This window comes from Castanea sativa, chromosome 4 (genome assembly GCF_040712315.1).
Source record: "Castanea sativa cultivar Marrone di Chiusa Pesio chromosome 4, ASM4071231v1".
Classification (NCBI taxonomy): Eukaryota; Viridiplantae; Streptophyta; class Magnoliopsida; order Fagales; family Fagaceae; genus Castanea; species Castanea sativa.
In genome coordinates this window covers 38266236-38338324 of record NC_134016.1, presented here as the reverse complement: position 1 = coordinate 38338324, position 72089 = coordinate 38266236, and the positions used below count along the sequence as shown (strand labels likewise).

General features: G+C 35.7%; 6 protein-coding genes across 6 annotated transcripts; 3 read left to right on the top strand and 3 right to left on the bottom strand.

Annotated features, from left to right (window-relative positions):
* Positions 1-21166: 21166 nt before the first annotated feature.
* Positions 21167-22133, bottom strand: LOC142632844 (uncharacterized). The gene is made up of 2 exons (XM_075807169.1): positions 22128-22133; positions 21167-21610 (listed from the first exon to the last, which is right to left on the bottom strand). Exons 1-2 carry the CDS (start codon positions 22131-22133, stop codon positions 21167-21169), a joined length of 450 nt encoding a protein of 149 aa, XP_075663284.1.
* A 14408-nt stretch (positions 22134-36541) lies between these two features.
* LOC142632843 (metalloendoproteinase 5-MMP-like) lies at positions 36542-37105 on the top strand. The gene has a single exon (XM_075807168.1). The coding sequence runs from the start codon at positions 36542-36544 to the stop codon at positions 37103-37105; it is 564 nt and encodes a 187-aa protein (XP_075663283.1).
* Positions 37106-46527: 9422 nt separating this feature from the next.
* On the top strand, positions 46528-47364 carry LOC142632842 (metalloendoproteinase 5-MMP-like). The gene has a single exon (XM_075807167.1). It carries the CDS (start codon positions 46528-46530, stop codon positions 47362-47364), a length of 837 nt encoding a protein of 278 aa, XP_075663282.1.
* A 7992-nt stretch (positions 47365-55356) lies between these two features.
* Positions 55357-56835, top strand: LOC142632841 (metalloendoproteinase 5-MMP-like). Its single transcript, XM_075807166.1, has 2 exons — positions 55357-55839; positions 56479-56835. The coding sequence occupies exons 1-2, from the start codon at positions 55357-55359 to the stop codon at positions 56833-56835; spliced, it is 840 nt and encodes a 279-aa protein (XP_075663281.1).
* Positions 56836-60576: 3741 nt separating this feature from the next.
* Positions 60577-64563, bottom strand: LOC142630797 (ABC transporter A family member 7-like). The gene is made up of 9 exons (XM_075804849.1): positions 64334-64563; positions 64141-64224; positions 63568-63890; positions 62797-62997; positions 62511-62611; positions 62335-62419; positions 61813-61941; positions 61392-61497; positions 60577-60814 (listed from the first exon to the last, which is right to left on the bottom strand). The coding sequence occupies exons 1-9, from the start codon at positions 64359-64361 to the stop codon at positions 60621-60623; spliced, it is 1251 nt and encodes a 416-aa protein (XP_075660964.1). The 5' UTR covers positions 64362-64563; the 3' UTR covers positions 60577-60620.
* LOC142632840 (ABC transporter A family member 7-like) lies at positions 64454-70149 on the bottom strand. Its single transcript, XM_075807165.1, has 5 exons — positions 69963-70149; positions 67558-67702; positions 65811-65932; positions 64558-64698; positions 64454-64459 (listed from the first exon to the last, which is right to left on the bottom strand). The coding sequence occupies exons 1-5, from the start codon at positions 69978-69980 to the stop codon at positions 64454-64456; spliced, it is 432 nt and encodes a 143-aa protein (XP_075663280.1). The 5' UTR covers positions 69981-70149.
* Positions 70150-72089: the final 1940 nt, after the last annotated feature.

Genomic DNA, 72089 nt, shown 5'->3' with positions numbered 1-72089 from the left:
CACAATAACAAGCCGAGGAGAGAGTACGTTGGGCAGTCCGGCTCGGCAGCACCTCAGGCCGTGAACACTGTGTTTCGAGAACCAGTGCATCAGTTGCTGGAGAAAGTTCGTAAGGAGCCCTTCTTCAGGTGGCCTAGCAAGATGGCAGGAGATCCCACAAAGAGGAATCAGAACCTCTTCTGCCAATACCATCAGGATGTGGGCCACACTACCGAGAATTTTCGGACCCTTTGGAACCACTTGGAGCAGCTTGTTAGTGAAGAAAAACTGAAGCAGCACTTGTGCCAACCTAGCAGGCAGGGCAGTCAATCTGGCTCAAACAATCAGAGGAATAATTTATCTCGGCCGGCGTTAGGAACAATTAATGTTATTTTTGCTGCACCTGGTAGGACCGGCTCGGGTCCTACCAGGGTGATGGCAGTTTCACATCCTCAGGCCGAGGAGTCGAGCTGCAAGCCGAAGAGGTTGAAGCTAAATTTACTCGTCTTGGGATTTTTCGAGGAGAATAAGGTAGGGACTATCCAACCCCATGACGATGCTCTTGTAGTTACGCTTAGGATAGGGAACTATGATGTGAGAAGGGTGATGATAGATCAGGGCAGCGGTGCAGATATCATGTACCTTGATCTATTTAAGGGGTTAAGATTGAAGCTGGAAGATCTTACTCCTTATGACTCGCCACTTATAAGCTTCGAAGGGAGGGCCGTTGTGCCGAAGGGACAGATCCGTTTGCCCGTTCAATCCGGCTAAAAAACGGTTGAGGTGGATTTCATTGTGGTTGACGCGTACTCTCCATATACAGCCATCCTCGCCAGGCCATGGCTACACGCTCTTGGAGCTGTCTCCTCTACCTTGCATGTTAAGGTTAAGTTCCCCTCGAGGGAATGTGTTGAAGAGGTCCTCGGCAGCCAATCGGTGGCCAGGCAATGCATATCGGCTGCAGTGCTGCACCAAATGGAAGCCGAGTCTTTGGCTCTGATCACCAAAGACTTATAGCAGTTAACAGCTCCTGATGCACCTGGAATGGTGACAGGAGAGGAGGCTCATTGTGAGGAGTTAGAGAAGTTTCTGATAGCCGATTATCCAAAGAGGTTCTTCCAAGTCGGCATACGTTTGCCACACCAGGAGAAGATGGAGTTGTTGGAATTTCTGAAGGACAATATTGATGTTTTTGCGTGGGACCCTTATGAGGCTCCAGGCGTAGATCCGAACTTCATTTGTCATTGTTTGAATGTCAACCCTGCCATTGTGCTGAGAAGGCAGCCACCTCGGCGTTCTTCCAAAGAGCATGCCGAGGCTGTAAAGGAAGAGGTGCTCAAACTCAAGAGGGCTGGGGCTATTAAAGAATTTTTCTACCCAGAATGGTTGGCGCATACGGTTGTGGTTAAAAAGAAGAATGGAACGTGGAGAGTATGTGTGGACTTCACATATTTGAACAAGGCCTACCCTAAGGATTCGTTCCCAATGCCGCGTATTGATCAACTGGTGGATGCCACTGTCGGACATCCTCGAATGAGTTTTTTGGACGCCTTCCAGGTTTACCATCAGATTCCACTAGCATTGGAGGATCAGGAGAAAACTGCTTTCATTACTCCAACAGGAAACTACAACTATAAGGTCATGCCATTCGGGTTGAAGAATGCTGGGGCTACCTACCAAAGAATGATGACTAGAATGTTTGAACAGCAACTAGGGAAGACCATTGAGGTGTATGTAGATGATATGGTGGTGAAGAACAAAACAATACCTTCACACGTCAAAGATCTAGCCGAAACCTTCCAGGTGCTAAGAAAGTACAAGCTGCGCCTTAACGCCTCAAAGTGCTCTTTTGGCGTGGGGTCCGGAAAGTTTTTGGGATACATGATTACTCACAAAGGCATAGAGGTGAACCCAGTGCAGGTCAAGGCTATTCAGGATTTGCAGCTGCCTCGGAACCCAAAAGAGATCCAGAAACTGACCGGAATGATTGCTGCATTGAATAGGTTTATCTCTCGGTCAGCTGACCGATGCCGTCCTTTCTTCCAATTGTTGAATAAATGGAAAGGGTTTCAATGGACCGAGGACTGCGTGTTAGCTTTCTAGCAGCTTAAGCAATATCTTTCTCGGCCACCCATCTTGTCTCGCCCCAAGGCGGACGAGGTCTTGTTTGCTTATCTGGCAGTGGCCGTTCACGCGGTCAACCTGGTCCTTATAAGGAATGAAAGCGGGGTGCAAAGACCGGTCTACTACGTTAGTAAGTCTTTGAATGAGGCCGAGGTGCTCTATCTGCTCTTGGAGAAAGCATTTCTGGCCATAGTTCACGCCACGCGCAAGCTTCCTCATTATTTCCAGCCTCACACTGTAGTGGTTCTGACCCAATTGCCTCTCAAGGCGGTGTTACGCAGCGCCGATTACTCTGGTAGGGTGGCAAAGTGGGGAACTATTTTAGGAGCTTTTGACGTTAAATACAAGCCTCGCACCTCGGTGAAGGGCCAGGTCCTCGCTGACTTGGTGGCAGAGTTTACTGAACCATTGCCAGAAGAAACTCTAAAAGAAGCACACATGGATGGAAAATCAGTTGGTGTGATCACAGCCGCAGTGCCTTCGACTTGGAAAATGTATGTGGATGGGGCAGCTAATCAGAGAGGGTCTGGTGTCGGACTTGTTCTGATATTGCCTGAGGGAATTATCTTCGAAAAATCTCTAAGGCTGTCATTCTCGGCTACTAATAATGAAGCCGAGTATGAAACAATCTTGGTGGGCATGAACATGTTACATAAGATGGGTGGAAAGGAAGTCCATGCGTTCTCGGACTCTCAGTTAGTGGTCGGCCAGGTCACGGGGACCATAGAGGCTAGGGACCCAAGAATGCAGGAATACTTGGCCCAGGTCAAGCGTCAGCAAGCAGAATTTGACTCCTTCGTCTTAGCTCACATCTCTAGAAGTGGAAACACCCATGCCGATTCTTTGGCTACGTTAGCAACGTCCTCGGCTCAGGGTTTGCCCAGGATTATCCTTGTGGAGGATTTGCTAAAGCCAACTCTTACCCCCGCCAAGGCGGCCCGCATCCATCTAATAAGGCCTGGACCTAGTTGGATTGACCCGGTCATATCTTTTCTTAGGAGTGATATCCTTCCTGAAGACAAGTCCGAAGCAGATAAGATACGTCGAAAGGCGCCACGTTTTTGGTTGTCCGAGGACCAGAAACTGTACAAACGATCCTTCTCAGGACCGTACTTGTTGTGTGTGCACCCTGAATCAACGGAAGCACTTCTGGAGGAATTGCATGAAGGGATTTGTGGAAGCCACACTGGGGGAAGGTCCTTAGCCCATAGGGCCCTGACTCAGGGTTATTGGTGGCCCAATATGCAGAGAGAGGCTCAGGACTATGCCAGAAAATGTGATCAATGCTAGAGGTTTGCCCCTAATATTCATCAACCTGGAGGGGTTCTCAACCCTCTCTCCAGTCCTTGGCCTTTTGCGCAGTGGGGATTGGACATAGTGGGGCCATTTTTGAGAGCTGCAGGAAACAAAAGATGGCTTCTCGTGGGGACAGACTATTTCACTAAATGGGTTGAGGCCGAACCCTTAGCAAATATCAGAGACGTTGACTCCAAGAAGTTTGTCTGGAAAAACATCGTCACTAGATTCGGTATACCACACACACTCGTCTCAGACAATGGCATTCAGTTCGACAGTAAGGCTTTTAGGAAGTATTGTGGTGATATGGGCATCATAAATAGATACTCCACCCCAGCTTATCCTCAGGGAAATGGGCAAGCCGAGGCCGTTAACAAGGTCATAGTCAGTGGGCTCAAGAAAAGGTTGGACGATGCGAAAGGCAGATGGGTAGAAGAGCTCCCACATGTTCTGTGGACGTATCGGACCACACCGCGTAGGTCCACGGGAGAAACGCCATTCTCTATGACTTATGGAGCCGAGGCAGTGATACCTCTAGAATCTGGTTTTCCCACTCTCAAGACGAGTTCTTTTAGCTCGAAGAATAACGATGGACTCCTGGAGAAAGGTCTTGATTTAATTGAGGAACGACGCGAGGCAGCTATGGTCCAAATGACTTATTACCAACAGAAGCTAAAACGGGAATATGATGCTCACGTGAAGCTAAGGCTGCTTGCGCCTGGTGATCTTGTACTAAGAAAAGTTGTGGGCACTTCTAAGAACCCAGCTTGGGGTAAGCTAGGACCAAACTGGGAAGGCCCTTATCGCATTGTTTCAGTAGCAGGCATAGGGTCGTATCGACTAGCAGACCTAGATGAAAGAATTGTACCACGCCCATGGAATGTAAATAACCTTAGAAGGTATTATTATTAATAAAACGTGCTTTTGTTGGTTAACATTTCAAAGTTATAAGTACCTTTGGCATTTGCAGTTATCATCCTTAAGAATCAAACAGAAGCTTGGTTAAGTGTAGTCCTCGGACCACAAACTTTGTGGAAATTGATATCTTATCATTTGTTAAACAGAACCTTAGTTATGCCGGGTCCTCAGACCTCCTACTTTGGGGAAATTAACATTTGAAGTTACTATTCTTAAGAATCAAACAGAAACTTGGTTAAGTGTAGTCCTCGGACCACAAACCTTGTGGAAATTGATATCTTATCATTTGTTAAACAGAACCTTAGTTATGCTGGGTCCTCGGACCTCCTACTTTGGGGAAATTAACATTTGAAGTTACTATTCTTAAGAATCAAACAGAAACTTGGTTAAGTGTAGTCCTCGGACCACAAACCTTGTGGAAATTGATATCTTATCATTCGTTAAACAGAACCTTAGTTATGCCGGGTCCTCGGACCTCCTACTTTGGGAAAATTAACATTTGAAGTTACTATTCTTAAGAATCAAACAGAAACTTGGTTAAGTATAGTCCTCGGACCACAAACCTTGTGGAAATTGATATCTTATCATTTGTTAAACAGAACCTTAGTTATGCCGGGTCCTCGGACCTCCTACTTTGGGGAAATTAACGTTTGAAGTTACTATTCTTAAGAATCAAACAGAAACTTGGTTAAGTGTAGTCCTCAGACCATAAACCTTGTGGAAATTGATATCTTATCATTTGTTAAACAGAACCTTAGTTATGCCGGGTCCTCAGACCTCCTACTTTGGGAAAATTAACATTTGAAGTTACTATTCTTAAGAATCAAATAGAAACTTGGTTAAGTGTAGTCCTCGGACCACAAACCTTGTGAAAATTGATATCTTATCATTTGTTAAACAGAACCTTAGTTATGCCAGGTCCTCGGACCTCCTACTTTGGAGAAATTAACGTTTGAAGTTACTATTCTTAAGAATCAAATAGAAACTTGGTTAAGTGTAGTCCTCGGACCACAAACCTTATGGAAATTGATATCTTATCATTTGTTAAACAGAACCTTAGTTATGCCGGGTCCTCGAACCTCCTACTTTGAGAAAATTAACATTTGAAGTGACTATTCTTAAGAATCAAACAGAAACTTGGTTAAGTGTAGTCCTCGGACCACAAACCTTGTGGAAATTGATATCTTATCATTTGTTAAACAGAACCTTAGTTATGTTGGGTCCTCGGACCTCCTACTTTGAGAAAATTAACATTTGAAGTTACTATTCTTAAGAATCAAACAGAAACTTGGTTAAGTGTAGTCCTCGGACCCCAAACCTTGTGAAAATTGATATCTTATCATTTTTTAAACAGAACCTTAGTTATGCTGGGTCCTCGAACCTCCTACTTTGGGAAAATTAACATTTGAAGTTACTATTCTTAAGAATCAAACAGAAACTTGGTTAAGTATAGTCCTCGGACCACAAACCTTGTCACTGTTCTTAATATCTTGTCACTGTTCTTATTCTTATCACACGTTTTATGGAAATCATTATCTCACCATTCATTAATTTGGACCTCAAGTTCCTCATTTTTAAGTGTTAAACAAATTTTTGTAAGGAATGGTCTTCGGACCTTACATCCTACTAAAAGCAATATGTCAGATTATAAAGGTTTAACCATCATGTGAGTTGTCTAATTGTGACATTATTTAATATCTAAATTAAGTTATGTGGCTGTTTTGAAGTCATAGTGGTTTGCATGGTGGAGTTATACTTATTTATTCTGTTTTCCCTTTAACTATTTGTTATAGAAAACTTTCATGGCAAGCACAAAAAGAATAAAGTAAAACAAAGACAACATGAACGAAAGTTGAATAAAAATTTTCTTCATTAATTATATACAAAAAAGGGGGAGGAGTACAAAATGTTCTATCCTAGGCCTTAAGCTTGTGCAGGGGGGTCTTGGAGGGAGCTGCTGCCAGCCTCAGTACTCTTCAACTCCAGTTCAAAGGTGGACAAAACTTGCTTCCCTTTGTCTGTTGAAGGAACGAGGGGCTCCATGTCTTGAACTTGCTCCTTCTCGGCGCCATCACACTTGTCCTTCTCTTTATTGGAACCTTCAGGTTCTGTAGGATCAGGTACAAGTTCTTGCACCACAGGAGGAAGGGCAGGAGAAGCAGTAACAAGAGGGTCTTCAATTTCCTGTATGTCTAGGGGAAGCCAAATGTTCTCGGGCTTCCTCAGCTCGGAAGCTTGAGGAACCCCAGCTGCATTTATGGCCTCTCCCCAGACCTGCTGACAGTACTCTCGGCACAAGGCCGCAAAAGCCTCTGTCACCTGTTCTTGCGTTCTGGTCACCCCCTCCTGATAGCTGGCCTTCTTCGCGGCCTCCAGTGCGTGCTTGTGGGCGCGAGCCTCCTCCTTTGCCCGCGTAAGCTCCTTTTCCAAGTCAGAGCGTGCCTGGTGGACTTGGGCGAGCTCGTCATCCTTTTGACGGAGAAGCTTACGCTGCCCCTCCACTTGGGTTTCCATCGTCTTCAAGCTGGCCTTGTCACCATCTCTTTCTCTTTTCAAGTCGGCCAGCTGTGACGTGATTTTCCCATTCTCTGTTAGGGCCTGGCTTAGAAACCTTTCTGCCTCTTGCGTTAGCTCTTGCTCCATCCCAGCGCGCTTCTGAGAATCATCCACAAACTTCTCGGCCGCGAAAACTTCTTGGATGGACTGTAAAAATGTTAGGAGGTTAAATACGGTAAAGTGTTTACAAATTAAATATAGAGTACAATTGCAAGGTGGAACTTACCAGAGCTAAACCCCTTTTTAATGAAAGGAATAGCTGCGGCTGACCCATTTTCTCCAAGGATTCCATATCCTTGGGCAGCAGAAAAGGATGCTCCAACACCTCGGCTAAATGGTGGGCGTGGCCTTGTTGGACTGCCCTGATGCTGGAGTGGTAGGGAATTGGTGCGCCGTCTAATCGCAAGTCAGGAGACCAGGTAGTTGGTGCTCGGCGCACCTCGGCGATGTCCCTGATCTCCCCGCTTTCAACTGAGCGGGTGCGCCGTTTACCCTTGTCCAGCTTCTGCTGCTGGGCTGGCGGTGGCTGCTGTTTCAGCTTCTTTGGCTTCTTGCCACCAGCCCCCTCGGCATCCACCTTTCTTTTCTTCTTAGAATCGTCTGTGGGAGGTTTGGGCTCGGCTGGAGGAGGGGGTGGTGGCAAGGCAGGAGGAACTTGGGACCCCCTCGTCCCCTTTTTCGCCACTCTTGCGCCTCTCGCTGTCATAAGGCCCTTCAGCTCGTCCATATCTTCTTCAGGGGAGCTGTCGTCTGGACGCGCTATCACAAGACCTTCAATCCTAGAGGCCTCAGCTACTTCTTCTTCCTCGTCGGAAAGGATAACAAACGGGTTTCCGCGAGGTCGAGGGGAGTCCTCGAGCCGAAACTGGTCTATCTCCTCGTCCAACGTGTTCGAAGAAGACACTCGCTCCTCTGGGACAGCAATTGCCTGAGAGTGCACGGCGAGTGGGATGGCCGTGATGGGCTGTGTGTACAATACGGTGTGAGGGGCGTCAGGGATGTCGTGATCGGCCAAAAAGTGAGGTTTGGCTACGTGGATTCTCCTACACCTTCGGTCACCCGCGATTATTGCATTCTTGATCTCCTGGAAGTCCGAGGAGACGAGATCGTACCCCAGAATCAAGTGGGCCGCCCTAAGTTGTAAGTCTCTGCTGACGAACACCTCGGAGCGTAGCACTTTATTCAAATCTGCAACGTTGCAGTGGCTCAAGCGTGGGTGTCCGTTTTGCTTATCTACAAAGAAAAACATCCAGATAAACAAACACGGTCAGATGCGTAGAACATATAATAAATTAAAGGTAAACACTCAATTAAATGCGAATGCACATTCCTAGATGATTTAGGGAGTTATGGGATGGGAAGTTAAATCCTAAAGGTGTCGCACCTGGATCTCCCCACTCAACTGGGCAGTGGGGGCCGTCGTGCTAGTTGCCAGAGACGATGAGGTAGTCATCCTTCATGCCTTTATTGGATTTGGGCAAACAAGAGATCAACCTAACTACGCTGGAGCGGGATTTGATGTAGTAACCTACTCCAGTGAGTTTGTGGCATTCGTACATAAAGACGACATCATGCCAGGTGAGGTTCAGACCCATTTGCTCGTTTAGAGCATCGACGCTACCCAAAACTCTAAAAACGATTGGGACACACTGATCGGGACACAACCGGTGGTTGCGGAGGTACTCCCTGGTTACAGGCTTCATTGGGAGGGTCATCCCACCTTCTACGAAGGCTACCATTGGGATGATAACCTCTCCAGCCTTCCTAGAACCGGCCACGGCTTCTGTCGGGCAGTATTCTAAACCTACGTCGCTGGGAATATGATACTTGGCTCTAAAGCCTTCCATCCCAGCGGCGGTATCAACTAGACATTTAAACTTTCCCATCAGAAAGGAACGAAAAACTAAGTTCTAAGAGGGAGAACTGTTATAAGGGGAGCCGAGGACAGGGTCCGAGGAGAAAGGGTTAAGAGAAAAGAAATGAGAACTTACAAATTTCAAGTTGTGCAAATTTCCACGGATTTCTGCAGACAAAAGGTGATTGCTGATGTTTTGATGAGATTAGCCTCTGGAGAAATAAATGAAGGCGCAGGTTCCCGAAGCGTCACGACGTGCGGGAAGCGGCCTCGAAATTGTATTTGTCCCGCCCAAATTTTCATGGAGTAACAAGGACCGTTGGATGCTCATCTCACCGTTGAACGTAAGGGACAAGGTATAACTTACGGTAATAAATGCGCGCGTTTTTGAAAATAAAACCGCCAAGTGGCATCCTCTGGAACGCGAAACAGTCTTCACACGTGTAGTTATTTACAGAACGTGTGGGGAAAGTTTTCGTGGGATCAAAACCCTATTTTTCTCCTCGGATGATGAAAAATAGAGTTTTGAGGGGCTATTGTGGGGAGTGAAAGGACCCAAATGGGCATATGGGCCTTTGGACTGTAGCATGGAGGGCCGACCTGCTCCAGAATTAAACTCTACAAATTAGCCCATACGCCGAGGATCCGAGGGTACAGCCGAGGGCGAGCTTCTCCTTGGACAGATCCAAGAGAACTCAAGACTTCATTATGAAGGTCAAGGCACAACTCTGGAAAGACTAATGGTTAAAGGGGGACACCCTGAACCTTCTAGATGCACCAGTGTTAAAGAAAATATCAAGGGCAAAGGCTGCCACCTTCGCATTAAAGGCTCTGCACCTACCTTCCTGGCCGCATTGATGGGGAAGTGACCCCCGAACAGTAGGGCTGAAACTTTTAGTCACTGTCCAAAAAGTATCAGGGAAGGAAGTATTTAAGGAGGGTGGAGGCCAGAGAGATGGGGGATCGGCAACAAAGAAAGAAACTAAGAATTGTAACTTTTAAGTAAGAAATAGAAATAATACAGAAGTAGTCCTCGGCTTACATCCGAGGAGGCCTATTTACAATTATCTTTTGTAATTTAAATGTGTTTGTAACTCTTAACCCGTTATCAAGTTCTCAGCACTTCTAATCTAGATTTCAAGGCCACGCTCTACAAATTTTATTGTCTAAGGCTCATTGGGCCTGAGCCCGTAGTTGTCTTTGGGTCCATGTGCAATTGTGCACTTACAAGACCCATGAAATAAGGTAAAAAATTACTCTTAAAGGGAATTGAAATACATACATTTATAAAAATGAAAGGTTTTTTTTAGATAGTTACAATATATTCAAACTTTTTCAGTCTTTTCCTTCTTGAACTCTCAAGTCTCAAGTATTTTTTGCATAGGAAGGTGCCAGTTGCCTAAATATTTCTACTCACTTGGCCTGAATAGAGGTCTTTAAAAGATGTTAAAAATCCCCGAATATGCCTTAAAGGATGTTTAAAATCCCCAAATCCTTTAGAGGACTTTACAGGATGCTTGAATAGAGGTCTTTTGGTAATTTTGAGCCATGGATTTCATAAGGGTTAGTGAAGCTGGTTTGGCTTGATGTTGATTTTTAATTTTAAGGATATTTTGCCTAATGATGTTGATTTTAGAAGATCATGCCAATAAGCAATATTTAATAATGGTGAATCTATCATTAAAGAATAACGTTAATATCATTCTCAAAAAAATAAAAAAAGAATAACGTTAATATGTTATGTTCACAAAAATTTCATAACAAATCTGATGTAGCAGACTATTATTGGTGAGTATAATAATGATATTAATAGTAGGTTAAGATTAAAACGAGTAACAATTTGCTATCTAAAATTTTCTATTAAGTGGGTTCCAGTTAACTTAACTGGTAAAGTTTCTGATGATTGTATAAGAGATCTGAGATTTAATCCCCGCCTACATAAAAAACTAATTAGTGTCTTAGTCTGATGATAAAAAACTATCATTAGGAGCATACGCCATAGGTTGAAACTTTCTCAAAAAAAAAAAATTGCTATTAAATTATTGTGAAAATATTGTTAATGTAGTATTTAGAGATGGCCAAAATTTGCTAGCAATGAGTACCCAACCCTACCCAACTCAATGGGTGTGGGTTTTACCCAACTAGCTAGATAAGGAAATTCAGGGTATTGGGCATTGAGAATTCAAGTACCCAAATTTGATGGATATGGTACGGTTACCCAACACAACCCAACCCGTATTATATATATAAATAACTGAAGTCTCTGAAACTCTCACAATTTTTCATGTCATCATTTTAATGTATAAAAAAATTTAATTTTTTAAACTAAATAGTAAATACTACATGAAACCTTTGACAAACCCAACTATAGCCTATAAGTTTTCTATCAAACATGAAAACAGATCTCTTCCGGAAAAATATTGAAAACCCCAAACTCCCTCCCCAATTTTCTTCTCTCTTTCCCATACATGACATAGCCACCGTTGTCCGTTGTCGTCACTGTTAGCCACCATAGCCATCAAGTTTGTATCTTTTCCACTCTCTCTGTTTTAATTCAACCCGATAGTTTTAGAAAAAACCCCAATATATTTGGTAAATCCTTCAATCCGTGGCCCTCTAAATACTAACACACAAAAAACCCTAGATAATACATTCTGAATCATTATTTAAAAAATAAAAAAACAAATAAACAAATTAAACTACACTATTATGTCTATGCTATGCACTTGCACTGCCAGTTGCTCACCGCATGTCTGTGGTTGTCCTCTCAACCCTAGCTCCAGTCCAAGCCAACACCATTGGCACATATGTCTCTCGCACTTTGTTTAGTTACTGTTAAGTGGTTTACTGCTTTTGTTGTCTTTCTTTTGACTTTTGAGAAACCGTGTGCTGTATAAACTTACTTAGTGACGGAACTAAGTTAGGGCTGAGGGGGGCCATGGCCCCCCCCCCCTCCCCCTATCCCAATTTTTTTTTAGTTTCTTAGTATATATATACATAGAAAATTGAAATTTTTCCCAAAATATATATTATTGGCCCCTGTCCTCTATCCAAATTTACAAATTGACCAACCCTTTTACTTGTTGTTCCAAGAATAACAAGAAAAACCTTTGGACCTAACCAAAAATACCCACAAAACATATCACATTTCCAATCTAAACAAACCCAATTGTCCCAAAAATAACAAGAATAACCTTTAAACAAACCAAAATTATCAACAAATTAAGCAACAATCCAATCTAAACAAAAAAGACACACAAAACAATCACAAATCTAAAATCACAAAACACAAATCGAGTTTTTCATTGAAACTCAATTTTCTAAAAATCGAGTTTCAAAATAGGGGCACATACCTAAATAATTTTAGAAAGGGGGCATTTTGCAGGAAGGGATAAAACCTCATTTTGGCCCTCTTTTGTTAATATTAAATATATGCTAGCTTAGATTTTCATGGGAAAAAAATTTTTATACCTTGGCCCCCCCAAAGTTTAAACCCTGGTTCCGTCCCTGAACTTACTGCTCTACTTCAACAATTTAAGTTCCTTGACTTCTAACCGTGGCTGTCTATTGATTTCATTTAAAAAAAAAAAAAAAAACTTGTGTCTGTCAAGTTTGAAGTTTTACCGTGTTGTTGAGAGAAAGAATGTTATATATAATCTAATATAGTATGTTATAGGCTATAATATATATGTATATAAAATAGTTAACGTAAAATATATTTCTACAAGGGTTAATGTATTTATACAAGGATTATCACAAAATATAAAATAGTTTTTGTATTTGTACAAGGGTATGACTTTTGAGATAAATACAAACAATTACTTTATAATAATTTGATTGTTCACACATTTTTTTTTCTTTTTTAAATTAGCTATATACATGAAAACCATTCACAATTTGTGCATATTCTTTATAAAAAAAATGTTCAAGTTTCAAAAGTTATTGCTCAATCATTTTTTCAAAATGCTAAAAATGTATTTGTTAAACCCCTAGAAAGCCTAATGTTTGGCTTTACATCAAGCTTTACATCAAGTTTGTTTCAATAAACAGCAGATTTAGCAATAGTGTTTATTGAAATTATTGATAGTGTATGATTTGCAAAATAATTTAGAGCAAAAAGTGGATTTGTGTAGTGAGGCTTTTTTTTTTTTTTTTGCAAAATTGAATTTGAATTTTGGCCTTGAGCCAAGTAAACATACAAAGGTTGTAATCCTCTTTGCAAATAGTTTCCCCATTTTTTTTAATGTTGCTTTAGTTTCTAAAATTATACTTTTAAAGTAACATTACACTTTCTTTTTCTTTCTCAATCTTTTTTTTCTTTTAAATTCTTGGTGGACAAATCAGTCTCTCACTAATTCTTTTAGCTTTCTTTTTAACGTGAGGTTCGTTAATTCTCCTTTTATTTATCTATCTTGTACATCGCATGGGTTAGCGACTAGTTATTATTATTTTTTGGGTTGCAATTCCTCTACAATTAAATTTAATTACTAGTATTCTTTTACTATTCCTTTACTGTTACCATAGAATTCTTTGCTAGTTGTCTAATAATTTGGTTTTGGAAGCTTGAAACCAGGTAACTTTTTAGTCTAACCTATTACTCCTTTCTTTTCTTTTTTTCCTCGTCTTAGTCGCTTGTTCAACTGTTAGTAAATCCACTATTGCTCAGGGAAAGAAACAAATTGTTAATGTGAACTTTGAGAAAAAGTTCAAATATCAATCTAATGTATTATTGAGTTTATGTTTATAAAAAAAAAAAAAAAACATTTTTGGGATTAATGCTCTCTCCGTCCCAATTTGTTTTTTCTATTTCAAAAACCCAACTTTTTATTTGTCATGTTTCAAAAATCCAATTTTTTAAGGGAACACCATTTATTGTCTTATTTGTTGTATAAAAAGGTATAAGTTTCCAAAATTACCCTCCTTAAAATTGTTTTTTTTAATTTTTTTTATAGAGAAATACCCTCATTAATTTAAACTATATGAAAAGAATGACATTGAATTTTTAAATAAAGCAAAGGGTAAGATATAAATTTTATTTATTAATTTTAGAAAGAGGCTTTATTTTAGAACATCCCAAAATGGAATAGAGGACTAACAATATGGGACAGAGAGAGTATAATTATTACTAAAAGTGATCTTACCTTTTTGGTAACAAATTCAGTTAGGGATTTTGTGTGTGTGTGTGTGTGTATATATATATATATATATTTTTTTTTTTTTGACAAACAAGGGTTTTTAGACATTTTTGCATGGTTTTAGACCTAGACCGTTTAAAGAACTATAGAGGATAGGGATGGCAATGGGGCAGGATGGGGCCGAAGGATGGGTGTAGACACTCGATTTTGCACCTATAATTTAGTTTTGGAAGATGACTAAAATGACCCTTTCAAATACCCAAAAATTATAGTTGCATTACATGCATTAAATCAGTCATTGCATATCATAAAAATGATCTTGAGATTCTAATGGTCACGATGGTATGCCCAATTCCCAAATTGGACCGTCGGATTGAAAGATATCACAAGATCAAGTTTTCACGGTCTGCATGCATTGTATTAAGGTGAAGCTGATCACGTGTGATTAATTGAAATTAATTTTGATTACTTAAACAATTAAAATTAATTAAATAATTTTGTGATTGGTTGTTAGTTTTTATCAGAAATAAGCTTGGTTGCATAGGAATAAAATGGATAATCAGATAACAAGGGAATTGTTGATAATCAAGTCTTTTTAGAATATTTATCTATCAAATAATTACTGTTTTAAGGACCTAATTATCAAAATAAAAGGGATTTATTTTGGAATATGAGTTAAAAATGTGTCCAGATGCAATTCCCGACTCAAAAAATCCCTGAAAAAGAATCCAAATCAAACCAAAGTTGGGAATTGGGCTCAGCACAACTTTGAGGCCCAGCCTGGAAATGTTCTAATCTAGCTAAAATACATCCATTTCGAATTTTTAGGTATAAGAATTTGACCTAATTGGTATCTAATCCAACCTAGCTTATTTTCTAAGCACCAAACCTCTAAAAATAGGGAATTAAAATTAGAAATCAAGACTCTTTTTCTGACCCCTCTCTCCTCTTACGTTATTGAAATAAAAAATCATGCAAGTAAATTTCTATATCTATTTTTTTCACAGGTTCATATAACTGATTCAATTCTTCATGCTCTTAACATGTCCTTCCTTTTGTTTGCCTTGATTCTCTTTTGGTTATGTGATGCATGTTTTTGCATATGTATTTATGTAATGATGTAATGCATACCATTAAATATTAGGTCTATTGCTTTATTTTAAAATCAAATCTGAAATATTTTTCCAAAATCTCTTTGTTTTCCTTAAACAAAAATCAAATCTGAAATATTTTTTCAAAACTCATTTTTTCTTTAAACAAAAATCAGATCTGAAATATTTTTCCAAAAACTCATTGTTTTCTTAAAAAAAAAAAAATCAGATCTGAAATATTTTTCCAAAAATTCATTGTTTTTTTTATACAAAAATCAGATCTGAAATGTTTTTTCAAAACTCATTGTTTTCAGATCTGAAATAGTTTTTCAAAACCTCTTTGGTTTCCTAAGACACAAAAGTCAAATCTGAATTTATGTTAAAGATTCATTCTCTACACTTTTAAAAAATCAGATCTGAAATTTCTTTTAAAACCCGTACGTTATGTTTCTTAATTAAACAATCAGATTTGGATTTTCCTTTTGGAGATCCATTCTGTTCTTTAATTAAGGAATCAGATTTGGGAACTTTTTAAAAAAAAAAAATCCATTCCTTGTTTAAAAAAATCAGATCCAAATTTTTTATCAAAAAATTCATTTGGCTTAATATGAACTTTTCTTAAAAATTCTTTTCCTACAAATAAAATTCAGATGTGATTTCTCCTTGCATAAATGTAACAAAACTAGGATTTTACACATTAACCAACTTTAGATCTAGGAATATTGATACAAAAATTTGCATGTAATGTTATATGGGTATTTAATGGTCATTTAAAGTTTAGAAGATCAAACTCTGTCTGAGCAGGGTGGGTGCCTAACACCTTCCCATCCTATAACCTAGCCCTCGAATCTCTGAATCCTAGGGGTTGGTAGATTTATTGTCTTATCTTATTTTGGGTAGAATGTAACTAGGAAACAAAGCCTTGTATTTTTGTTGCTAGATTGTAACCAATAAACAAAGCCATGTAAAGTTCTTTCTACTAAAATGTAATTATTTCCAATTAATTAGAAGATTATTATGCAAGGCATGTTGTAGCTTGTAAAGTTCTATTATTTTACTTATAAAATAAGTGGCGACTCCATAAAATCCTAAAAAGGGAAGGTGTCGATGCCTACACCCTTTTTTGAGAGCAACCAAATTCCCCGGTCTCTCACAATGGAGTCTTCACCTCCACCCCGCATTATTTTGTCTTGCCCCATCCTTACCCCTTGAGGCTTTGCGAAACCCTGCTCCACCTTGTATAACTTCACTTCTTGTTGATTTGCCCACAACTATTACAATTTTTTTAATAAAACATGTTTCATTAATATAAGTTTACTTGAAATTACAAATAAATTTATCCCATCAAATCAAACTAATTTTTAGTAAAAACTTAATAATATTATCCAAGTGTTTTAAAAGACAATATCACAATAAAACAAAAATCTCTTAGTACAAAATCAATGATTCAATAGTATATAAATTTGTTTCTAATGAAGACAAAAGAAAATGCTAACATTGGTACCTTATTTCCAACTTTGCTAGAGAGAAAAAAAAAAGGCAGAGAACCACGTTAGGTAGAATAAAATAAATTAATAATATGTTTGTTTAAATAGTAGGGTTCAGGGTGTGAAAAATTTATAATTTAACCCTTATCAATGCAGGGCGGGGCATGGATGGGGCGAGGCGGGGTGGGTCTAAAAAGTCTAAACCTATCCCCGTTCTGCCTCGCGGTGTAGGGCTAAAATCTCACCCCATCTCATTCCCGCCCCACCACCTTTGCGAGGCGAGGAAAACCCGCGCAGGCTGAAGCGGGGAGGGGCTGGTCAAGCAAGGCTAGGAAAAATTGCCATCTCTAATAAAAGGGAGAGGTTTAAGGTTTTAAAGATCGGACTGAGGTTCAACTGAGATCAAACTATGATGACGTCAAAATCAATTTAATATTTTTAAAATACAAATAAATTTATTAAATGTGCAAAAATATGGAAATTTGCCCTCAAAACAATATAGGCAAAAACACTATTTTGGTCATTATATTTTAGTATCACAGTCAATTTGGTCTTTGTTATTTTCAACTTGCAGTCAGTCAATCTGGTCACCGTTAACTCACTAAAAAAAAAAAAAATGCCTACGTGGCTAACACATTGCACAATTGGCACACTTGAGCTGATGTGGCTAATAAAAAAAATATTCAATTACTATTTTAACTCAGGTCAGCATTCGAATTAAAAATTTTAATTTCTCAATTTTAGAAGAAAAATAAAATGAATTAAAAAAACGGAACACTCTTTAATTGTGGAAGTTTGATCACTTTAGATCTACTTTAGAATTTGTATTTTGTTCCTTTAGATCTATTTATCTCTAGAACTATTTAGAGGTCGAGCTCAAGCACAACCGTTACAGCTCGGTCTAATCTGCATAAGCTTCACCTCAAGCACATCAAATTCACCACTACCATTAAAGAAATGACATCTTGGTCTTGGTTACTCATCATGTAGTTTGTGTTGTTCATTGGGTTGAATTAAGTTGTTGATAATGGTTTATATCCAGATTTGGTCCTTCGTCCTCTACCTTAAAGGTTCTTCTTGTGAACTTCTCTTTAATTTACCAGCAATACCATTCACTTAACTGTTTGGTTTCAGTTGGTGGTGCTAGATCGTTGGCGTAGGAAAAGAACAATGGTTTTAAATGTGTTTGGTAGCCAAGAAAACTGCAAGGAAAAAAAATTGCAAGTTGATTTTCTATTTTTCTTTAAAATTATAAATAAGATATATTTATTTTAAATGTCTGACGTGGATTTGTTATTAAACTGATGGGGCTTTTTTAAATAATAATTGAAAATTTTTATTATTATATTATTAGCCACATTAGTTTCAAGATTGCCAACTGTGTAATCCATTAGTCATGTAAGTATTTTCTGTCAATGAGTTAATGATAGAGACTAAATTAGAGAAATGATATGTCCACAACATTTTCACAACATTTTATAACAAATTCTAAGTGGCAGGTTGTTACTAATTGTTATTATTAGAGCAAAAAAGTAATTGAGAAATGATATATCCACAACATTTTCACAACATTTTTACAACAAATCTTAAGTGGCAGGATGTTACTGGTTGTTATTATTGGGACAAAAAAGTAATCTAAGTGTTAGATTCAAATTTGAACCAATAACAACTAACCACCTATGATTTGTTGTAAAAATGTTGTAAAAATGTTGTGGACGTAGCACCTCTCAAAGTAATTTTCGTGTTAATTTCAAATTTGAACCAATAGCAAAAAAGTAATCTACGTTCACAACATTTTTACAACAAATCACAGGTAGTTAATTGTTATTGGTTCAAATTTGAACCCAATACGAAGATTACTTTTTTACCCCAACAATAATAACTAGTAACAACCTGCCACTTAAAATTTGTTATAAAAATATTGTAGACATATCATTTCTCTTAGGCTGCGTTTGGTTTGACGGTAAACACTTTCAGGAAATTATTTTACGCGTTTGCGGGTGTTTGGCAACACCTGAAATTTTGGTCAAACGGAAAATCAGTATCATTGACCGTAAAATAATCCCTCCCCACCCGGAAAAAATTTTCTATTTCTATTTTACCTTCAAATAGAGTTTTCTGTTGGAAAACAGAGAAGGAGAGGGAGAGAGCAACAACCCACACCAGAAAAGAGAGAGAGAGAGAGAGAGAGCTAGAGGGAGATTGCCGGTGAAGCCAAATCATGTCGATGAAGCCAAGATCGTCGTCCTCAACCCAAAGGCCCGCCGTCGAGCTCGAGCCGGGCGAGATCGATGCGCGTGATCGCGTCGGCGAGATCGGTGACCCACCGATCTCTCTCTTCCTCCTCCCTGTCTCACCTCCCTCTCTCAGTTGGACCGAATGATTTGGCCATGGTGTTGTTTTGATTTTTTTTTGTTTAGAAATTGATGGATTGTAATTTTCTATTATAAAATTTGTTTGGAATGTGAGAAAATGGTTGAGAAGATGTAAGAAATCAGAAAAAAATTTGCATTTTTAGAATGTTACCAAACACTTAAAAATATTTTCCAAAGTATTTTTTAAAATGCCACCAAACACCTAAAAATATTTTCCTTTCTCGAAAATATTTTCACCTGAAATTATTTTACACTCGAAAAATATTTTACACCCAACCAAACGCAGCTTTAATATAATTATTACTAAAAGTGGTCTTACCCATTGGAGCCACTTCTTTCGGACCACCAAATAATAGCCTTACAATATCAAAGCCACCTTAATTGTAGGAGGCAAAGAGTCAACACAATTTCCATAAAATCCTATTTTTCTGGACTCAAAAGTGTATAAAAATCCTCTTTTTCGGCCCTCCAAACCAAATTTTCATAAAGTCCCCCAGAAATCTTTTCAAGTGGGCTTTGGCCACATGGGATGAGATAAAGTAGAAAGAAGTACAATGGTTAGGTCTTGCATGTTTTAGGCTATACTGTTGGCTGGCTTTCAAATGGACTTTTGCAAAAATTTGGTCCTCAACATAATCAAATTCCCTTTCATTGCCCATAACTTAAAACACAAAAACACAACCAATGGTTTTATTATTCATTGTCTAATACCTTATACCTTTTAAAGAAAACGGTATAAAATAAACTAACCAATGAGTAATAACTCAAGCAAAGCACGATATAATGTTAACAAAATATTCGTTTAATTATTTTAATATTGTAGAAATTTTTTGTAAATCCGTTATTTATTACAACTAATAACAAAAAAGAGTATAAACATTTAATTTTTGGATTAAAAAAAATGTAAAATTAAAAAAAAAACACCATCCACAAAGTTTTTTTTTTGTTTTTGTTTTTTTTTTTTTTAAGTCATAGAGTCAAAAACACCATCCACATCAATATAATTACAAACATTTAAGGGTGTATATTTTATAATTATATCGTCTCAAATATTTTAAAGTCAAATTATCAAAATGTGTATTTTAGAATAACAATTTCATCATTTCCTTATTTATATCCAACAATATTGATTAAAAAAAAAATACAAAATTAGTAATTGTCCAAAAGATGTATAGATTATAATAATAGAAATGGGATCAAGTTACACCTGGTGTAACTTCCAAAGAGTTATGCCTTTTTTGGACTATTGAATATCACTATTAGATTTAAGGGTAAAAAAACACTCATAGTAATGTCATTATTACTTCCTAGAAATTAGTGATTTAGGCATTAATTCTTCTTATTAAAGGGAAAAAAAAAACTACAGCATTAACTCCCTACTCTTCTCCACGTCATCATCTTTTTCCTCTCATCCTCTCTCACATCTTTCTTCTTGCACTAGGTACTTTTAGGCCATCACCATTGATTCTTAAAAGTATTTTGTCTTGAGGTACTGGAAAATTTTAGAAGTATATTGCCAAAGTCACAATTGTTTTAGAGAATGATTGTGACTTTGGCCATATACTGTGGTTAAGTAATGGCAAAACAATACTCCCTCCATAATAAATGAGTTCGCAAAATGGTAATCATGTTTATAAAAAAATAAATAAAGATAGCTTGTATTTACAATTTTATCTTGAGAATTTTATAAATGGTGGAGGCCTGAAAGTATAGTGCAAAAAGAAATACAACAGGAAGAAGATGATGATATGGACGAAAAAAAGAAAAAAGAAAAAGAGGTAATGCTGTGTTTTTTTTCCCCTTTAATAAGAAGAGTTAATTCCTAAATCACTAATTTATAGGGAGTAATAATGACACTACTATAAGTGTTTTTTAACTCTTAGATCTAATAGTAATCAATAGTTCACAAAATGTGTAACTCTTGTGAAATTATTTTAAAAAGATGGGTTCAAGTTACACTTCATGTAATTTGACAAGAGTTACACTATTTCTAGATCATAGATTTGTAATTGACCTAATGGTTAAAAAATAGCATTAAATGCTAATTGATTACACCTCATCACTCAATTAATAGTAATTTTGTTTCACTCACCTTAATTTTTTTTTTTTTTGAGAATCCAGATAAAACCTTATATTAAGACAGGCTAGGAAGGTTAGCCTGAAAAACCGGTACAAGATCTGGTGGCACCTTATCCATCCAAACGGACATATGAGAGACTTCTTTTGCCTTACGAGCTAGGGAATGGGCTAGCTTATTCCCATGTCTACGTACAAATGAGACACTGAACTTCGAAAAAAAGGAGCTGAGAAACAGAGTATCATTAACAATGTGACCATGTTGTGCCAGGTTTCAGTCTCCATTCTTCAAAGCTTTGAACAGAGACTCGTTGTCACCTTCAAGAATGATACTGTCGAGACCAATCTCTAGTGCAAGTTCCATCGCTCGTCTTGCTGCTAGCGCTTCTAGCTCGATCACAGTGGCTGATAATGGGATTTGTTGTGTTAGCGAAGCCAGGACGAGGCCGTTGCTGTTACGAATGACAACTCCCAGACCCGCCTTACTTTCTTCAACAAATGTAGCTGCATCATAGTTTGCTTTAAAGCCGTGGGCTTCTGGAGGAGACCAAATCTTCTGGTGCTGGTTCCGTTTAGGAATATGGAGCACTGGAGGGGCCAAAGCTTCAAGTCTTCTTTCTCTCGCATGCTCTGTTATTCGGTCAATGGGCAGAGCAACCTTGCCTAGCCGAAGGTTATTCCGGTGATTCCACAAATTCCAGATGACGATGGCACTCTCCTTAATTATTATTTAAAACATTTTATAGATGTTCCTTTTTTTGGCTGAATGACTTTACAAATATATTTGCAATACTCTTTTTTATTTTTGTTGTTGAGTTCGTACTACTCTTTTTTTTTTCTTCTGTTAAGCCGGTCATAGACTCTTATAGTCTTATCAATTTTGAATATATATATCCTGTCTCCTTAAAAAAAAAAAAAGGCTAAGTGTTGTTTAATGAGGTTTTAAATAATAAGTTTCTCAAAAAATAGATAACAAAGATACTTTTTTTTTTTTGTTGAATGACTTTACAATTATATTTGCAATTCTCTCCTTTTTTTTTGGTGGGGGGGGGGGGGGCGCTGTAATACTCATGTCATTTTCTTTTCTTCTTTAAGCCGGTAATACTCTCTATTAATTGTGAATATTTTATTTGCCTTCTTATAAAAAAAGAAAAAGAAAAAGGAATGACATGTTAAGAGCATGAAGAATTGAATCAGTTATATGAACATGTGAAAAAAGAGAGATAGAAACTTACCTGCATGATTTCTAATTTCTTTAATGTAAGAGGAGAGAGGGGTCAGAAAAAGGGTCTGGATTTTTTATTTTAATTCCCTATTTATAGAGGTTTGGTGCTTAGAAAGTAAGCTAGGTTGGATCAGATACGAATTAGGTCGAATTCTTATCCCTAAAAATTCAAAATGGATTTTTTTTAGCTTGATTAAAATGTTTCCGAGCCTGGCCTCAAAGCTCTGCCAATCGGTACACTCAAGTGCCGAGCAAAATTTTCAACTGTGGTTCGATCTGGACTCTTTTTTAGGGATTTTTTGAGTTGAGAATTGCATTTGAACGCATTTTTAACTCGTATTCCAAAATAAATCCCTTTTATTTTGATAATCAGGTCCTTAAAACAAGAATTATCTAATAGGTAGATATTCTAAAAAGACTTAATTATCAACAATTCCTTTGTTATCTGATTATCCATTTTATTCCTATGCAACCAAGCTTATTTTTGATAAAAACCAACAACCAATCACAAAATTATTTAATTAATTTTAATTGTTTAACCAATAAAAATTAATTCCAATTAATCACATGTGATTAGCTTCACCCTCATACAATGCATACAGACCGTGACAACTGTGATATCTTTCAATCCGAAGGTTCGATTTGGGAATCGGGCATATCATCGCGACCTTTAGAATTTCAAGATCATTTTTATGATATGCAATGTCTGATTTAGTGCATGTAATGCAACTATGATTTTTTGGGTATTTGAAATGGTCATTTTAGTCATCTTCCAAAACTAAATTATGGGTACAAAATCGAGTGTCTGCACCCATCCTTGGGCCCCGCCGCGACCTATTGCCATCCTTACCTTCTATGGTTCTTGAATGGTCTATGTCTAAAACCATGCAAAAAGGTCTAGAAACCCTTGTTTGTCTAAAAAAAAAAAGACAAAATCTCTAACTGAATTTGTTATTAAAAAGGTAAGATCACTTTTAGTAATAATTATACTCCCTCCGTCCCATATTGTTAGTCCTTTATTCCATTTTGGGATGTCCTAAAACAATGCCTCTTTCTAAAATTAATAAATAACATTTATATCTTACCCTTTGCTTTATTTAATAATTCAATGTCATTCTTTTCATATAGTTTAAATTAATGAGAGTATTTCTCTCCAAAAAAAAAAATTAAGGAGAGTAATTTTGGAAACTTATAGCTTTTTATACAGCAGATAAAACAATAAATGATGTTCCCTTAAAAAGTTGGATTTTTGAAACATGACAAATTTAAAGTTGGGTTTTTGAAATAGGACAAACAAATTGGGATATAGAGAGTATTAATCCCAACAATGTTTATATATATATATATATATATATATATATATATATATATATATATATATATAAACATTAACTCAATAATACATTAGATTGATATTAGAACTTTTTCTCAAAGTTCACATTAACAAGTTTGTTTGTTTCCCTGAGCAATAGTGGATATACTAACAGTTGAACAAGCGACTAAGACGAGAAAAAAAGAAAAAAGAAAAAAAGAAAAAAAAAGAGTAATAGGTTAGACTAAAAAGTTACCAAGTTTCAAGCTTCCAAAACCAAATTATTAGACAATTAACAAAGAATTCTATGGTAACTGTAAAGGAATAGCAAAAGAATACTAATAATTAAATTTAATTACAGAGGAATTGCAACCCAAAAAATAATAATAATAGTAACAACTAGTCGCTAACTCGTGCGATGCACAAGAAAGCTATTGAGTATGACTTATTATTTAATATGAATATTTAAAAAATATAACTTTTGTAACCCCTTAGATTACACATTTAAGATTCCAATTTTAAAAATTCGATATGAAACATTAAATAACTAACGTTCTTTTTCTTTTAGCATTAACGTTTTCTTGGAAAATATCAATCAAACAAAAAATTAAATAAAGATTAGTATTCACTAATCCAATAAATGTTGCAATGTTAAATAGTTGTCTAATTTCAACTATTGGCTCCAATGTAAAATAAAGAAAGTAATTAAACATTTCATATGAAAAATTGTCAAAAATTTACACATAAAATTGTTAAAAATGAGAGACATACAGATGCTCCATGGACCATAGTACATGCTTTGTAATTTCAGTCCATTGTTGATTTTTGGTCTCCACGCATTGCAGTGAAAATTTCTGCATCATTTGCTTTACTCAAGCATGAATTCGATTGCTCCCTTGAGAGATAAAAGAGTGAACCTCTCCTGAAGTGCAGCCCATAGTCTGAAGCTCTCCGAAATCTAACAGATTGTATAACATGCCGAAAAGATAACCAAGAATAGATTACTATAGAAACAACGTAAAGAATATGTGTATTAGTATAAAGAGAAAGCAACTATTCCATTGCAATTACCATCATTAACTTCTTCAACATATTTTTATACCTTTAAATTAAAAGCAACAAAATTAAATGAAACCTTGATTATATAAGGGAGTCAAGTCTATCATTAACACGTATTCGTCATGTGTAACATTGGAACTATCAGATGACATATTCATTTACTTTTCTTTGTGTGATGGCAGAGCATATTTTGATAGCTAATTAATAGCATAAAATTTGAGTGATGAGATCTAAGTTGAAGGTAAGGAAACATGTCTATGCAATAACAGGAAACATCTGAATTTAAATTAAACTATAATTATTACATGCGCAACTTGTCCAAGTAACAGACAAACAAATGTGCATTTAAGTGTAGACTTATAATTTCAAAAACTTTAACAACAAACCAAAAAAAAAAAGGCACGACAATGGGGTCTCGAATACAACCTCACTAAAAAAAACACCATCAAATCAACCACAAGAATAATATTTCTCCAATCCCATATATTATGATCGGAGCAGGAGGCTGGACTAATAGTGGGAGATAGTTTGACATGACTGTGGTCCTTGGATCTCTGTCTGCCATTGATAGAGAGCGCTCATGGGTTAGGGTTTTGGGGTTTTAAGAGTGGTTGAGAAAACGGCTTAGGCCATTGGGCTGCATCTAAACCCGTACGAAAAGAGAGATTCAATCTACCCTGAGAATAGGAGAGAAGAATAGCTTGCTTAGAGAAGAGGAACGTTTTATCTTTATTAGGTTTTAGAAAAGTTTAAATTGAGGAAGGAGTCCTAAAGGTGCTCATGTATTATCAGGTATAGTTAGAATTTAGGTTTTTGTATTATCGAGTTTTAGAAAAAAAAAATCAGAATTTTTTTAAAAATAATGCTAACGTGGAAAATTGTGAAAGCTTCAAAGGTTTCAGTTATATATATATATATATATATATATATATATATATAATAACACGGGTTGGATTGTGTTGGGTAACCGTGCCATATCCATCAAATTTGGGTACCTGAATTCTCAATGCCCAATACCCTGAATTTCCTTATCTAGCTAGTTGGGTAAAACCCACACCCATTGAGTAGGGTTGGATTGGGTACTCATTGCTAGCAAATTTTGGTCATCTCTAAATACTACATCAACAACATTTTCACAATAATTTAATAGCAAATTTTAGATAGCAAATTGTTACTGGTTTTAATCTTGACCTACTACTAATATCATTATTTTACTCACCAACAATAGCTTGCTACATCAGATTTGTTATGAAATCTTTGTGGACATAACATATTAACATTTTTGTTTTTGAGAATGATACTAACATTATTCTTTAATGATAGATTCACCATTATTCTTTAATTAAAAATCAACATTGAGCCAAACCAGCTTAACTACCCCACATGAAATCCATGGCTCAAAATTACCAAAAGACCTTTACTCGAGCATCCTATAAAGACCTCTAAAGGATTTGAGGATTTTAAACATCCTTTAAATCATATTTGAGGATTTTAAACATCCATTAAAGTAGGAATGACAACGGGTCGAGTTTGAGACGGGTTTTTTTATACCTGAACCCGACTTGCGGGCTTGCACTCATGATCCGAACCCGGCTCGTTTAATAAACGGGCTTTTTTTTTAAACCCCAAACCCATTGCTTTTTGGAATTGAGATGGGGCATTTTTGAGTCAACTTCTGGATCTCCTGCTTCATATCTTTCTTTAAGAAGTTGCTGGGAAGACTTTTTCTTTCATCTTTTCTACTTTTCTTCAACAAATTCTTCTTCTTGGCAATCTGTACAGTCACAAACATCCCACCATATATGGCCAGTGGATGATTTTCCTTCATAGCAAGTTTTTCCATCTTCTCGAAATGCTTTGATTTGAAGACCTTCAAGACCTTCATATGAGACTGGTTGGATCATAGCTGTAGGAAAGACTGTCACTTCTTCTTTTCCTGGTGTGGCTGCCATAAACCTAACTTCAACATCACCATTATGTGAGTAAAGGACGAAGACCAAACTAAAAGACGAAGAACAAACTAAAAGACTAAGAAGGAAGCTACGGGTAAAGATAAGAGAATAAGGACGAAGACACGCAAACTATAAGTAATAACTAAAAGACGAACAAACTGTCTGGACAATGAGAGTGTAAGAAGATCATGGAAGCTTATTAATGACATATATTACTAAAATACTATAGAAAATAACAGCAAAATATAGAATAGAACATAGAACAAGATACAACAAACTGAGGGATATTATTAGATTGAACAAGTTTTTTACAGGACTGGAAGACATAAACTGGGAAATATTACACAAGGTTTTCTAACTCTCTATTTCTCTCTAATTTTCTAACTCTGGAATTTTTTCAAGTTTGCTGAACTAAGGAAACAAGAGGCCTATTTATAGGCAATAATTTACAAAAAGACAAAAAATTTTACAGTCAGGAGATAAACTTGAAGATGTAAGTGCCAACTTGAGGGTGACAAAGACTATTCCCGCATTGAGGGTGGTTTGGACAGTTCCTATAACTGCATTATGGTATTCCAAAAATCTAGAATCAAGAAGAGAAATTCTAGAAGCTATAGGGAGTCCTTTTCTGCCATGAAAAGTGAGTGCGAGTCTTACTGCACCAAAATAGAGGTGAGTGTAACCTTGTTTTTGCCATGGAATTACAAACTCTCGGGGAAGAGCAAGGGTGATAAAATTTTCGTTTTCACTAGCTGGAATGTTGAACTGGTCAAACTTAGAAGCTTGGACATATTCTTTTACACTATGTCTGGGAAGATTCCCTCAAGCCCTACGGGCTCCACGGGCCCCATTGGGCCTTGGTACTTCAGGACCCATTCTGTGGCCCAATTAAAAAAAAAAAAGTTTGCCTGATACTGATTTTCTCAGCAACCAAACAGTAGGGGAAAAAGAACATAAGAAAATTAAGATCTTAACAGATCAGAAACCAACACAAACTATTATTTTCTCAGCAACCAACAGATCGGAACAAGAATTATGAAAATAGCACTTAAACTAGAAAATACAAATTTGATTCTTTGAACAAAAAGAACAATTTTCATTGCAAAGGCTTGAGTTCACAACGAGGTGAGGGAGATGAGAGAGTTGCGGCCTTGTGAGGTGGAGGAGGGCCTGGCGAGGTGAGGGAGGAGCAGTGGCGTCTATAGGCTGCGGCAAGGTGAGGGAGGCAAGGAGGAAAGACCGGCGAGGTGGAGAATGAAGCGGTGCCAGCAAGGTGAGGTATGCAAGGAGCAACAACGCCGGCGAAGGGAGCAACAATGGTCTTGTTCAAGTGAGAGTAAGGGTGAGGGTAAGGGGGAGAATGCGAGGCGGCTTGGCAAGACAAAGAGAGGGTGAGAGTGAATGGGTCTGAGGGATTTAGGGTTGGAAAGGGAATATTTATACTTAGGGTTTTTTTTAAATTTCTAATATTATATATACGGGTTGGGTTCGGGCCGGGTATGCCTAATACCCGAACCCGATTCGGGTTTTTTAATTAAAACCCAGACCCGACCCTAATGTTAAACGGGTTGGGTCGGGTCGGGCCAGGTACCTGCAAGTCGGGTACATTTTGCCATCCCTACATTAAAGGCCTCTATTCAAGCCAAGTGAGTAGAAATATTTAGGCAATTGGTACCTTCCCATGCAAAAAGTACTTGAGAGTCTAGAAAGAAAAAGACCAGAAGAGTTTAAATATGTTGTAACTATCAAACAAAAAAAAAAACCTTCATTTTTATAAATGTATGTATTTCAATTCCCTTTTAAGAGTAATTTTTTACCTTATTTGAAGGGCCTCACATTAAGCTCTAAATAATTATTAGGAGAAATTTAAGGATGCAATGAAAGCACCTTAATGCATAGAGTTTTCTCAACAAAAAAAAAGAAAAAGTAAAAGTAAAAAGAGGAGATAAATGTGATACATGCATGTCAAATTAGTACCTACCACCCATAGATGCAATGATTCCAAATGCACACAAATTGTGAGTTTCTACGTGGCATTAAAGTCCACATAGATATTTACGCATTAAAATCTCGAGTCCAAATATTATGTCTCACTCTTCTTGCTCCATCATATACTCCACAAATAAAAACATGCCACATGTCCATCTAATTTATTAAATGCTATATTTATGCCTTATATTATTTCAATTACCTAAATATGATGGGTCATTTATTTATTTATTTTAAGAAATTGAAATAATAGAAGGCATAAATTTAGTATTTAATAAATTAGATGGACATGTGGCATGTTTTTATTTGTGGAGTATATAGTGGAGCAAGAAGAGTGGGATAGAAGATTTGGACTCTTAAAATCTCCACACGTGTCTATTTTCAAGTTAGATTTGGGGATGGTAATGGGAGGAGATGGATTTGAAATACACGCGCATGCAAGGCGGGTCGGGTCAGAATACATGCCTACTATAAAAAACACGTGCTCTTGTTTCTTCATCAGACAAGGCCAATACTCAAAGATTCAAAAAAAAAACTTTATTTCCCAAAATAATTTTCAATTATTGCTATTTATTAAGTGTTTTTTAAAGTATAATTCAACAAATATGGAAGTAATAATTGCAGTCGTGTGATATGTAATTTCAGATTTGATCCTTTCCATTAATTCAAATTTTGAGCATGATGTGAATAAATATGCACATATATATGATACGTTCGTCTTAGCACTTTTTTGAAATGTACCATATAGATACGTACTTGCATTATTTTAGAATTTCCTATAAATGTTTTCAACATTAAGTACCATGGAACTAAGATTACAAGCATATAAGACCCTTCCCCTGGGAAAAAACTTAGGTGCTCCGGGAGCATTGCTTTCGGAGCATGTAAGAATTACCCCTTCCCCTAACCCCCTTAAAGTAGGCGAGAAAGTTAGGCGAGAAAGTGGAGCAGGCTGACCCGTGTACTCAACACAAAGAGCCAAGTAGCCCTTTTGCATATGGATTCGGACCACAGGCCTAGAATTGAATCAGATGATGAACAAGGTGGCAAGAGGCAGTGTATGGATATTTGTGAAGTTGAAGAGAAGGAAAATTTTTAAGTGGTGATTGGTCTCCAGCACCACCGACAGCAATGAGTTGCTTAAGTTGAAATTGTCGAGGGTTTGGGAACCCTCAGACATAAGATAAACTAATTGCTTTGGTTAGCAATAAAGATACCAAATTTTTTTTCTTAATGGAAACCAAAGTTGAGAAAACTTCGATGGAAAGAATAGGGTGTAGGATACGGATGACAATGGGACGGTGCTGGGCTGAAGGATGGGGTCTTCACCCCCACTCCTCTTGATTTTGTCTTGCCTCATTTGTGCCCCGCCTCGCATGATGAAATTTTTTTTCATACCCCATCTTTGCCCCCTGGGGCTCTGCAAAACCCCGCCCCACCCCGTGAAACTCTACTTGTTGTTGACTTGCCAACAACTATTACAATTTTTTTTTAATGAAACATGTTTCATTGATAAAAATATACTTGAGATTACAAATAAATTTATCCGATCAAATCAAACTAATTTTTAGCAAAAACTGAATAATATTATCCAAGTATTTTACAAGACAATATCACAATAAAAACAAAAATCTCTTAGTACAAAATCAATGATTCAATAGAATATAAATTTTTTTCTAATAAAGATGAAAGAAAATGTTAAAATTGGTATCTTATTTCCAACCTTGCTAGAGAGAAAAAAGAGGCAGAGAACCACGTTGGATAGAATAAAATAAATTGATAATATATTTTTTTAAATAGTAGGGTTTAAGGGTGTGAAAATTTTAAAATTTAACATTTATCAACGTAGGGCGTGGCAGGGATGGGGCGAGGTGGGTCTAAAAAGTCTATACCCATCCCTGCCCCGCCCAGTGATGTGAGGCTAAAATCTTGCCCCATCCCCACCCCACCACCTTTGTGAGGTGGGGAAAACCCGCATGGGGTGAAGTAGGGAGGGGCAAGTCAAGCGTGGCCAGGGCAAAATTGCCATCCCCAATGTAGGATGTAGTTTAATAATATTTTTGTGGTTCCACATGTTAACAGATGGGGAGGCCTAGCTTTGTTGTGGAGGGAGGAGATCAACTTGGATATTCAAACATATTCTAATAATCATTTTGACACATTTATAAACCATGGAATGAATGATGCCTAGCGGTTCATAGGTTTCTACAGAGATCTTGACACTGCTAGCTGGGAAAACTCTTGGTATTTGCTTAGAGCTTTTAGTCAACGAAGTAACTATCCATGGGTGGCCATGGGGGATTTCAATGAAATATTGTTGGCAGAGGAGAAACAAGGGGGTTTGGATCAGCCAGAACTTTAGATGCAAAGTTTCAAAGATGCCTTGGATTTTTGTAGGTTGAAGGACTTGGGTTTTAATGTATTTCCCTTTACATGGTGCAATAGGAGACTGGGGGATCACAATGGATGGCTTCGGCTTGACAAGGGTATTGCAACGATTGACTGGATTCTTTGCTTCCCTATAACCAAAATTCACCATTTGGATTGTTTTCATTCAAACCACAAACTCTTGGATTCTGAATTGAAAAGATTCTATAGGAAAGGGTGCCTGTTCCAGTTTAAAGCTATGTGGCTTAAGGATAGCTCTTGTGAGAGTGTTATTCAAAATTCTTGAAAGCGATCCAAGCATTCAGGTTTGGTTTGGGGTTTTAACCGAAACATCAACTCTTTTCAGGAAGGTCTTAAGGTGTGGAACCGTAATACATTTCGGCATGTTTGAAACACTTTGTAACGTAGACTTAGAGAATTGGAGACTGCTGAGGAATCCGGTGAGTATCAAACCAATCCAGGGCATATCCATGAGCTTCAGTCTAGAATTGAGAAGCTTAAAAATAGGGAAGAATGCATGTGGAAGCAAAAATCTAGATCAGATTGGTTGAAAGAGAGGGATCAAAATATGAGGTATTTCCATTGTAGGGCTTACCAACGAAATAAAAGAAATTACACTGTAGGTTTGGAGGACGACGCAGGTGCATGGTTGGAGGATGAAGGCCAAATGGGAGAGTTGATTGAGGCATATTTTGGGTCTTTGTTCTCTTCATCTCACCCATCAGGCTTTGATAATATTCTCTGTGGAATCCAACCCTCAGTCATGGAAGACATGAATGAAGTCCTTACCCGTGCGTTCACTGCTAAGGAGGTGCAACAAACTCTTAAACAAATGGCCCCCACCACTGCCCCTAGACCCGATGGTATAACTATAAAACCTTTTAAAATATTGTGGGTGATGATGTGACTAAAATTGTCCTTGATGCGCTTAATACAGGAAATGTTCATGAATCTCTTAATTCTACTTTTATTTCCCTTATCCCAAAAATAAAAAACCCATAAAAAAGGTTTTAGATTTTAGACCTATTAGCCTCTGTAATGTGATTTATGAATTAATTTCTAAAGTGTTGGTGAACCGTCTGAAATTAGTCTTACCCAATATTGTTTTTGATTCACAAAGTGCCTTCTTATCAAGGAGGTTGATTATGGATAATGTGCTAGTGGCTTTTGAGACATTTCACTACCTTGAAAGAAAGACCCAAGGGAAACTAGGATATATGGTCCTAAAACTTGACATGAGTAAAGCATATGACATGGTGGAATGAATTTTTTTGGAGAAAGTAATGAAGCATTTGGGATTTGCTAACAGTCTGGTTAAAATTGTTATGTCATGTATGTCATCTATTTCTTATGTTGTCCTTTTGAATGGTCAACCAGTGGGAAACATTAAACCCACCAGAATCCTACAACAAGGTGATCCTTTATCCCCTTACCTCTTTTTTACTTTGTGCTCTTGGTCTACAGAGCTTGTTGAAAAAAGCTGAAGTCAATGGTGAGATTAGTGGGGTTTCCATTTGTCATAATGGTCCTAAAGTTTCCCACATGTTTTTTGCCAATGATAGTGTTTTATTTTGTTGAGCAAAGGAGGAGGAGTTTCAAACAATTATTGATTTGTTATTGTTGACACCCCATTTTGCAACCTGCATTTAACCTCACATGGAGGGTAAAAGTGTAATTTTACCTTGAAAATATGCATCTTAATTCTGGCCATTCAATCCTTAATTTCATTTCACCAAAGTGATCTTGGTGTTGTAATGATCAAATCAACTGGTCATAAGCCCTTATCAGACCATCATATTGAAAGTTATCATTAAATTACATTTTAATGGCCGAAATGCAATATCACAAATTAAGTCTGACTATATGTGATTATAAAAAATTGATTCTAATTGGTTATAATTATAATCAATTTGAGATTAATGACGTGTCATTATTTGATTGGCTAAGACTACATTTTATAGTAAGGTTGCACATAATTAATTAGATAGTCAAATATTAATTATTCAATGAGTAATTTGTGCAATTGTCTTTTTAATTAGGGTAAATTTGGAACTAATTAAGTTTGACATGGGAGTGATTGGAGCCTATTAATGTTAATTGGAAACTAATTTAGGAGCTATTAATGTTGGTTGTGCGGAAATTATTTTCTAACAAATGATCTTTGCTCACTATTTCGTTGATATCTCTCAGAATATTTTGAATTTGTGAATACGGTTAATTTTCCTAGAAACTAGACATTTGGGGCTTAAATTTGAGTACAAGAATGAGATAATTCTAATTAGAATTGAGTAAGATATGATTTTTTGAATTTGGCTCTACAGGCAATTACAATAGCTATAGGAAAACCAATTTTGCTTGCTTCTTACTCCCACCAATCTCTACATTTAATGCACCAGATTTCTCCAAAGTCTAAAATAAGGTCTAGGTTCATGATTCTTTTTGATCCTTTGTCAACCCTAATGACATTCCATTCATATATTCTCCACCACTACTATATAAATCCTCCATCTCTTCCATTCCAAAGCACACAAAAACCCTGTCACTTCTCCTCTCTTGAGTTCTAGTGAAGTAGAGTAGTCTTTTTATATCTTGGTCAACCTGAGACTCAAGGTATTGAGTGAGACTCACTCTCCCTCTCCTATCTATTCTTTTCCTCCACTCTTAGGACCTCCACCAAGAGTCTCCTCCCCCACCATATGGATTTTGTATGAAAGTATAATCCCTTTCCCTTACTTGTTTTCTATGTTGCCATGATGAGACTTTAAGATTAAAGCATGATCGTAATTATTTAAATTCCCTTAAATATGTTTGAATGTTCTTAAATTTTCTTATGTGTACTTCACATGTTCTTGGTTGTTCATCACATGTTCATGCATAACACTAGTTTTGATCTTAAATCCCCATAAAAAATATGAAAAAGATGTTTGTTTTATTATTCTTTCAAATCCTTGAATCTAGGATAGCACCATCCACACACATTCCCTAAAATTTATTTTTCAATCCAAATTCAATGCTTAATAAATTGAATTAGGGCTTGTCACATGCACACACATTAAATTCAACATGCAAATTGATTGACATATTGGATGATATGATATGAATGTTGACCACTATAGTCTAGAAGACCGGTTTCACCAAGCAAGGTGGGTGCCTAACACCTTCCCACCTTGTAACATAGCCTCCAAGCTTAGATCAAGGGTTCTTAGATCAAATACTTATCCATGTAATTTTCAATTTCTAGATTGTAACTAAGAAATAAAGCCATGTACTTTATCTTAGATTGTATCTAGGACCAAAGTCATGTAATTTCCTATGATCAATGTAAATTCAATTTCAAATTAATTAAATGAGGAATTTTTTTTTAAATTTTGGTTTTCTTATTTTTTTTTAAATAATTAAATAAGTGGCGACTCCATTGTAAAACCCTTAATCTAAAGGGGTAAACATAATTAATCAAAACTCCATTTTGAGAGGCAATAACACAACTCCAGCCATTCACATGGGTTTGGCCCAACATCAAAAAACGGGCCGAGGGCATGGTCTCTCACAGTTATCTATTTATGAAAGAGAGTCGAGGCAGAAAATTAATAGAGACAAAACCAATATTTTCTTTAGCTCAAACACTCAACCTCAGGTTCAGACTAATATTCAGTAGCTTCTAAGTGTAGCTGCTATACATCAATATGAAAAATACTTAGGGTTGTTTGGTTTAGTGGGGCGATCTAAGAAGCAGAGTTTCATTTACTTAAAAGAAAGGGTTTGGAGGAAGCTTCAAGAGTGGAAGGAAAAAATCCTTTCTCATGCAAGTAGAGAAGTGTTGATAAAATCAGTAATCCAGGTCATTCCTACCTACACCATGAGTTGTTTCAAACTCTCCAAGGGTCTTGTAAAGGAGTTGGAGGTTTTGATAAGAAATTTTGGTGGGGGTATAATGGTGATAGCAAGAAGGTTCATTGGGAGAAGTGGGAGAAATTATGTAAGGCTAAAGAAGTAGGGTGTTTGGGATTCAAAGAGATAGATAAGTTTAATGACTCTTTACTGGCTAAGCAGGTGTGGCGTATGATAAATAATCTGAATTCCATATGTCATAGTGTTTTCAAAGCTATATTTTTTCCAGACTGCTCAATCTTATAGGCAAAAGATTCAACGGTTGGTTCCTATGCTTGGAAAAGTATCCTCAGCACTAGAAATGTGATTCGAAAGGGTATGGTATGGAGGATAGGGAATGGTCAAGCAGTTAGAATTAAAGAAGACAAACGGCTACCGGTTAAGTCATATAGAAGTGCTATTTCACCCCTCACATCTATCCAAACTAAAACCAAGATGAGCTCCTTGATCAACCATGATCTTGGAGTTTGGAAAACAGAGATGGTTGAGAGGCTCTTCCTTCCCCATCAAGCTTCCATGATCCTAGGAATCCCCTTAAGTTACAGATTGCCTCCTGTCCATATCACTTGGGGTCCAACTCCAAATGGCATGTTTTCAACTAAAAGTGCTTATAAGATGCTTGTAGCTCTTGATAACTCTGGTTCTGCAAATAGCTCTATTTCGAACTCCCAGCAGCAATTTTGGAAAAGGTTGTGGAGCTTGAGAGTTCCTAACAAAATTCAACACTTTGCTTGGCGAGCCTGTAATAATGCCCTTCCCACAATGTCTAATCTCGCTCATTGGCATATTAGTTCCTCTGACATATGTAAGCAGTGCAAGGTGGAACCCAAGGACACCCTTCATGCTTTGTGGCGTGTAAAGAGTTGGATGTAGTCTGGAGTTCATTATCCTGGGCTCATCTTGCTGCACAAGTTTGCCCACGAAGCTTTAACGATTTATTGGATTGTTTTCTAAAGGTACAAGAGGACTTCAAAAAGGAGATATTTATCATGGTGGCTCGGACAGTTTGGAATTGTCACAACGCTCTAAAGTTTGGCCACCTAACGCTTCCAGTGGACAACATTAGCTTAGGAGCAAGGTTGTTGCTTTAGGAGTACTTGTCAGTTCAAGATAGACCAGTCGAGGTCCCCTCCGCTGTTGTTCTTCATAAGTGGCGTCCCCCAGAGTCTCCATTCTATAAAGCCAACTTTGACATAGTGGTGTTCAAAACATGATCCTCGGCAGGTATTGGAGTGATTATCTACAACAGTGTAGGAGAGAGAAGTAATTGGAGCTTTATCAATGCCAATCCCCTATCCACTTCAATTCCTATTATGGAAGCATTAGCTTGTCACAGAGCAGTTCTATTCACAAGAGAAATCGAGCTTAGAGAGGTGGTCTTCAAAGGAGACTCTGCTGTGGTTATCCAAGCAATCACCCTAGGCAATTCAGATTCACTAGAGTATGGAAACATTATTGACGACATCAGGATTTTAGCTGCTGATTTTAATTTTATCTAGTTTTGTCATGTGAAACGCAATTGTAATGTAGTTTCTGATGTTCTCGCCAAAAAACCTAAAGATACTTTGAACTTAGCTATTTGGCTAGAAGATGTGCTAGAGGATATTGCTTATCTTCTTTTGTTTGATGTTCCTTAGGTAATGTTTTTTTTTTCCCGAGCCGTTTTGGACAAGATTCACAAAAAAAAAAAAAAAAAAAAAAAAATTACAAACACACACACACACACACACACACACACACACACACATATATATATATATATATCATTTTATTTCACTTTATTCACATAGAGGAGAAAGGTTTATATGTGTGTGTTTCTTGGAGACAACTATAGCCATGGCTACAAATCTCTCTCTTATTTTATCAATTATACTTCTCCTTCTCGTAATACAGCCTATTAGAGGATGCTCTTTCAAGTCCCTCCAACATCTTAAGGGATCTCACAAGGGCCAAATATTGAAAGGACTGCATGAGGTCAAACACTATCTAAATTTATTCAACTACTTAAAGTTAAACCACAACATTGGTTTAAGCAATGATCATGCTAGTGTAAAAGACAAGGATGAGTTTGATGAACATTTGGGATGCGCAATAAAATCTTTCCAGAAGAATTTTCTACTCAATGTTACGGGGAGGATCAAGTCTAGCACCCTTGATAAAATGATAACACCACGGTGTGGAGTAACTGATCATGATGACAACATGAGTCTGAATTATGCATTGTTCAATGGAAAGCCAAAATGGGAGAAGAACTATCTCACCCATACCTTTGATTCAAGTGTCAAGCCTGAGGTAATACAAAAGTTAGGACCTGCAGTGCAACAGGGTTTCAAGAATGGCTCAAAAGGACACAATTTACATTTGTGGAGGCACGACACGGTTCCAAATCTAACATTGTGATAGGATATTATAGAGATTTCATGGAGATGACTAAGCATTTGATGGACCTGGAAAGGTTTTAGCTCAATATTTTCCACCAACTATGGGAAAAATGCACTTTGATGCCAATGAGAAAAGGGGTACCATGAGAAATAATATTTGCCTTTTATTACAAGTATGGTTTAAAATATGCTGGTATAACTTGTGCCACAGTCTTGATAAGGATTTATCACGCCGCTTTGGAAATAAACTTCTCCTTCCAACCCATCACATGCTTAGTTATTTTTTCATGGAGCTCCTTGAAAGTATTCACCTTGGATTTGCCATATGTCATCGGTAAACCAAGGTATTTTTCATAATCAGTCATTACTCTTGCCCCTATCATCTGTTGGATGGCATTTCTCACTTTCGGCTTGGTATTCTTGCTAAAGAAGAGAGATGTTTTTTGTCTATTAATGGCTTGGCCCAAAACAGCTTCATACATCCACAAAAGATTAAGTAATCTCTGGCATTCCTCCATAGTTGCTCGACAAAATAAGAGGCTATCATCCATGAATAAGAGATGGGAGATGCACACCCCGTGTTGGCTAGACATAATGCCTTTTATATTGTGATTTGCGTCAGCTTTCCTTAAAAGAGCAAGCAGCCCTTCAACACAAAGTAAAATCAGGTATGAGGAGTGGATCCCCCTGTTTTTTCCCTCGTGATGACTTGATGAATCCTTTTGGCTCCCCATTGATCAAGACCGAATATGAAGCTGTAGTTAGCGTCTCTATAGCCATGTGAACCCATCTAGGATCCAAGCCAAGCTTCAGCATTATCCTACACAAAAACACCCACTCCATCCAGTCATAAGCTTTGCTGATGTCCAGTTTAACCACCATTTGCCCCTTCTTACCCTTTCTTTGATTCCCTATCATGTGTAGTAGCTAATACGCTACAGTTGTATTATTTATAATCAGCCGTTCAGGCACAAAAGCGCTCTAAGCATTAGATATCACTTTAGGTAACACAAGCTTCAACCGGTTAGCTAAAACTTTAGAAAGAACTCTAGATACAACATTTCTAAGGCTTATGGGCCTGTAGTTTGACAACTTCTTAGGGTCTTGTTTTTTTAGGATAAGCACAATATGAGTATAATTCATCTTATGCAACATGTGACCTAAATGTAACACTGAAAGAACTGCTTCAATAACATCAGTCCCAATAATACGCTAGAATTTTTGAAAAAAAATGGGACATACCATCAAGTCCAGGAGACTTGGAGGGATGCATTTGGAAGAGTGCTTGTCTATGTTGGGGTGATCATGTGTTCCACTGAGTCCAAGACTGTCTCCATATTCACAGGATTGGTCGAGGTAAATAATTCCTAGTAGTACTACTCAGCCACTTGGGCTATTCGATTCTCACAGGTACACCAATCACCATTTTGATATTCGACTCCAAATATATGGTTCTTACGGCAAAGCTGACTAGCTCTTTGGTGAAAGTACTTAGTGTTCTTGTCTCTCGCCAGTAGCCAAATGGACCTTGACCTCTGCCTCCAAAAGAGCTCATCTTGGTGGAGCAGTTTATTGATGTTCGTTTTAATGGCCTTGATTGTAGGGAGTTGTTCAGGGTCATTCAGTAGTGATAGTTCCTCTAGGATCGTTTTGTTGCTCATGTAATTCAGTTTTGAGGCTACCAAAGGTAGTTCGACTCCACTCCACCAAAGCAAGCTAACACCTTTTAATTTTTTCAAAAAGCCAAAACATCAAGCTCCCAGTGCTTGTCTCACTCACCCAGGCTTAACGGACAATGTTCTCACAATCAACATGAGAAACCCATTTTTCTTCAAACCTCTTAGGTACTTTTTTCCTTCTTCTCAGTTGGTCCGGTCTTGTTATTTTGATAAGAACAAGTACGTGATCGGAATAGGAGGCTTGGATATGAGACACTTTGGCGTGAGGAAATAGCTCTCTCCACTCTACTGATGCCCATGCCCCGTCTAGCCATTCCTACACAAATGCATCTCCTGGGTGATCATTGTTCCTTATGTATATATTCCCTTGGAATCCCAAATCTACAAGCCCACAAATTAACAAGGCACTGCAAAACTCTTTCATCCATTAAATAGGCTTTGGTAAACCTCTTTGTTTCTCCCTTAAGTGTAGTATTTCGTTAAAATCCCCACAACATAGCCAAGGGACATGTTTTTTGTGCTCCTCTGGCCACCCATAAAACCCTGTCAACCTCCATGTGGGATGGCTACCATTGAGGATGAGGGCGTCTATATAGTGTGGCGAGTAGGTTTGGATGTGCCGGTCTTCCTTCCACAGTAATGCTAGTCCACCACTTTAGCGAACACTAGGTACAACAAACATGCAGCAGTATGGTAAATTAGCTTGTATCTGCCACATCTCTTCCACTAATTGTTTTGTCTCCATTAGAAACAAATCCTTGGGAGCTTTTTCCCTCACAACGTAGGAGAGAACATCAATAGTACATTGGTTCCCAAGCCCCTGGTAGTTCCATCTTAGGATACTCATTGGGATCGATAGGGCTGGTCTACAGCCTTCACTGTTGAATAAGGTTCTGTTACAATAGGTACTATGCAGTTAACTACTGGCCAGTTGGTTACTATCCTCGGTCTCCGTTCCATACTCAACAAGACCCTTTTTGTTTCTACATTGATGGAAACCTTGAGAGTATTGGTGGTGTGTGTAGTGGACAGGCGGTCCACTTTTGTCCATTTAGCTTCTTTCTCATTGGCTCATTGTATTTTATTTTTTAGTGAGTTATGTGTCTCCTCACATGACAGTCCCCCTAGTGTATGTGATGCATGTTCTTCACTAACGTAGTCTACTGGGATGCTAACCAGGTTTTCTTCTAGGTTTGGATGCTCTAGTCCATTTATAATTTTTGGTCCCACATTCCTCTCATTTTCGTATTGAGTAGCATTTACTACAGGGTTGGTCGTTATCTACTTTGATGAGACAAATCCCGAAATATTTGCTTCCAATTTAGTTCGTGTTGATGACTCTAAGAAATTGACTTCCTTGGAATCTGTGCGTATCTTTCCATTACCAAGGTTGGTATGGTTTCCATTGATATCACCTGTCTGACGTGGAGTAGTGTTGTGGGCTATTTGTGGTGGACCCCTAGTGTTGTCTGGAGTTGTTTCTGACCTTGGTGGTGGGCTAGATCTCCTCTCTGACCTAAAACTTCCTCCCGATGTCCCAATATCATCCTTCTACCGAAACCTGCCTTAAGCCACTCCCCATAAGGTGTTTCTTTCTGGTGTGGGTCCCTCAGTGTGGAACACTCCTTTGCCTCAGGATCGAACCTGCTGCACTAGAAGCAGAGGTCAACTAGCCTCTCATACTTGTAGCCAATTCGGATTCTATCCCATTCGGGGTTCAAGATAGAACCACCTCGGCGAATAGGTTTATCAAGGGGAATCTCCACCTTAACTCTAATGAAATAGGCTTGATTAGATGTGAATGCCTTGGTGTCGACCTTGACCACTTGCCCCAACCTGTTCCCTATTTCCCTACCAACCACCTCTGAAAGAAGATCGAAAGGTAAACCCTAAACTTGCACCTATAATGGAAGGGGTAGAAAGGTAACCGACTTCGCTGTTATGCCCATCTCCCATCTTCGAAGGGTAACCCACAACAACTGGCTTTTCATTGTGAATTTAAACTGAAACAATCCCTCTTCCATGTCAACAATCTTCAGGTCAAATTCGAGTTCCATACTGACCTTAACAAACTCTTGGCAGCTCTCTAATTGTAAAGTTGGGTTGTGAGAAAACACCCAAGTAGGCTCAAGGAGCATTCCTCAAGTATTTTTCCCTGTTGAAACCTCCCAACCATGACAACTTCTCCCTCATCCTTCGTCAAGTTTATTCTTTGAATCCTATCGATGACGTTTGAGTCTATGGTGATATCGAAAAATAGTACAGGAACAGAGATAGCAGATCTGTGGTTGAGCAAACAAAAGGTTTTAGGTCTCACTCAAAAGCAAGTGAGAAAGGAAGGCTCACCCTACGTGAGAAAAAAAAAATGTTGTGAAGAACTACTTAATTGTAGCTTTGATGGATAGAACTAACAATAGGACTATAGTATGTACATCATTTGGACACTATTATTGAATAGCTGCAACTATACTTGAGGTTGCAATAGAAGTTAAGATAATCTTGATTCACAACAAAGAAAACTCCAAAATAATCATCATTTTTTTATTTTTATGCTCAACGCTCATACCAATACCACACTACATAGTAGTCAGAAATTACAAAGAAACCGATAAATTATTATGGCTAAAACAAAATAAAAAAACACCTAACCTATGGCATGAAAACCAAAGGCTATAAGTAGGTGTATATGAAGTAGCAGAAGTGCAGGAGGTGAATGGTAAGTGGAAATACGAAAATTTTTGTGCTTTGTGGAGGGAGAAAAGTTTGGAAACAATGAACCCAAGATAATAAAGAGTCTTTATGCTTTAAGTTTTAATATGGTGCTTGAGAAATGTTCTAATACAATGAATCTAAGAAAAAAAAAAAGAGTTCTTATCTTTTGAATGTTAATTAGTCCTTATCTATGATGTGAATTTTAATAAGTTCTTATCTTTTAAGGTGAAAATGTTCTCCCACATGAGTTCTATGCTTTTATATATAAATATATATTGATTGATTTGGAGGATGATGAGAATAAATATGCACATATGATATGTACGTCTTTGCATTTTTTTTTTTTTTTTGGGAATTTCCTATGAAGATACGTCCTTATTGAATTATTTCAGAATTTCCTATATAAGTATTTTCAACATTAAGAACACGTTTGGTAGACTGTAACGGTAATTACATAGAAATATGAATAGATATTACAAGGAATACAAAATGTTGTAATGTAATGCCTATTACTATTCATTTGTTTGGTAACAACACAATAATAGAATTCTAAAGACAATGTAATGAAAGAATTTTAAATCAAACATTAGATATGAAAGCTTAGATTTGTGTTAAAAACACAAGAGCTGTTTAGACCCCAAATAAAAATTACGGCTCGGTTGATTTTACTCTAACTTATCTAAGTGCAGAAACAAGAGTAAATGAAGCGCAATTAATCAATACTACTCTAGTGCAAAAACAAGAACAACAAACAATAAAAGTAAAGCACAAGAGTAAGGGAAGAGAGATGCAAACACAAGATAACAAGTCGATGTATTATCGAAGAGAAAACCAAAGAACTTAGAGAAAAACCTCTCCGCCGCCCTACAAGCGGTAAATCGATCAACTAGACAATAAGTTGGGATACAAGAATAGCAAGAGACATTCCAAGTCTAATCTACCCAATGTACCTAAGCCCTCCAAGCTCCTACTCCAACAAGGCTTCTCGAAATCGTGTCTTGTCTAGCTTTCCGGATCCTGCAATACGCCTGATTACATCCGCCAAGCCTCATCAGCTTCTTTTGGCAAATCCCCAAAGATTCCTAAGCTCCAAAACACTCTTTACACTCTGAAAATGTGTTGGTTGTGTTTGGGTACAAATCTCTCAAGGTATGACAAATCTCTTAAGCCTAATCTACCCAATGTACCTAAGCCCTCCAAGCTCCTACTCCAACAAGGCTTCTCGAAACCGTGTCTTGTCTAGCTTTCCAGATCCCGCAATACGCCCGATTGCATCCGCCAAGCCTCACTGGCTTCTTTTGGCAAATCCCCAAAGATTCCCAAGCTCCAAAACACTCTTTACACTCTGAAAATGTGTTGGTTGCGTTTGGGTACAAATCTCTCAAGGTATGACAATGGGAGAGGGAATGAGAAGAGGCTATAATGATTTCTCACTAAGGATAGGTAGCTCTCTCTCTAAAAGATGGGTGTGTGTGTGTATTGTTGAAAACCTATCTAGGGTTTTTCTCTCTGAATGACCCTCTCATACTTTTGTGGGTAATGAGGGTATATATAGTATGGGTGAAGGGTAAAAAAGTCACACTTAAAAATCCTCCAGGCAGAGAGTTTCACGGGTATCTCGCGGGAAGGCCTTACCCGCGAGACACTCGCGAAATTGACAATCTGGCACAACTCTCTAGCTTCCAGTCATGTGCTTCTTACATGCCCTTTTCGCGGGAACCCTTCTCGTGAACTTCTCGCAAGCTAGTCGCAAAATGCACTGATCTTTAGTGGCAACGCCACGTACAACTTAGGATGTTCTCAGGAACACCCTAACTTGAAATTCTTTTATATATATATAATAATTAAAAAAAAATTATATTTGATCTGTATCAGGAACACCTTCAACAAAATTAGGAACACCCTCAAATTTAAAAAAAAAAATTTTATTTGTTCTACTTTCAAGCAAAAATAAATAAATAAATAAATTTGTAACAGAGACAGAGGCAAGCTCACAGATTCTCAAAAAAATAAATAAATAAATAAACCCACGATCACATTGCTCGCATAGCAAACCAAACCCCAATATAGATAGAGCAGACCAAACCCCAAACCCCAATACAGAGCAAACCAAACCCTATACATACAAAGCAAACCAAACCCAAGGTCACGTCGCTCGCAGCTCGCTCGTCGTCGTCGTAGCTCGCTCGTCTTCATTGTTGTCATCGTCGCTCATCACAGATCGCAGACCGAGATCGCAAAGCTGCTTCAGTGCTCGGTGCTCGTGCTCCATCCCTTAAGGTATTTCTCTCTCTCTGACTCTCTCTCTCTCTCTCTCTCTCTCTCTCTCTCTCTCTCTCTCTCTCTCTCTCTTTATTTGAATATGAAATGAAATGTATGAAATGAAATAAAATTAAGGAATGAGAGTCTATCTCTTTATTCTTTAAGAGTCTAACCTCTCACTCTTTTGAAGTGTGAGTCTGTAATTGGTAGCTTTATTATTATTTTGCTTTTGGCCTTTTTTTGACTTTTTAAATTTGGCTTTATCTTATTCTTATCCATTGGTGTTGGTCAGTGTGTGTTGGTGTTGGTGTTGGTAAGATATTGATTGTCTTTTAGTGTCATGTGTATTATGATTTGTGATTGTGAAATTTTCTGATTGACAGTTGGCTATTGTGATTGGGGGCATTAGGCATAAGGCTTGTACCAATGTGCTTCTCTATTGAGTGGGGGTGGGGGTAGATAGGCACATGGAGCCGAGTTACACTTCTTTAATTATTGTGCTGCACATGAGATGTGTAATGGCTGGCTCTTTTAGTGTAATATGCATATGAGGTTAAACAATATAACAAATTAAAACAGTATAATTAATGACAAACAAATTAAAGCAATATAGTTTATTGTTACGCTAAACAACAATAATTAAAGCAGTATAATTAACCAATACATTGTAAAAGACAAACAAATTAAATTATGTTAAACTATACAACAATTAATAATTTTATAATTAATGAAACAATAATATAACAAATTATAGTTTATAAAAAACAAACAAATTAATGAAACAACTAAACAACAATAATTAATAATTTTATTAATATTTCAAATGAACTTATAGTTTATTGTTTATTCTTTTGCTAGAATTATGGACAAATATTTGATAAGAAAACCACGTACCCAAAAAAAAAAAAAATTATGGGAAAAATTTTTAGGAACACCCTGGGAAAAATTCCTGAAGCTACCACTATTGATCTTCAATTAAGCTTGAGTCTTCACCAACTTAATACTAAACCCAATACAATAAAGCCCCACAAAAATACAAGGAAACAAATTTATGCAATTACAACACTTTTTGTCATGGAATAAAGCCAACATAAAACATAATTGTAAATCATAACTTTACAAGATATATTTAAGGAAATATCTTACTCATATAATTATATTTCCTATTAAATAATATTTTTGTTTAAATTTGAAAAAGAGATTCCTTCTCAAAAAAAAAGAGATTAGTTTTTTTTATTTTAATTTTCATAATTGTATTTGCATATGGAAAGTATGTTTATTTAGAAATATATTAATTGCTGAAATTAATACACCTACTAAGGTATAGCTATTACATCATTTTTTTTATTATATAAGGTAGAGATTCTACTCTTTTAGAAATGGATGGTTATTCCTCATCTTAAAGAATAACTATTATAAGGAATGACTATTCCCTGTAATAAAAACATAACCAAACTACTGAATAGTTAAACCATATGAATAATTATTATATTACAGTGCCTATTACAGTTTACCACATAAACCCTAGATACCATGGAACTAAGATTATGCTTATATATATATATATATAGATGAGTTCAAGTTACACTTGGTGTAACTTGACAAGAGTTACACTATTTCTAGACCATAGATTTTTAATTGATTTAATGGTTAAAAAAATAGTATTAAATGTTAATTGATTTACATCTCATTCACTTAATTAATAGTAATTTTGTTTCTCTCTCCTTAATTATTATTTAAAACATTTTATAGATGTTCCTAATTTTGGCCGAATGACTTTACAAATATATTTGCAATACTCTTTTTTATTTTTGTTGTTGAGTTTTTACTACTCTTTTTTTTTCTTCTTCTTTTAAGCCGGTCATATACTCTTATAGTCTTATCAATTGTGAGGTTTTAAATAATAAGTTTCTCAAAAAATAAATAACAGAGATACTTTTTTTTTTTTTGTTTAATGACTTTATAATTATATTTGCAATTCTCTCCTTTTGTGGGGGGGGGGGGGTGCCTGAGTTTGTAATACTCATGTCATTTTCTTTTCTTCTTTAAGCCAGTAATACAATCTATTAATTGTGAATATTTTATTTGCCTTCTTATAAAATAAATAAATAAATAAATTTGTCAGGTGCTGTTTAATGAGGTTTTAAATAATAATTCTCCAAAAAGTTTTAAATAATAAATAAGGATAGAGAAACAAAACTAATATTAATTAAGTGAATAAGGTGTAAATCAATTAGCATTTAATGCTCTATTTTTACTCATTAGATCAATTAGAAATTTGCAGTTTAAAAATAGTGTTAACTCTTGTTAAGTTATACTTGTGTAACTTTAACTCATCTCATAGATATATATAGCAATCATTTTGTTTCACTTTATTCACGTAGAGGAAAAAAGCTTATGTGTGTGTTTCTTGGACACAACTATAATCTATTAATTGTGAATATTTTATTTGCCTTCTTATAAAATAAATAAATAAATTTGTCAGGTGCTGTTTAATGAGGTTTTAAATAATAATTCTCCAAAAAGTTTTAAATAATAAATAAGGATAGAGAAACAAAACTAATATTAATTAAGTGAATAAGGTGTAAATTAATTAGCATTTAATGCTCTATTTTTACTCATTAGATCAATTAGAAATTTGCAGTTTAAAAATAGTGTTAACTCTTGTTAAGTTATACTTGTGTAACTTTAACTCATCTCATATATATATATAGCAATCATTTTATTTCACTTTATTCACGTAGAGGAAAAAATTTTATGTGTGTGTTTCTTGGACACAACTATAGCCATGGCTACAAATCTCTCTCTTCTTTTATCAATTATACTTCACCTTCTCGTAATACAGCCTATTAGAGGACACTCTTTCAAGTCCCTCCAACATCTTGAGGGATCTCACAAGGGCCAAACAGTGAAAGGGCTGCATGAGATCAAACGCTATCTCAGTGCGTTCGGCCACTTAAAGTTAAACCACAGCATTGGTTTAAGCAGTGATCATGCTAGTGTAAAAGACAAGGATGAGTTCGATGAACATTTGGAACGTGCAATAAAATCTTTCCAAAAGAATTTTCATCTCAATGTTACGGGGAGGCTCGACTCTAGCACCCTCGATGTAATGATGACTCCACGGTGTGGACATGAGTCCAAATATGCATTTTTCCCTGGAAAGCCAAAATGGAATAAGAAATTTCTCACCTATACCTTTGATTCAAGTGTCACGCCTGAGGTACTGGATAAGTTAAGTTTTGCAATGCAAACGGGTTTCGAAGAATGGCACAAACATACACAATTTACATTTGCAAGGGGACAACCAAGTTCCACATCTGACATTGTAATAGGAATAGGGCACATAGACGGACGTGGTAAGGTTTTAGCGAATTCTCTTCCACCAACTTCGGGAAAATTAAGCTTTGATGCTGATGAGAACTGGAGCATTAATGATAAACCAAATGCTGATCAAATTGACATGGTATCGATAGCCACACATGAAATTGGACACATTATTGGACTTCAACATAGTACACATCCAGATGCTGTTATGTACCCTTTTTTTTATGCTGGAAAGACAAGAAGAAAATTGAGCCAAGATGATATTGATGGTGTGTTTGCTTTGTATGGCAAACCTTAAAGGACGCACAGGAAAAGGGGGCACCGCCAGAAAGAATATTTGCCTTTTATTACAAGTATGGTTTGAAATAAGAGCTATTGTACTATGTATCTTTTTCTATACTACTAATAAGCGGACTCCTCTGTTTTGTTTTCAACTTTTAGTTTACCAAAATATTCTCATATAAATTCTGAAATAGCATACCCTTTAGTTTAATTTTATTTCTTACAAAAAAACAAAAAAGGTTAGATGAGTAATACTATCTCACATACAAAAGAAAAAAAAAATTCAAAAATCTAATTTCTATCTTTATTTGTTATCTATTTGAATTCAAATACTTCAATTATGTTTTATAAAAAAAAAAAAAAATTCTATTAAAGAGAAATTCACAAGAAGAACCTTTAAGGTACAGGACAAAGGATCAAATCTGGATATAATCCATTATTGACAACTTAATTCAACCCAATTAACAGCGCAAACTACATGATGAGTAACCAAGACCTATATGTCATTTCTTTAATGGTAGTGGTGGATTTGATGTGCTTGAGGCGAAGCTTACGCGGATTAGACCGAGATATTACAGTTGTGCTTGAGCTCGACCTCTAAATAGTTCTAGAGATAAATAGATCTAAAGGAACAAAATACAAATTCTAAAGTAGATCTAGAGTGATCTAACTTCCATGATTAAGAGTGTTTCATTTTTTTAATTCATTTTATTTTTCCTCTAAAATTGAGAAATTAAAATTTTTAATTCGAATGCTGACCTGGGTTTTTAAAATATTAATTGAAATTTTTTTATTTTAATTTTATTGGCCACATCAGCTCAAGGGTGCCAATTGTGCAATGTATTAGCGACGTAGGTATTTTTTTTAGTGAGTTAACGATAAGGACCAGATTGACTACAAGTTGAAAATAACGGAAACCAAATTGACTATGATCCTAAAATATAATGACCAAAATAGTGTTTTTGCCTATATTTTTTTGAGAGCAAATTTCTTTATTTTTGCACATTTAATAAATTTATTTGTGTTTTAACTAATATTAAATTAATTTTGATGTCATCACAGTTTGACCTCAATTGAACCTCAGTCTGATCTTAAAAACCTTAAACTTCTCCCTTCTATTAGGGATGGCAATTTTACCCGTTCTTGCTTGACCCCACACAAGTTTTCTCGCAAAGGTGATGAGGCGAAATTTTAGCCCTGCACCATAGGGCGGGGCAAGGATGAGTTTAGAGTTTTTAGACCCGCCCCGTCCCATCCCTGCCCCGCTCTGCATTGATAAGGGTTAAATTGTAAATTTCTCACACCCTAAAACCCTACTATTTAAACAAACATATTATCAATTTATTTTATTCTACCTAACGTGGTTATCTACGTCTTTTTTTTCTCTAGCAAGGTTGGAAATAAGGTACCAATTTTAATGTTTTCTTTTGTCTTTATTAGAAACAAATTTATATACTATTGAATCATTGATTTTGTACTAAAGAGATTTTTTTATTTATTGTGATATTGTCTTATAAAACACTTGGATAATATTATTCAGTTTTTGCTAAAACTTAGTTTGATTTGATGAATAAATTTATTTGTAATTTCAAGTATATTTTTATTAATGAATCATGTTTTATTAAAAAGATTGTAATAGTTATGGGAAAATCAACAAGAAATAGAGTTTTACGGTGTAGGGCAAGGGGCGAGGATGGGGCAAGAAAATTTTTCTCGTCATGAGGAGCGAGGCAGGATTTGGACAAGATAAAATCATGCAGGGCAAGGATGGGGCATGAAAATTTTTCCCGTCATGAGGAGCGGGACGGGGATGGGGTAAGACAAAATTATGAAGGGTGGGGGTGGAGACCCCATCCTTCAGCCCCACCCCGCCCCAAGATTTCCATCCCTAACTTCTATGGTTCTTTGAACGGTCTAGGTCTAAAACCATGCAAGAAGATCTAGAAACCCTTGTTTGTCAACCAAAAAAAAAAAAAAAAGACAAAATCCCTAACCGAATTTGTTATCAAAAAGGTAAGATCACTTTTTTAGTAATAATTATACTCCCTCCATCTCATATTGTTAGTACTCTATTGCATTTTGGAAAGTCCTAAAATAAAGCCTCCTAAAATTAATAAATAAAATTTCTATCTTTCCCTTTATTTTATTTAAAAAGTCAATGTCATTCTTTTTATATAGTTTAAATTAATGAGGGTATTTCTCTATAAAAAAAAAATTGAGGGTAATTTTGGAAACTTATTTCTTTTTATACAGCAGATAACACAATAAATGACAGTCCTTTAAAAAGATGGATTTTTGAAACATGACGAACAAAAAATTGAGATTTTGAAATAGGACAGACAAATTGAGACGGAGAGAATATTAACCCCAACAATGTTTATAAACATCAACTCAATAATACATTAGATTGATATTAGAACTTTATCTCAAAGTTCACATTAACAAGTTTGTTTCTTTTCCAAGAGGGAGTTTCACACATATACACTTAGATTAGGTTAAAGTAAAATTCTATCTTGTATATAAAAAAATAAAAATAAAAAATTTCTTTTCCCGAGCAATAGTGGATACACTAATAGTGGAACAAGCGACTAAGAAGAGGAAAAAAATAAAAGAGTAATAGGTTAGACTAAAAAGTTACCAAGTTTCAAGCTTCCAAAACCAAATTATTAGACAATTAGCAAAGAATTATATGGTAACAGTAAAGGAATAGCAAAAGAATACTAATAATTAAATTTAATTGCAGAGGAATTGCAACCCAAAAAATAATAACAATAGTAACAATAATAATACGGATTAGGTTGGGTTGTGTCTGGTAATCGTACCATATCCATCAAATTTGGGTACCTGAATTCTCAATGCCCAATACCTCGAATTTCCTTATCTAGCTAGTTCGATAAAACTCACATCCATCGAGTTGGGTCGGGTTGGGTACTCATTGCTCGTGGATTTTGGCCATCTCTAAATACTACGTCAATAACATTTTCACAATAATTTAATAGCAAATTTTAAATAACAAGTTATTACTAGTTTTAATCTTGAACTACTACAAATATCATTATTTTATTCACCAATAATAACTTGCTACACCAAAATTATTGTGAAATTTTGTGGACATAACATATTAACGTTTTTCCTTCTTTTCTTTTCTTTTTTTATCTTGAGAGTCATATTAACGTTATCCTTTAATGTTAGATTCACCATTATTAAATATGGCTTATTGGCATGATCTTCTAAAATCAACATCATTTAGCAAAATATCTTTAAAATTAAAAATCGACATCAAGCCAAACCAGCTTCACTACCTCACGTGAAATCCATGGCTCAAAATAACCGAAAGACCTCCATTCAGCATCCTGTAAAGACCACTAAAGGAATATTTAGGGATTTTAAACATCCTTTACAGCATATTTGGGGATTTTAAACATCCTTTAAAGACCTCTATCCAAGCCAAGTGAGTGGAAACATTTAGGCAATTGGCACCATCCCAAATATTTAGGAAATTTGGTGCTTTCCTATGCAAAAAGTACTTGAGAGTTGAGAGTCGAGAAGGGAAAGACCGTAAGAGTTTGAATATACTGTACCTATCTATAAAAAGGGTGAAAACATTATTTTAGTCCCTACATTTTAGGGTTACTGTTAATTTGGTCCCTATATTTTTTTTGATACAAGATAAAATTCTATTCTAACTTAATCTAAGTGTAAATATGTGTGAAACTCCCTCCTGAAGACTTGAATTCCGGCCCTTGCCCCTCACACCCTACCCTACATTTTGATGACAATTAATTTGGTCTCCGTTATTCTGAACTTGCAATTAATTTGGTTCCTACTGTTAACTCACTAATAGAAACTGTCTACGTGGCAAACTATGTGTATTGTTGGCACAATTGGAGCCTATGTAGCAACTAGAATAATAGTAAATTTTTTTTATTAACTTCAAACAAATCCATGTCAGTAATTAATTTATCTATTTCTCTATATATAAAAAGAGCCAATAGGCTCATGAACAATGTTATAAACAGTATTTTTGGTTTAGTAAGTTGCCTTAGTCCTCTCTGTTTTTTTCTTCAAATTCACCTATTTGGTTTGAGCTTTTTTTTTTTTATAAATGATCTTATATGTTTATTTTGTACTTGTAATGTAAGCTTACATTGTATACACACAAAAAGTGGCAAATATTATATACATTTGCAACAAAAAAAAGTACAAATTTTGCAAATGTGTACAATATTTGCCAATTTTTTGTGTTTACAAAATAAATTTACATTGTAAGTGCAATGTATATTTCTATATATAAAAAGAGTGAATGTGATAAGTTATAATAATTTCGCTTCAGTAGTTTTGGTTTGTTCAATTCTCACTGTTTTGCAAGCCTTTTTTTTTTTTTTTTTGGGAATGCATAAAGCTGTAGCAAATTTGCTATATTATTTTTTATTTCTCCAATTCACGCTATTTCACATTGTAATAAATATTAACACCACAAATTGGCACAATATTTTCGCAATCGTTGAGGTGTTAATTCATTATAGGTCAAAATAAAATAATAAAATATCATACTAGAACCAACCATAACTAAAAATAAAAGTATTGTGAAAAAGAAGTGCTACATCTACAATAATTTTCACAACACTTTCATAACAAATCAAATGTGGTAAATTGTTATTGGTTCTAATTTAAACTTACCAATGAAACTAATTTTTTGCCCACTAATAACAACTTGTAGTAACCTACTACTTAGGACTTGTTGTGAAATGTCATGGATATAGCATTTTTTTTTTTGTGAAAAATGTTAAGGCATTTTGATGTCGTCATAATATTTTTAAAGCTGCTGAGCTGTCAATTCTTTACAAGATAAAATAAAATATAACAAAATTATAAATGTATTATGAAATTGTTGCATCATTCTGTTGTGTTTTTATAAATTTTTTGTTGATTTAATCAACTTTGTTGAACCAAAATTCACTATTATACACAATTTTTTTGGGTTGACTCTTTTTTTTTTATACACCATTTTAAGTTAAAACACATAGTTTTACACACAAAAACAAAAACAAAAACTTTGGAAAAAAAAAACACCTTTCATCCTTTATGTTTGGGGTAGTTTACAATTCTTCCTTAAACTTTAAAATCAATCAATTTTTCACTTAATATTTTGGAAAAGAGCAAATATGTCATATTGTCATTCTCTCACTTAAACCCTAATGAAAACTTATGATTCTTAAAATATTTTATTTTGTAATGTCTAAAATACTCTCACTAAATTTTAGCATTCCAAAAATTTTCTTTACGTATTTTGAGTTTTAAAGTGTAGAAATTCTTAGAAAGTTGGAATAATGATATAAGGTGTTTTATTTGTTATCTAAAGAACGTTGATTTCTAGGTTTAAATTTTCAAAACTTATAATTTATCTAATGAAAAATTTAATGACACATGTCTTTTGTTATCCTTTTTTTTTATTTTAATTTTCTTAACAAAATCCAGTTGTTTATTGTTGGAAGACGATGATATTCGTTATCATTCTTAGAAGTTTTTAGAGAGTAGATATATTGTCTTTAGCAAGTAGATACTAAAAACTATAATAGTAAAATAAATATTTGTATATTAAATATCTACTCTAACTTTGTGGTTGATTAAAATTTTTATATTAATGAGATTAACTTTTTACGACATCATTAACAAAATTCTTAAAATTAATGTCTCTTTTGATTGGAAAATTATTAGGTACACCTGGAGTACCATAAATGCGTACTCCTTCCTCTCACATGAATGGTGAGTCCCACCATGAATTTAATTAGTGAGACTCACCATTCATGTGAGAGGAGAGAATACGCATTTATGGTACTCCAAGAGTACACAATAATTTTCCCTTTTGATTAATGTAAATCTCTATATACTTTAAAAATCAAATGATTTATATCTTTCATTTATGATACAAATAAAATATAGAATTGACCTTAATTACTACCTTTTTTCCACAGCAAGCACGTACCTTGCATGTGCTGCCCTAAGTAGTATATATAAAAAAGGCGAAAACATCATTTTGGTCCCTACATTTTAGGGTTACAATCAATTTAGTTCCTACATTTTAATGACAATCAATTGGTCCCCATTATTTTGAACTTGCAGCCAATTTAGTCCCTACTGTTAACTCATTAATGGAAAATACCTACGTGGCAAACTATGTGCATTGTTCGCACAATTGGAGCCTATGTAGCAACTAGAATAATAATAATAAAAATTTTATTAACTTCAAACAAATCCACGTCAGTAATTAATTTATCAATTTTTAAAAATAAAAATCAGATCTGAAACATGATGATTTTAAACTTAACCCAGAAAATCAATTTTCACAGATCTCAGTTCTTCAATCCTCGCCTATACACACCATCGTGTGGCTCAACCCTCTACAATTTCTCTTTCCTTCAATGGTTCCAATCTCTATATCCCATCTCCCTGTAGCTATCCACAGTCCAAAATCAATTATCTATAATCCACAACTAAATAAACCCCAAATCCAAAAATATTCAATCAAGTAATCAATCGAAAGGCGTGGAGAGAGAGAAACTAGCATATGCCCATTACCCACTAATCTTCTTCTCCACAATTACAGAAAACCAAAGCCTCAACGTTGAAATCTAAACTTATCCACTACTCTTTCTTTAAGACGTTGGACGGGTGGACTTGGATGATTCAAGGCATAGATCTAAAACCCAACACAACACTGCCAAACGAGCCTCCATATGCAATCCACTTCAATTTACACACACCTTCTTCTATTTATATAATAAAGTTTCAACTGGGTTGGTCGGCCTAGATTCCTAAAGTGAAGAGCTGAGATTTGTAAAAATTGATATGGGTTTGATTTTCTGGGCTCAGTTTAAGATTAGCGTGTTTCAGATTTGAATTCAATTATTAATTTTAGTTGCCACATAGACTCTAAATGTACCAACAATGTACACAATTTGCTATGTATGCATTTTCTGTTAGTAAATTAATGGTAAGGATTATATTGACTGTAAATTCAAAATAACATGTATCAAATTGACTGTTATCAAAATGTAGGGACCAAATTGACTGTGATCTTAAAATATAAGGACCAAAATAGTGTTTTCGCCAACAAAAAAAACCTTCATTTTTATAAATGTGTGTATTTCGATTCCTCTAAGATTAATTTTTTACCTTATTTAAAGGGCCTCACATTAAGCTCTAAATAATTATTAGGAGAAATTTAAGGATGCAATAAAAACACCTTAATACATGGAAAATAGTTTTCTCAAAAAAAAAAAAAATTACATGTAAAAAGAGGAGATAAATGTGATACATGCATGGCAAATTAGTACCTACCACCTATAGATGCAATGATTCCAAATGCACACAAACTGTGACTTTCTACGTGGTATTAAAGTCTACATGGATATTTAAGCAAATTAAGAACAAAAATTTATTTTGCCCATGCAAGCATTAAAGTCTTCACACGTCTATTTTCAGGTTAGATTTGGGGATGGTAATGGGAGGAAACGGATTTGAAATACATGAGCATGCAAGGCGGGTCGGGTCAGAATACATGCGTACTGTCAATAACACATGCATCTTGTTTCTTCATCAGACAAGGTCAATAGTCAAAGATTCAAAAAAAAAAAAAAACTTTATTTCCCAAAATAATTTTCAAATATTGCTATTTTATTAAGTGTTTTTTTTTAAAGTATAATACAACAAATATGGAAGTAATAAATATTGCAGCCGTGTGATATGTAATTTCAGATTTGATCCTTTCCATTAATTTCAAATTTTGAGCATGATGTGAATAAACATGCAAATATGATACGTACGTTTTTGCATTTTTTTGGAATGTCCCATAAAGATACGTCCTTGCATTATTTCAGAATTTCCTATAAATATTTTCAACATTAAATATCATGGAACTAAGATTACAAGCATATATATATATATATATATATATAGCAGTCATTTAATTTGTTTCACTTTATTCACGTAGAGGAAAAAAGTTTATATGCGTGTTTCTTGGACACAACTATTCCATAGCCATGGCCACTATCTCTCTCTTTTTATGTCAATTATACTTCTCCTTCTCGTAATACAGCCTAATAGAGGACACTCTTTCAAGTCCCTCCAACATCTTGAGGGAACTCACAAAGGCCAAACAGTGAAAGGACTGCATGAGATCAAACACTATCTCAGTGCATTCGGCTACTTAAAGTTAAACCACAGCATTGGATTAAGCAATGATCATGCTAGTGTAAAAGATAAGGATGAGTTCGATGAACATTTGGAACGTGCAATAAAATCTTTTCAAAAGAATTTTCATCTCAACGTTACGGGGAGGCTCGACTCCAGCACTCTCGATAATATGATGACTCCACGATGTGGAGTAACTGATGACAACATGAGTCCGAATTATGCATTTTTCGATGGAAAGCCAAAATGGAATAAGAACTATCTCAATTATACCTTTGATTCAAGTGTCACGCTAGAGGTACAAGAAAAGTTAAGACCTGCAGTGCAGAAGGGTTTCCTAGAATGGTTCCAATGGACAAAATTTACATTTGAAGAGGCACCACAAGGTTCCAAATCTGACATTGTGATAGGATATTATAGGGGTTGGCATGGAGATTGAAGGGGATAAAATTAAGAGACGGATATCTCCATTGAACTTGAAGGGACGGAGAGTATATTGACGAATCGACGCCATAGGTGACGTAAATAGGACGGTTGAAGTTACTAAATATCCGTCACACATGAATTAGTTACGGATTCTAGGTTGTATGTCACTTAATATGTTTAAGTCGGCTTTTGCTTTATCTCCACGCAAGCGTGTACACTTGAACTTCTTGCAACACACGTTTGAGAAGACTCCTATATGAAAAAGAACTCTAGGAGATACGCAAAATCCACGAGTTGCTCTCCTAGAAGGAAAGAACTTCTTGACCAAGGCATGAATTTCGGTCTTACGCCAATATAAATACCCCAGAAACCCTAGATATCAAGGTACGCACAATTGACTCAACTCTGGCACTTTAGGGTTGCGAAGAAATACTAACTTGACCTTCGGAGAGTTTTTGGCCGGCACCACACCGGTGCTCTCTGTTAAGGTTTCTTCGTTTTCTCTTTGCAGGTGTTGATTCGAGCTGGAGAGTGCTTGCAACTTACTGGTGATTTTTTCGGCATCATCAGAGATGATCAAGCATTTGATGGACCTGGTAATGTTTTAGCTCATGCTGCTCCACCAACTATAGGAAAAATGCACTTTGATGCCGATGAGAACTGGAGCATTGATAACCCAAATGGTGATCAACTTGACTTGGTATCGGTGGCCACACACGAAATCGGGCACATTCTTGGACTTCAACATAGTACAAACGTAGATGCTATTATGTATCCTTTTATGAACCGTGGAATGACAAAAAGAGAACTGACCGATGATGATATTGATGGGATAGCAGCTTTGTATGTCCCGGCTCGCAAAACATGAATGGGAAATCTCTATCCATTTTTTCTGTTCAATTTTTTATTCCACTAATCATAGTATGCTATTTAGTTGATTTTTTACTATCTTAAACTTTGGAAAAGAGGGTTAATGTTTGCTACTTACTTCAAGTGGGATTCTAAATAAGATGTTGTAAAGGTGTAACCGTGCGAGTGCTGAAATGAAAAGGACTAGCATAATAATATGTAAAGCCCAATGATGGTCTTATCTTTTTCTAGCACTATGACAGTGACATCTTTCTTAAAGAGTAAGTTTCTTTCCTAATAGATCGTCTTCTCTTCCGTCCATTTTATTTTCTAAAATTGGGTACGAAAGTTCAAATTAGAGATGGCCGTGAATTGGATATGGGTTGGGTATGCCAAACTTGATTCAATAATTTTACCTATGGATATCCAATTCACTTACCCGATTAGTATTCATACCTAATTGTTTTCTAGCTCTTTTATCCATGGATATCCAAACTCGACCTTAACTTTTTTCTCTTTTTTTTTCAGTGATGAATTTTAAACTGACAAAAGGGGCGGGTGGGGGGGGAGGGATTCTATATTGCCAATATTTTAATAGTTATATGCTAAATTATAGTGTTGGACTAAAGCCTCTATTTCCTTTTCCCTTGAATTAAGATTTGTTGCTTCCCTATGCACAACAATTTGTCATTCCCAAGCAATATCCAATAAACCTCTTATGTAGAGAAAATCATTCCAAGATGTTTTGATCTATTTAGATGGGATTTGTATGAAGAAAAATTAGCAAAAGAGGAATGCATAAAATTCTATATTTTTTAGATCTATAATTCATGTGAAATATGAAAACTCATGTGAAAAATCAACTCCTGCTAATATGAGCATGTTTTTCCTTATTAGCAAATTTTGCTCATCAAATTTTTATTTTTATTTTTATTTTTATCTTATACAAGATTGAAATTCTACTTTATCTTAATCTAAGTGTTTTTGTGTGTAAAACTTCCTCTTGAAGACTTAAACTCTGACCTTTGACCCTCACACCCCACAAGCACCCTTGATACGATGGTCACGCCACAAGTATAAGTAATTGTATGGTGTACGTGGGGAGCAAAAGTCAGGACTCAAGATTCAAGTCTCCAAGAGAGAGTTTCACACACATATACACTTAGATTAGACTAAAGAGTAAAATAAAAATTTTAAAAAAAAATTGATAATATATGGTAGTATAAATAACAATTTCCAAATTAAGGATTCCTTTGAAAACAAAATGTATAAAAGAAAATATTAATATACAGTTTATTGCGTTTGAAAATCATTTTAATGGTCATAATGCTATGAGAATCAATTGACAGTTAATAGTCTATATTGGTAACATGGCTAACGTTTATTTAATTAGTATTTGTCTTCTTCTCTTTTTTTTCTTTTTCTTTTTTTGAGAATCATATTTTGTCATTAACTGGCTTGTTCATAATGCTATGAAAAAAAAAAAGAAAGGAAAAAAAAACCTTGAACAGGTCACTATTGAGTATTCAGTATCTTTTATTAAATTAATCAATTCAGCCATTAGAGATTTCACAAAATCACGTTCATGGAATTTCCCCCTCTTTTTATATTAATTCCACTCCTTGTTATTGTTTGTTGCTCCTGAATTTAGTGGTGGAGTTACCTTAATAAATATTTTAATATATATATATATATATATATATATATATAAATATATATAACATCATATATAACTGCTCTTGTACAGGTTTTTTTTTAACCGGTCGGATTAATCAGGTAATACTCAAACCCAACCTAATTAACTTTATCCATAACCTCCCGGGTAATACTCTGAAGTTTTGGGTCAAGTTAGGTAGGGTACTCATTACCTATTAGATATGGGCATTCGTAATTTGAATCACCATAGAGTTCAGTAGAAAGTTTTAGTGAGCTATCATAGATTACAATTTTTTTTAAAATATTTTTTAATGAAGTGATATCCCAATGCCCCTAAAAACTCCATAGACCAACAGTATGATGGCTTGAATCTTGAACCTTATGGTTTACGTTGCAACCCAAACTAATGAACCACTACCCAAATACCCCGTGGTGTAGTCTATAAATTATATTTATATGACTTTAATCATCACATGATCATAAGGCACAGTGATTGTAATGTTTGTGGCTTTTCTATATTTTGCTTAGTCCTAGAATAGTGACCAAAATTATCTTCCAATTTTTTTTTGATAAGATGAACTCTTTTTTTATTTATAAGAATATAACAACTTTATTTAGAAGAAGATAAACTCATTACATCGTAAGCCAAAGATAACTCAATCATATACAGCGTTCTCTCTATCCAAGTTACAAAATTATCAATACCCTTAGCAAACTAGGCTAGGGTATGAGCTAGTCGGTTTCCCTATCGCTTCACATGTGACACTCTTACCGCTCTAAACACCTTCATTAGTTGCTGGATCCCCTCAATAACATTAGCAATAGTTACCGGCGGGGTTACGTAACCCAATACCACATCTGAGATTATGATGGAATCACCCTTAAACACCACTTCACGTATACCAACCTCCCAGGCAAAACGAGTACTCCTGCCGCCAAGGACATTGATAAGATAGAACCTTTTTAATTTGATTACTTATATCTCCTTATTTGTGTTTCTTTCTCTCATGTAGTTATTAGTATTTTTGCAAACACTCGAGTAGGTTTAATTGTTCCTCACAATTAGAAAATTTTATTATTTGCAAATTTGAAAGAAGCATAATAAACTTTGTAAGGACACAATTTGAGCCCGAACCCACAGTCAGAAGAAAATGGGTCTAAAAGGCTTTTTACAATAAAATTTGTAGAGAGTAGGCTTAAAATCTAGGTTCTAATGATGTTAGATAGCAATAATGATGGGCTTTGATCACAAAGATATACATAAGGAATTGTTTATATGAAAGAATCTTCTCCTCAGACACAAGCCAAGAATGATTTATATTACTTCTTCCTAATACAGATTACAATTATGGATAATGAGGTCTACAGTGTTTTTTCTCCCTTTCTTCCAATCTCCTCTCCTCAAGATCCCTTCTCCATTTTATATCCCCTCCGTCTCCTTTTCTTCATGCTCCACGTTAGGGTTAGATTGCTGGTTTAGATACTTGTCCCATCCACCTCTCTTAAAGTCTTTGGAGACAAGAGTCAGGTTAAACTTTGATGCTCAGGTCTCACTTCACCATTAATGGGGCTAGAATAGCAGTTGCAAAACATTCAATGCGGGGACGGTGGTAACAGCTTTATCTTAGATATTCCACCGCCCTTCTTATCTTCCATATTTACCATGGTTTCCCTTACCTATAGGATTTTCTAGAACATAGCTTGTGGATGTTAACCAGCCCTTCTCCTACCTCGACTATACATAGCCGAGGACATAATCTTCCTCGGACTCTCTTCTTGGACATACTTGCTCAGACATCATCTCTTTTTTATTTAGTATTGCTTTAGGAGTTAACATTCATACATCCTCGGATCATTCAGTATCCTCGAATTGGGCTTTTAGCCTAAAGAATACTTTTGGGCTACCCCACACATATTCCCGGGCCCAATGACCCTACAAGCTTATTTCATTTGGACTGATTTTGCATCACTTTATTTCATTTTCAATATTTCTAAAGGGGGAAAAAGTCCTACTTAACAAATTAACAATTTTATGTTGTCAGCATTTTTACTATTTTACTTAAAAACAATAAATGTTTATGTAACCATAATAGGAAAAAAGATAGAGATTTTAAAATTCTTAAAAAGCTCTAATCAATGTATTAGAAACTAAAGGAGATTTAAGGCTCTATACATTTCAAACAAGTCTTTTGAGCATGTATCACGAGTGATGCGCAGGTTTTTGTCCAGGCTTTCGTTAAAATAGTGCACCACCTCCTTAGGATTCCCGATGCACTGCAAACTTCCATTAATGAGAATCCCTACGCGATCACACAAGTTCTCTACCTCTTCTGTGGAATGACCTGGAACATGAAAACAAGCTTTATCAGTAAATTGATGAGAAAAATAAATGTTACTCTACTGTTATAAAATAAGACCAAGGGAAGAATCAAACCCATAACATAAGGCTAGAACTATAATATGCTACAAGGAAGATGAGAACAGATTAATTAAGAACTTAAGATAGCCTATAAAGCCTATAGGAACAAGTTACTATGAGGAATTGCACCCACTACACTGGAACTGAGAAAATTATAGAATAAGTTAGGAGTATTATAAATGTGTATCTAAACTCTCATCTCACATGAATTATGAACCCCACCATGCATTTAATTAATGAGACTTACTATTATGAGATCAACATTAACTTCAATTTCATTTAGGTATATTGTCATAAGGTCAACCATTTTTAAGCAAACAAAAACAGTTATGGGAATAACGGAACCCATAATTCTAGATTAAATGGTGCATTATGGAAAATTCTCTCTCTATTTTATGACAATGCATTTAGCTACTGTTTGGTAATGCAAAGACAAAACAAAACAAAACAAATATATATATATATATAGAGAGAGAGAGAGAGAGAGAGAGAGAGCTTACTGGTGAGAATGATTGTTCGGTCTTGCTTTACAAGCTTTACTACACTCCATAAATTACGTCTGGAAATTAGATCCAATCCAATGCTAAGCTCATCAATAAAAATAACCTTGCAAAATGCAAGCGAATTACACTATAAGCAGGGTTAATAATACTAATAAAATTCTTCCGTCTCATTTTAGGTGTTTCACTCTATTTTCCACTAATATAGTTTGCCATTTATTAATTTTTCTTCCCTCATAAAGTATCCAAAGTTTTTCATAAAAGAGAAAAAATACATAACATATTAGAATTGGTAGAATATAAAGACTAATACCCAAAGTGAGATAGAGGATTTTGTTTGTTTTTTAGGAAGAGATAGAGGATTTTGTCTTGACCCACTTCTTCAGATGTGTCTTACAAAGCAAAGTAGAACCAATTATACCTTGGGATCCCCAATGAGTGCAATGGCAACACTGAGCCTCCTCTTCATACCTTTACTATATTTACCAACTTGCTTGTAAGAAACTTTACCATAAGATAGGTTGGCAGTCTTCAAACATTTTTCCACTGCCTACAGAATGGGAATAGAAAAAGGAACTCAAAAACTGCAAATTTTGGTCAGAGTAGATCCAACAAGTGCAGTTAATGTAACATGGACCAAAACCAAAAGTTTGATTTGAAATCCTTTATCTTTCCATTGACAAGCTTACAGTTGGCTATTCTGCTATTTGTAAATTTTATAACCAGGACAATCCTTCACTACACCTTTATTACAACAAAACTAATTTGAGGGCAGTAATTTTTCAACTATACCACTAATGTCTTGTAATTTTTTTATAAAAAAAAAATGTATATAAGAGCATCAGAACTTTCAAACAACAAATTGTTCCCACAAGTTTCATTTTCTGCAAATGCTACCAGACTTTCACTAAAACAATCTCATAGTGATCATATATTGACTTACTTGTGTCAAGGGCCGACCTCTTAGCTTCCTAAGTCTGCCATAGAAGAGTAGGTGCTCCCTTCCGGTAAGAGTTTCCCAGAGCAAGCTAGTCAAACAAACAAAAGGCAATAAGAAAATATATTTAAATAGAAAAAGGAAACAAGAAATGCTTTGTTTACAACAGAATTAAAGCTTACTCATGCTGTAGGCATACACCCATGCTAGTATACATTTGAGTTCGTATATCAAGGCCATGAATAAAAGCTTTTCCAGAGGTTGGATTTGTGAGACCAGTCACCTGTTCAAAGTTACAAATAAACTCCTAATTCTTACAAAAAATATAAATAATATTCTACTTAGACAAGAAAAAAGGCTTAGACTAAAAGATTAGCACCGATGAATAAACTCTATGAATGAAACAATTGCTTGGATGTCAAAATTTGTTTACATTATTTGAAGACCCAGAAAGTACAGTATACATACCATATTAATAAAAGTAGTCTTGCCAGAATCATTAAGACCAATCATACCAAAGCACTCTCCTAGAGGAAAAGCAAGAGATAAATTTCTCACTGCAAGTTTCTCAGGGTTACCATTCTTTGCTGGATACACCTTTTTGAGGTTGTAACAGATGACAGCATTACTTTTATCTTGTTGGAGTAGCAATTGCTCAACCTTCTCCCTCTGGAATGGAGTTAAAAAGAAATCAAATTACAAAAAATTGTTGCATTTATGGATAATTGAGACACATGAGTAGAATCAAACTCATAATAAATTCAAGATAAACATCCAAAAATTTCACGACCTTATCACGATTCACAAGCAACATTGTTTCAATATATTGACTCCACTAAGAAACTTCTAATGTAGTTAATGCATATGACCCTAGTCATCTATTCCATATCATGAAGAGAAGAGAAACATCCAAAAACATATATAATTTTTTTAATTAAAAAAAAAACTACATATTTTGATAAATGACAGATTATTCAATTAGTATATAATTCAACTTAAAAATTACCAAATAAGTAAAATATTATGCCATCCCTTGCTAGTACACTAGATAAACAAGTAGCCCCCCTCTCACATGAATATCATAACAGATCACACTATGGATTTAATTACTAAATACTATTACGTGAGAGTAGGGAGTACGAATTTATAGATTAACTATTCAGTTTACATATTAACCTATCAAAACCAAGTCGATAAATGAAGAGACCGAGTATATAATCAGAAACTAGAAAATCTTACCTCATGCCTAACTTCGGGTTCCTCCATTTGGATTTGAACATTGGATTTTTCACTTTGAAAGCTTGGTTTCTTCCAATAATTTTGCAAGAAAGACCAAGGACTTTTTCCACATATTCTTGATTTTATTTGATCTATGTAATATGAAATGATAAAAACTGCAAACCACTCAACAAGCATAATAATTAAGACCTCTCTCATCCCCTTTGTGCTATTATTCAAATCCCTCCACTCTATACCACTGGTGTTTTGTATTTGAGCAAACTCCAATAAAAAACAGTATAAGGAGAATCCAGGATATAACTCCATCACAACAATCCAAAATTCTACAACAACAGAAAATAATCTCATAATAATAGATAGTGTTTATGTGAAGTATAAAGGAATAACATAAACAAATATTAAATACTGACAATTTAAGTTAGAATTTGGCGCACAACTTGTTGGACTTAAAGTTAGATGACTTGCTTAGATTAGATGTATATCCTAAACTTGGACAAGTGAAACCAAATTATATCCAACAAGCCTGGCAAATCCATGAAACTACAGTTGATTTTAATAATTTTTTTCACTTACTGGGGAATGATGTATTTTCAACTAGAATTTGGAAAAGAGAGTATCCTAAGAATCCAGTTCCAAATAGGCATATGTATGCCACAGCTGTAACCATCAGAATTCAAACATAACATGCACTTTAGTATACGTATCTTTAGGAGAAAGGTAAAATTAATACTCACTGTGAAAATGAAATACAACAACTAAATCCAACCTGTAACAGTCTGGACATTTGTAAACATTGCAGCAACTGGAAAGGCCACTGAAATTTGGAGGTTAATATGGATGAAATAAAATACAAATTGGACGCTGTAATCATTTAGAGTGAAGAATTTTAACCCTGCAGAGAAGTAAAATTCATTATAGCAACTTGAAGCAGATAAAAATCAGAAAAGAATGAACTAATTGTATAATACCAATGAGTGAGCCAAATATCACAAGACACATAATGTAAGCACAAAATATGGCAAGAAAATAAGCGTATGAAATTATCCAATATGGCTGGTCACGAAGCCCGTGCATCTTCATAGTGATTCGGAGTTTCTGTTCTTTCTCGTAAACCAGAGATGTCACCATGACCTACATCAAATTGCAAAATATTTAGATTAATCAAAGACCAATGATCTTGAGGCATATACAGCAGCATATGGACCATTGTCCCTAATAAGGGTTACCATGGTTACACACATTCTATCCAATTTGGAAGCTGGATTGATGATACGGATATGATATTGTAAGTATTAGTAATGATTCAACCCAAAAGCTTAAACAATTCTGAAAGGGTACATGCTTTCTACTTTCTGAAATAAAGGCAGAATCAAGATTCATGTCACTTATGCAGAAGTAAATGTTGCCAAAGCTGTGGAGGAATTGATACCGCTTAAAAAATCCTTATGATGGTTCAAAATAATTAACTAGAAGGACAATACAAAGGTAAAATTATGAATTTCTTAAAAATAAGGCTTTCAAAGAAATGTGTGCTTTAATTAAGGTATAACAAGAAAATTAGGATTTTTAAATAATTGTCTATGTATATATAGATATATAAATGTTTTTAACTACTAGACCGAAATGAAAGACTATACAGACTGTTAATAAAGACAATTCAAAAAATTCTAATACAAATGAAAGACTGCACAAACTTCTTATCACAAAAAAAGAACGCGGGGACAAACTTTCAAAGAATAGTTGTAGGATGACCCAAGTAAGAAGGGGCGGAGCAAGAACAAAAGCAAATTCCGACATCCACCGAGGGGTTTCAGGTTTAGGCATTTCTTTGACAAACTCAAATAGTATTTTTGTACCAGGCCCTCGCAAATACTTAAGGTAGGCATTAGTTACCTGCGAAAATATGGATTGTCACCTGATGCAGATGATTAGCAAATTTTAGAATATTCACAAGAAGACAGATATGATAGACTAATCTAGAGCATCTTGATTCTTAAGTTAACTTTCAGTACTCTTTTGTGGGACATAAAGATTGTGACCTAAGATGGGTGGTAGAATTTCCAAAATATTTTTGAATGGAACACATATGGTGATACAACCTTACAACCATTTCACAATTGTTTATGAATATACCGAGTGAAAATTTTCCATTACCAAGCCAAATAATTATAACACAATACATTAATCACCAGCGCCATATAATGAAAAACTCAATTAGTCTCTGGGTATGTATAGTTTCATACCAGATTCACTAAGCGTGGAACCCAACCTAGTTCAAAACGACCACCACTATTATTCCCATTGGATGAATTGTACCCTATGCTCACATTGAAATTACTCTCATTTGAGTTTAAGAGATCATATGCTGTGAGGAAAAAAAAAAGAAGAAAAAATTAGTCCATAAAATTATTACAATGACATCAAATTATTAAGTCAAACATAGATCCTGCAACTATCTCATTAATCTTCCCCTCTGAATTTCCCTTTAGGTACCCTTTATATAGCTCATCATTAACCTTAGAAGACCTATTGCGCCGCAAAGGTAAACCTTGTACACATCTGACCACTAGATTCAAGACAAAAAATAATAATTAAAAGAAAATAAGTATGTAAATGTAATGACAGAGAAAGATGAGAACATATCACAAAACAATAACCGCACAACTACAATCAGAATGCACACACAAAATGGTTCATCCAATTTGGCTCTTTAACATGTTTAACAATTATCCATATACATACATTACTCAATCCATCTGACATTATTGGTCTTCTATTCTAATTTGAGCTGACTCAAAATATGACTCTCTTTAAAAAGTCAATAGACACAATTTTAATAACTCAGCAATTTTTTATTATTTAATTTGACGTCTATTATTTCTCCACCCCCAAGAGTCACTCAACCGATTCCTCAGTCTTTCTCCCTTTTTCATATGCTTTATTTGAGCCCAAATTAAAAATGATTGTTTTGACATTTGAAAGACAAATAAAACAACATGCCCTTAAAAGGTAAGAATTCTAAACACGACCAAAGCATAAAACAGGAGTAAATTATAAGCTCTAATTTGATTGAAGTTTATGTCGATGAATACGATGTTAAAAAAAAAAAAAAAGGAGACATTCAAAGTTCAAGGCTGACAAATAATTCAACTAGCACAGTTTGACCAGAAAAACCTCAAACTGAACTAGCACAAGGTATACTGATCAGTTATGAGTCCATCAATAGAACATACAACTGATACAAGAGCTATAGACATAGGTCACTCACCAAATCATGCTATAGTTAATTTTGAATCTGGTCCAGCATATTTAGGCACAGACAAGGTATAGTTGCATAATGTACATGCCTGACATGAATTTTTTTTTTTTTTTTTTAAACCTGCTTAAGGAAGCTTGGTCTTACTTTCATAGTTTGATAATTACTGCATGGCAAATGGAGAGCAGCTTCTTATTTGCTCTTTCTTTTCAAATTCTGTCGAATTTTTACAATTGACTGTGTTAGAGATGTTATGACCCAAGAGACCGAAGACTCTTGTCGGCCCATATACTTGTAGAACAAGCAAATTAGGACACCATAATATCTCCAACAGATTGGTTGCATTTCCATGTTCTTAAATGTAAATGTTTACCATGTGAAAAGCAAAGTAAATGAAATCATTTGTTTATTAAAAAATGTATCTTCACTGCTGTAAATTAGACAAAAGGACTTCTATAAAGGCATGGATGCAAACACATGAAATATGATTGCCATTTACAGTAGGCATGAAATTTCTACAGAAACGATCTCAGAAACATAAATATAAGAAATATCTTTGCATCTTTTGTCATTTTATCTATTAAAAAAAACACACAAAAAAAAGAACATGTTCATATTGTGTCAAATGCATGTCTATTTTTTCATCCATGCAACATAGGCTTCACCTTATATTTTATTGGACAGGATTTAAGTATTTCTAAAGAAACCAAAAGTACTAAGCTAAAAACTTACACCTTTTTGCCCCTCAAAAAAGGAAACTTGAATGTGAACACGAGATGTAGAGTCTAAAAAGCATTGAGGTTGCACATAATATATGGGACGACGCGTAAAGAAAGCAAGGTCAAGATAGTTGGGATTTCCAGGCATTGTCTCTGTGCCCTGAAACATTTTGAGAGTTATATTAGCAGTAAAGTTAACATGATTTTCAAGGAACAAAATAAGCAAGCATTTACTAAAAGACAATGTTGTTAATGGTGATGAAGTAAAGGTGAAAGCAAAGGGAGATGAAAAAAAATTACCAGAAAAGTATCCATGACATCAGAAAAATTTACTGCTGAAGAACTTGGGAACATATACAAAACTTAGATACAGTACCTTACATACAGTACTTTAGGTACCCTTTTTAAAATTCAGCCATCTGTCTTATTAAAATAATTTAGCTAACGGTGTTAATACCCTCCCTCTAATTCTGTTAACTATATCCCTCCATCATCTCACTCTCATCTCAAACTTGAAGATCTCTCCACCACCGGATCTCCATGGCTGCTGTCAAGGGCGGCCACAGCCGGCCACCGTTAGCCACTCTCATGGTCTCTTTTGGGTTTTCTCTTCTCGCTGAAGTCTAGCCTAGGCCCCCAAGGCTAAAAGCCTGAAACCCATGAGCTCTGCAACCATCGGAAGCACACCAGTATGCGGTGGCCGCCGATCGTCCTCCTCCTCCTCCTCTCTTTCTTTGTTTGTTCTTTAGTTTTCCTTTAATTTATCTTTTCTCCTCTCCTCGTTTGATTTTATGTGGGTTTGGGGGTTGGGTTTGTTTTGGTTGTTAGGACATGATGGTTTTGGTTGGATTCCAAACATGGGGTTTTTGGGTATGGTCGTTCATAGATCTATGATTACATGAAATTGTTTATTGTCCGTTCAAGTTCTCTGCTTCTCTAACTATGTCCCTAGCCGTAGACAAGAAGCAAAAATCCTTTAGTTGACAACGCAATGCCTGGATAGCTTTTTCCTTTTTGTCTTGTTGTTTTGTTTGGGCAAGAACAGTTTGCAACTCTGCTGCACATTCTGCAGCAAAGTTTGCTCTTACTACCAAAGGCTCTTGTTTTTTTAATTCGGCCAATCTTCCTCCCTGGCTAGCTGAAGTTTGTATGGAAGTTGGCCCATCTTGTATTTTGTTTTTAGCTTAATATATTGAAGTTTATCAAATTTAAAAATAAAAAAAAAGGTCAGCCTTTTCGTTCTTCTAAAATCTTGATTTCTTTAAAAATTTAGAAGTCTGAGAGATGGAAAAGCTAAAGAGGTTGGGTTTTGCTCATGGGTTCTCTAACATCTTGAGAAACTGAAAACAAAATTGAAAAGAAAGAGACAGATAAACGGACTCTGTTAGCACTGTTAATTGAGTTATTTAGTTTGACAGGTGGCTGAATTTTAGAAGGGGTACCTAAGGTACTGCATCTAAGGAACTGTATCTAAGTTTTGCCCTTCTTTTCATATAGTTTAAATTAATGAGAGTATTTCTCTCCAAAAAAAAATTAAGGAGAGTAATTTTGGAAACTTATAGCTTTTTATACAACAAAGAAAACAATAAATGATGTTCCCTTAAAAAGTTGGATTTTTGAAACATGACAAATATAAAGTTGGGTTTTTGAAATAGGACAAACAAATTGGGATATAGAGAGTATTAATCCCAACAATGTTTATATATATATATAAACATCAACTCAATAATACATTAGATTGATATTAGAACTTTTTCTCAAAGTTCACATTAACAAGTTTGTTTGTTTCCCTGAGCAATAGTGGATATACTAACAGTTGGACAAGCGACTAAGACGAGAAAAAAAGAAAAAAAAAAAAAAAAAGAAAAAAAAAAAAAAGAGTAATAGGTTAGACTAAAAAGTTACCAAGTTTCAAGCTTCCAAAACCAAATTATTAGACAATTAACAAAGAATTCTATGGTAACTGTAAAGGAATAGCAAAAGAATACTAATAATTAAATTTAATTACAGAGGAATTGCAACCCAAAAAATAATAATAATAGTAAAAACTAGTCGCTAACCCGTGCGATGCACAAGAAAACTATTGAGTATGACTTATTATTTAATATGAATATTTTTAAAATATAACTTTTGTAACCCCTTAGATTACACATTTAAGATTCCAATTTTAAAAATTCGATATGAAACATTAAATAACTAATGTTCTTTTTCTTTTAGCATTAACGTTTTCTTGGAAAATATCAATCAAACAAAAAATTAAATAAAGATTAGTATTCACTAATCCAATAAATGTTGCGATGTTAAATAGTTGTCTAATTTCAACTATTGGCTCCAATGTAAAATAAAGCAAGTAATTAAACATTTCATATGAAAAATTGTCAAAAATTTACACATAAAATTGTTAAAAATGAGAGACATACAGATGCTCCATGGACCATAGTACATGCTTTGTAATTTCAGTCCATTGTTGATTTCTGGTCTCCACGCATTGCAGTGAAAAGTTCTGCATCATTTGCTTTACTCAAGCATAAATTCGATTGCTCCCTTGAGAGATAAAAGAGTGAACCTCTCCTGAAGTGCAGCCCATAGTCTGAAGCTCTCCCAAATCTAACAGATTGTATAACATGCCGAAAAGATAACCAAGAATAGATTACTATAGAAACAACGTAAAGAATATGTGTATTAGTATAAAGAGAAAGCAACTATTCCATTGCAATTACCATCATTAACTTCTTCAACATATTTTTATACCTTTAAATTAAAAGCAACAAAATTAAATGAAACCTTGATTATATAAGGGAGTCAAGTCTATCATTAACACGTATTCGTCATGTGTAACATTGGAACTATCAGATGACATATTCATTTACTTTTCTTTGTGTGATGGCAGAGCATATTTGGATAGCTAATTCATAGCATAAAATTTGAGTGATGAGATCTAAGTTGAAGGTAAGGAAACATGTCTATGCAATAACAGGCAACATCTGAATTTAAATTAAACTATAATTATTACATGCGCAACTTGTCCAAGTAACAGACAAACAATTAGAATCGGCGGCGACTGCTTGGCAGTCCCGCCGGGAGCAATGAGTGCCTTAGCTTGGAACTGTCGGGGGCTTGGGAACCCCTGTACAGTTACCCAACTCCAGAAAGTTGTGCTGGAGGAAGATCCCAGCTTAGTTTTCTTAATGGAAACTAAGTTCAACGTGGAGGAAATGGCTCGTATAAAAAGAAAGTTGGAAAGGCAGCAGGGTTTGGTTGTGCCGTGTGTCAACCGTGGGGGTGGCCTAGCCCTGTTGTGGAAATCGTCCCTGAAGGTAGATATTCAAACTTACTCTCCCCGTCATGTTGATGCTGTTATCACTGAAGCTGAAGGTTCCCCGCAATGGAGATTCACTGGTTTTTATGGGGAACCGGTGACAGGGAAGAGAGGGGAATCTTGGAGATTACTAGAACATCTGAGTGGCTGCCTAAATTTGCCATGGGTGGTAATGGGAGATTTTAATGAGATTATGTTCGCTGGCGAGAAGCTGGGAGGTAACCCGAGACCAGAGGGGCAGATGCATCAGTTCCGTGAGGTGTTGAACAAGTGCCACCTCCGTGACCTTGGTTATATAGGCTCTGACTTTACATGGAGTAGAAGATGGGGGTCACAGGGTTGGATTAGAGAGCGTCTTGACAGAGCTTTCGTCTCAACCAGCTGGGTTTCAGTTTTCCCTCAACTGAGGCTTCACCATGTTGCGGCCTCTACATCGGACCATTGCATGCTTCTACTCAAATGCCCTCAGACCAGTTGGAGGAGGAAACGCAAACCAAAGCTATTCAGGTTTGAATCTATGTGGTTGAGAGATAATCAATGTGATGACCTGGTCATTGAGACATGGGAACATGCGGAGTGCATGGGGGGGCCGTACCCCCTTGATACATGCCTGAGTGAGTGTAGGGCTGCACTCACTCACTGGAATAAATCGACTTTTGGCCATGTAGGGAGGAAGATCTCCACGCTGAGGAAAAAACTACAAGTATTAGAGAATATTGGTGGCCCTGGGGTAGACATGGAGGAAGTTCATGAGACAAAGTTGGAGCTGAACAAAATGCTGTTGATCGAGGAGGAAATGTGGAACCAACGGTCCAGGAACTGCTGGTTGAAGGCGGGAGATAAGAATACTTCTTTTTTTCACACAAAGGCTTCTAACAGGCACCAACGTAACACAATCCAGAAAGTTATGTCCAGGGAGGGTGTTTGGCAGGAGGATGAGGAGCTCATAGGCAGAACTTTTGTTGAATTCTATGAGAGTCTATTCACTTCCTCAAGGCCCGTGGTGAGTGGGGAGCTGCTTGACGCCATCCACACCAAGGTGACAGACAGAATGAATGATATCTTGCTACGGGATTTTAGTGCACCCGAGGTGGAGAGAGCTTTGAAACAAATGCACCCGTTGAAAGCCCCGGGACCGGATGGTATGCCCCCTTTGTTTTATCAGCACTTTTGGCCTAATGTTAGTCCTGTGGTTATTAAAACTGTCTTAGAATTTCTTAACAATGGT

What these genes read in the sequence shown, in the direction of transcription:
- LOC142632843 (XM_075807168.1), top strand. Translation starts at nt 36,542, where the DNA reads ATGGCTACAAATCTCTCTCTTATTTTATCAATTATACTTCTCCTTCTC.
- LOC142632842 (XM_075807167.1), top strand. Translation starts at nt 46,528, where the DNA reads ATGGCTACAAATCTCTCTCTTCTTTTATCAATTATACTTCACCTTCTC.
- LOC142632841 (XM_075807166.1), top strand. Translation starts at nt 55,357, where the DNA reads ATGCGTGTTTCTTGGACACAACTATTCCATAGCCATGGCCACTATCTC. An exon ending in ATTCAAGTGTCACGCTAGAG is followed by an intron (nt 55,840 to 56,478) that starts GTACAAGAAAAG and finishes TTCTCTTTGCAG; the next exon opens with GTGTTGATTCGAGCTGGAGA.
- LOC142630797 (XM_075804849.1), bottom strand. Translation starts at nt 64,361, where the DNA reads ATGTTTACAAATGTCCAGACTGTTACAG. An exon ending in GGTGTATGCCTACAGCATGA is followed by an intron (nt 62,420 to 62,510) that starts GTAAGCTTTAAT and finishes TTGTTTGACTAG; the next exon opens with CTTGCTCTGGGAAACTCTTA. An exon ending in CCGAACAATCATTCTCACCA is followed by an intron (nt 60,815 to 61,391) that starts GTAAGCTCTCTC and finishes TTCATGTTCCAG; the next exon opens with GTCATTCCACAGAAGAGGTA.
- LOC142632840 (XM_075807165.1), bottom strand. An exon ending in CTTTTTTGAGGGGCAAAAAG is followed by an intron (nt 65,933 to 67,557) that starts GTGTAAGTTTTT and finishes TTTTCCTCACAG; the next exon opens with CATATGATCTCTTAAACTCA. An exon ending in TTCCACGCTTAGTGAATCTG is followed by an intron (nt 64,699 to 65,810) that starts GTATGAAACTAT and finishes AATTTGATGTAG; the next exon opens with GTCATGGTGACATCTCTGGT.